The sequence below is a fragment of the Urocitellus parryii genome, chromosome 10 (assembly GCF_045843805.1).
Source record: "Urocitellus parryii isolate mUroPar1 chromosome 10, mUroPar1.hap1, whole genome shotgun sequence".
NCBI classification, from domain to species: domain Eukaryota; kingdom Metazoa; phylum Chordata; class Mammalia; order Rodentia; family Sciuridae; genus Urocitellus; species Urocitellus parryii.
In genome coordinates this window covers 63,227,607-63,299,695 of record NC_135540.1, presented here as the reverse complement: position 1 = coordinate 63,299,695, position 72,089 = coordinate 63,227,607, and positions in this window count along the sequence as shown.

Here is a 72,089-nt window from a genome sequence, read left to right as displayed (position 1 = left end):
TGATTTAAAAGTTCTTGCTACAACAGAAACTCATAACCAGAGTCACCTAAAATTTAAAATATTCTGAGTATTTCTTATAAGTTCATTGTCTCAAATAATTAGATTTTTTTTTTCTCTAAAAGAGAAAAATAAAATGCTTTATGGCCTTTAGTGTAGCACTAAGACTGTTTGCTTATAACCTTTGAATATTTTTTAGGAATGCAATATAAAAAGACAAGAGAGAGCTGGATATAAAGATTTAGTGTAAGAACCAGGAATGTGGCCAGTGAGAGGTTTATATTTAGAAAATGGGGAAGAATTTTGTGAAATATGTAAATTGAAATTATGTTTTTAAGCATACAATTATAAAACACTTTCACTTTACTCAAACCATCAATTATTTTTATTTAAGATGCTAAAATTTAAATACCCAAATTAAATTTCTCTTAATTTCAGAATTTCTTTTAAAAATAATAAAAAATAATAATTTTGCTTTGTTTCTTTGAAGAACTATCATAACTACTTTTCATTTGAGAGGAACTGATCTATGGTTTGGATGATTAAATGTGGAGTGGATACTAGTCTTCTTAAGACTTGTTTGTACTGGTAGCAGACTTAAAAATCAGAATTGGGTCCTCATTTCCAGGTGTTGAAGAGTAAACACTGGAGAAACAGTGAGGAAAGGGCAAAAATTAAATTTTATTTAAAAAAAAAAAAAAAAAAAAACAGAGAAAAGAGACTCCTCCAGAGAGGAGGGTTCCTTAGCTGGTGCCCAAGGGAGTGAGGGTGTCTTGCTCCTTTATAGATTTTAGATTTTCTTTCTTCCCATGACCAAAAGGGACCAAAAGTCAGAAAGAGAGCTGCTGGTGGCAGCGGGGGGTAGGGGTGTAATTACTTGCATTGGAAAGTGGGGATCCTCCCCCTCACCGGAGTTTGTTAGCAACCAGTTGATGGGGTTCTATCTACCCCTTTCCTTTTCTTTGAAAATCAGCTACCTGTCTTTTGCTCTGGTCTCAGCAAGATGGTTGGAGTTTTCTGGAAAGGTCTGAAGATCAGCAAACCAAAAGTCTCAATAACTAGACTGACTGAACCTCAATTCCAAATTCAAAGACCTGATAGAATCTGTACAGAGCTGAGACCTGAAATGAGCTGATGTTGAAGCCAAAAGGCTTAGAAAAGCAGCACAAACACCAAATGATGCTTCTAGATTTGTCTTCTTTAGTCAAATGGGATTGGAGTCAAATTGCCTGGGTTGAAATCTTAGTTTTCCTGTTTGTTATATTTGTGACACTGGTCAGGTTAATCGATCTTTCCAAGTATTTTAGTTCTCATATATAAAATGGGAACAATTATATTGATAATCATATACAGTTGCTGGTAAGGAGTGAATGATTTAACACAAAATACATAGAAAAGTATACATAAAACAGTATATATCTAATAAATATGACTTTATACTTGTTATTCAAATTAAACAAGTTATGTTTTAGGCACTATGCATTCTTTAACATGGCCAACATCCCTGAGTATATGTGCTTCTTCTTTGATAAATGTGGAAACCTTTCTAATCTTTATGATTTAATAGTTTTAAATAAGAGTGTATGAGATTAAATTAAGATATCTCTAACTTTCCAGCTTATACATAATTGTATTTTAATTAACTTACTTAATGTACTATATATAAAGTTTTCCTAAAGACTATACAATTTTAGATAATAAAATGATCTGCTAAGTATAGAGGGAAGAGGTTACTTTATGCATTGAAAGAGTTCAGTGTACTTTATCTGTACTCCTTGAACAAAATAAAAGTAGAAATTTCAAAGCAAAGTACATTCAAAACAAAGGCACTCACATTGAAAGTATAGCTGACACATAATCATAGTGTGGTGGTCACTGACACATGGAAGTACCTATGAGTAAATGAATGAAGGTACTAATCAGAAATGAGACTGAGCAGGTACTTAGGGCAACATTAAAAATAGTCTTGCATTCTATGACAAGAGGTTTATTGTTGACAGTGGAGAAATCTTTAGGTTTTTTAAATGAAATATGAATAAAATAAAATATGTTCTGAAAGAGGTAACCCTGGTAGCCAGAGAAAGAGTATATCTGTTGTAAGTATAACTTGTAAAACTCTCAAAATAGTCATGATGATGAGGTGTTTTTGTTTGTTGTTTGTTTTTGTTCTTATGTTTTACACTAGGACAGTGACACCAGAAAGAATAAAATCCCTTAATGAAATAATTTAAGAAAACATGACTCAGAAGCTATATCTAGGAGAAAAATAATGAAAATCTGCAAATAGTAGATTTTTAGCAGCAATTATTGAGTAAATGATTTATTATTACACGGGAAATCAGGTGGAAAGCAGGCATCAGAAGGAAGAGGAGAGATTCATTTTTGAGTAGGCTAAGTTAGAGGCCCAGTGGAATACTTACAAAAAGAAAGCAGTTGGAAACATGTCTCTGATACTTTGGATACTGGCTGGACTAAATGTATAGATCAAAAAAAAATTAATTATGTAATTGGTAGTCAAATTTATGTGAACAATAACCTTATAGAAGAATAGAAAGGGATAAGAAGATGGATAAAAATAAAACCCTAGGAGATACCAGTATTTAATTAACAGATGGAGGCAATTTACTGGTAAAGAAGATAAAACATAACCAGAGAATTTGTGAGGGTGTAAAGAAGAGGTCAAATAAAATATAAAGGAGCATGAAGTTTTAAAGAGTGTTTGAAAGAGTTTAACAAATCAGACTATGAGATCAAGAAAGAAGAGGACTTTTAAAATGCCACTGTATTTTGTAATTATAGAAGGAATTTTTTTTCAAGAACATTTTTAGTGGAATGATCAGAATGAAAGATTATAATGAATGGAAGAAATGAATAGAAGTGAGAAAGAGGAGGCAAAAAGGCAGAAATTATTCTTAGAAGACTGGAGTACGGAGATAGTAATTAATAGACAATTGATTCTTGGGAAAGAGAATCCTTTTTTTCTGAGAAAGGAAGAAAGGAAATCAATATAAGTGAATTTTTTTGGTATACTTTGAGTTGAATATGATGCTTAAAGATGTTTCTATTAATGATCTCTATTTCCTCTTAGCATGAAGCAATATACCTTGTGGGTATGTTGGAAAACATGGCTATCAGTAGCTGATCAAAGAATTTGGAATTGGGAATTTCAATATTGAGCTCTGTGTTCTTAATAGATCAGGAAAAGGAACAAAAGAAAAGGACTAATGGTTTGGGCTACAGTTGGAAATGGGTGAGGCAGATGTATAAAGTTAAAAGAAAAAGAAAAGGAATCCAGAAAGTTTTAGATAGATAATTTTAAATAAAAACAAACAAAAGTAGTATTTTAGACTTATATATGCATTTCAGGAGACAATGAAAATGAAATATGTAAATTTTCTCCTACTTGCCTGACCTGCAGATTTAGACACATATTACTTTTTTGACTATTTCAATAGGCCCCTCAATCCTCAGATTTTTTTGAATTAACTTAAATCAGACATATTTAAAGGCTCTCTCCTGTGACAAGAAAAGGGATATGGTGGGTCTATGATCAAATAAATTTAGAAAACTCTTAGATTTTCCATTTTGACTACTAGAATACATAGTGGCATTACAAAGCTCCATGATGTGCTTCACAAGTTTACTTTTTTAAAAATAATAAATGTATTAATTTCATTTAGCTCATTGTTAGTTTTATTTAACAATTAGACAACTTTAATTCAAAAAAATACTCTTTGTAACTTTTATAACTTGCACTGGAATTTGCAGAACACATTTTAGGGAAATTCTCTTTCATTGTATATGTGCTGTCTCCTGTATCAGAGTCATAAGAACTGAGAGATGAGGAATGCTATCTCAAAAATAATGTGCACTACAGGCATGGTGGCACATATTTATAATTCCAGCAGCTCGGGAGGCTGAGGCAGGAGGATCAAGAGTTCAAAGCCAGCTGCGGGTTCAAAGCCTCATCAATGGGGAGGCTTTATGTAACTCAGTGAGACCTTGCCTTTAAATAAAATACAAAATAGGGCTGAGGATGTGGCTCAGTGGTTGAGTGCTCCTGAGTTCAATCCCTGATACCCTCCCCCTACAAATCTGCATATTATGGCTAAAATAGTCTCAATATTTGCTCAGATTTTGCTTTACTTGGAGACTCTTTAATATTTAATTTCCAAATATAAATTAAGCAATTTGAAATCTGTGTTCATTGGGCTTAATAATAACTGTACGCCAAAATTATTTTTCAAAAATTTTCCTGAGGTCACCAACTTCTGAAGCATAGCAAACTCTAATGTAAGTATAAGCTGAATTGATTTACTAATGGTTTGCTAAGGATTTTTTTTTTCTTTTTCATATTCATCAGAGATATTGGTGAGAAAATTACCTTTCTTACAAAATTTTTATCAGATTTCTGTGTCAAGTTTTTGCTGATTCTGTACAATGTGTTAGGAATAAGTCATTTCACTATGTCCTAGAAGAGCATGTGTAGGATATTATTTTGATATTTGGAATAATTTCTTTGGAAAGAAAATTGAAGCTGGAGATTTTTTATATGTAAATATTAAATAGAGACTTAATAGTTACAGGAATACTTTTTTAAATGTTTCTGCAAATTGTTCTTTTACAGATTTTTTTCCAGTTCATGTAAATTTTAAATGTATTGATATAGTTGTGTATGTATTGGTAAATTTTGCCTTCTCTTAATTTTATGTTTTTCTGGCTCAATCTTGCTCTCCTAAATCCATTCATTTCCTTCTCTTTCTCCTCCTCCTCTACTTCCTCCTCTTCCTCCTTCTCCTTGTCTTCTCAAACTTCTAATTTGTGGTTTTGGTTTCTATTTATCATTTTTGTACTTTATTTTATAGTAAAAGTAAATTCATTATATTAATTTGTAGTTTCTTTCCTATAACTGTAGACAGTTACCTCTATCACTATTTTTTTTTTTTTTTGCTCTTTTGGGGAAGATATATGCATTTAAGAACATGAGTTTTCTTTTCTTTTATTAGTATTGAATTTTCTTCTTTTTTATTGTTTCTCAAGATGCAATAATATATTATGCATTTGAGATCATTCTGCTTTTATTTCTGTAAGTATTGATTGGTATAAATTGCTTTTGTTGTATCAAATAGGTTTTAGTATGTTGCATTACTATTTTCATTTGTTTTGAGAAATATTTTAATTTCCTTTTTGATTTTTTCCTTGATCTACTCATTATTCAAGAGTGAATACTTTAAGTTTCATGTATTTGTGTAATTTTAAAAGATTTTTTGTTACTGATTTCAAGTTTTATTGCTCTGTGTTCTGAACAGATACCTAACTTGATTTCAGTTTTAAAAATTTTCTTGATCGTTGCTTTGCACCTTATGACGTTTATCCTGGAGGATGTTCTATGTGCTATTGAAAAGAATCTGTATTATGAAACCTTTCTGTGTAAAATTCTGTAGGTAGCTATTATGTCCATTTGGTGTAGGGTACAATTTGATTCTGGTATTTCTTTGTTGCTTTTCTGCCTGGGGAATCTCTCAACTGCTGAAAGTGGGGTATTGAAGTGTCCCATTATTATTGTACTAGAGTCTTTCTCTCCCTTTAGGTCTACTAATATTTGTTTTATACATTTGAGGGCTGCAATATTGGGTTCGTATGTATTTGTAATTGCATTTTTGAATTGATCCTTCAATCATTATAAATTACTTTCTTTTTCTCTTTTTACTGCTTCTAATTTAAAGTCTAATTTATCTGAAATAAGTATGGTTACTCCCATGGTCTTTTGGATTTGAGCAGAAATAAAGTTTTTTTTACAAATAAAAAAAATCAATAAAATGAAGAGCTGGTTGTTTTAAAAGATAAACAAAATTAACAAACCCTTAGCTAAATTGACTAAAAAGAGGAGACTCAAAATCAGAGATGAAAAAGGGAGACATTACAATTGTCACCTCAGAAGTCATTAGATCATTAAGATTATTAGATAAGTAAGAAATCAGGAGGATCCTTAGATATTATTATAAGTAACTATATACCAACAAGTTTGATAATTTGTTGAAATAATGGAAGAATTTCTGGATATAATCACCTTAATAATATTGAATTCTGAAGAAATCAAGAAACTGAACAGACCAGTAGCAAGATTAAATCAGTAATAAAAGTCTCCCATCAAAGTAAAGCCCAGGACCAGGTGGCTTCATTACTGAACTCTTCAAACATTGAAGGATAAATAAACTAAATTCTTCTGAAATTATTTCAAACAAAAAAATGAAGAGGGGGACTTGTCTCAAACACATTCTATGAGTGTAACAATGTCTTGACATCAAAGTCAAACAAAGAGAAAACAAAAGAGAAAACTATAAGCCCATATCCTTTATGAACACAGATGCAAATCTCCTCAACAAAATACTGGCAAACTGAATCCAACAACACATTAACTAGATTGTTACATGTGATCAAATAGAATCCATCCCTGTGATGGAAGTATGGTTCAAAATATGCAAATCAATAAACATGATAAGTCTTATGGTTCTGTCAATAGATGCAAAAGAGGCATTTGTTAAAATTCAACATGAATTTATGATAAAAACTGTGGAAAAATTTGGTATAAAAGCAATATCTATAAAGATATCTATACTGAATAAGGAAAAGCTAAAAACTTTCTAAAAGTAGAGCAAGACAGGGATGCCTAATTTTACCACTTTTATTCAACATACTATTGGAAGTTCTTTGCCAGAAAAATAAAACAAGAAAAGAAATAAAGATGATCTATATTGGAAAAGAAGAAGTCAAATGGTCACTGTTTAAATGTGACAAGATGTTACATATAGAAAAATTTCAAAGATTCCACTGAAAGCCTGCTGGATCTAATAAATGAATTCAACAATGTTGTAGGATATAAAATCAATGTACAAAATCATTAACAATGCTACATGCCAAGTTACCAATTATCTTAACTAGAAATGAAGACAGCAACATTACTTACAATAGATACCTCCCCCCCCCCAAAAAAAAAAATGAGAGTGGTGGGGATCAAAAGAAAATACTTACTTAGGAATAAATTTAACCAAAGAAACACATGATCTCTACAAGAAACTATAGAACATTGATTAAATAATTTGAAGAAGATACAAAATTTTAAAAGACATCCCATGTTTATGATTTAGCAGAATCAATATAGTTAAAGTATCTATACTATGCAAATTCATCAAGAGATTCAACAAAATGTCTATAAAAGTACTAAAGACATTCTTCTCAGGGATAGAAAAATATCCCAACATTTGTAAAGAACTAGGACAAAACACCAATAGACAAAGCCATCTTGAGCACAAACAACAAAGCAGGAAGCGATAAACATCCTGACATCAAAATATATTACAAAGATGCAATCAGAAAAATGGTATGGTATTGGCATAAAAACAGAAACATAGACCAATAGACCAGAACAGAGAGACTAGAACTAAATCCTTACATTTACAGCCAAATGATTTTCAACAGAGGTGCTGATAATACGTGTTGGAGTAAAGTAAGATCTTCTGAATTAAAACTCCTGAAAAATTTCGGTATCCTCTTGCAAAAGAATTAAACTACATTATTTTCACTCACAACTTATAAAACCCAATTCAAAATGGATTGAAGACTTAAATGTAAAACATGAAACTACTAGAAGAAGAAAATATGGGGTAGATGCATCAGAGTATAGAAAAGGGCAAGGATGTTTTGAACAAGACCCCAAAGCACAGTAAACAAAAGTGGATGAATGGGATTACATCAAACTAAAATGCTTCTGCATAACAAGAAATAGTAGAGTGAAGAGACAATCTTCAAAATGGGAGAGAATACTTTCAAACTGTATATCAACAGTAGGTTAATATTCAGAATATTCAAGGAATTTAAGAAAACCGATATTAAAATCCAAACACCACCAAAACCACAAAACCCTTTTGGAAGAAAAAAAAATGAGTAATATAACAAAATAGACTATTCTCAAAAGAAGAAATACAAATGGCCAATATTTATGTGAAAAATATTTCAATGTCATTAATCATCAGCAAACTACCAGTGACAACCATAATGAGATATCACGTCACCTCTGTGAGAATTCTGTTCATCAGAAAGACAAATTTGCGGGCAAAGATTTGGAGAAAGAGAACACTTGCACACTATTGGTGGGAATGTAAATTAGTAGTCATTGTGGAAAACAGCATGGAAGTTCCTCAGTAACTTATAAATAAACAATCATGTGATCCAATAATGCCATTTCTGGGCATATATCCAAAGGAAATGAAATCAGTATGTTGAAGAGATGCTAGCACTCTCCTGTTTATTGCAGCACCATTCACAAGGGCCAAAAATAGGAAATGATTAATGTCCATCAACTAATGAATGAAGAAGGAAAATTTGCTTCATATACACAATAAAATGCTATTAAATAATAAAAAGGGATGAAACCCTGTCATTTGAGATAACATAGATGGAACTGGAGATCATTATGCTAAGTGAAGTAAGATGGCATAAAAAGACAAATGCCTCTTGATCTCATGTAGCACATGGTGTCCTATTAATATGTATAAGTATTTTGTATTTGTTAAAACTAAATTTGATTTTAAAAATAATATACAGTTCCCTCAATCACAGTTTAGCTGTATCCTTCCTGCTTAATGTCTTATATATGAATTATTTAAGAATATTTTCTACTTTTCATTGTGATTACTTGGTTTGACAGATTTAGAAGCTGGAAATTTTCTGGTACTATAATTTCCTCTAGTCAAGTAAATTGATAAAGGTTTAGAATTTTTACATCTTCCAAGTACATTGGAAGATATATAGAAGATATATATATGAAAGATATATATTTAAAGATATAAATATATCTTTAAATTCTTTTTGAAATGCCCATATTTATTTCTAATAATACATATTACCTTAAATCTACTTTGTCAGGTATTAGTATTATAAACATTTTCCTTCAATAAAATCTTACTTTTTACTTTTACTTTAAAATTTTACGTAGTCTCACATTTAAGCTGTGCCTCTTATAAGTAGCTCATAATTGTTTTTTTTTAAAATATAGACTAAAGTTTTTTCTTTCAATTGTAATTCTTGAGTTTATTTTTTGCTAATATAATTGCTGATGAACTTCTATTTAAAGTTATAAATTACTTTCACCTTTTATGTCATATGCTATTATTCATTTTTTCTTCGTCTTTGAATTAAAAAAAATCGCAAATATTTTATTATTTTATCTCCCTCTTTTTCTCACAAAATTAGCTGTTAGTCATGCATTTATTACTATTATTAATAGTAATACATTTAAAAGAAAAAAAAACAGCAGTAGGAGTTTGGTTTTAAGTATTGTATTGCTGTTATTTGTGTAACCAGAGTGTACCATCTGCTCTCTTTACATCTCTGCAGGTTTCTTACTGATTTGGCTAATACCATGAAACAGGCTTTTCTTTTCACTTCTATCATGCCTGACATTTTTTGCCTTCTGGACGAGCCATTCGCTCAGTTCAGCTCAGTTATATATATGTACAGGCTTACTTGGGACAATGCTTGCTTTAATTTTAAGCCATTAGGTGCGATAATTTTAAACTCTTTTCTAAATCCTTTAGACATATTGCATTTGTACTACTTCTTTTAATTTCTTTAAAGCATAATTTTATGTCCCAGTTAATACAACTAGGATTATGTTGCAGTTTGGACACATTCCAGGCCTGACTCTCAAAGGAGACTGTCAAATGGAAGAGATGAAGCCAGTGAGACAAAACAGCACATCGAGTCTCTGAGGAGGCTCCTGTGTTTCAGAAGTGTTAATAGAAGCATCCAGGTAGAAACCAGACGTGTCATATCTGTGTCTCCTCCCTTGGGCTCCATGAGTTTCTTTCCTGGGATTCCAAATTGCTTTCTGAAATTGCACTTAAAGAAATTTGTGTGTACTTTAAGTCCTTTCTTGACAGATGCTTTATCTAAAAGTAAAATATATTTAGTCTTCTTAAATGTAAAATTATTTAAAGTGATCATTAATTATAAAAATATTTCATTTCCCTACTTGTATAGCACACAAAAAATTAATACAGAAGAAATTTAGTAGGTTAAAACCTTAATAAGTGTCTATTTTTTTTTAAAGAGAGAGAGAGAATATTTATTTTATTTAATTAATTTATTTATTTTGAGAATATTTTTCTAATATTTATTTTTTAGTTTTTTGGTGGACACAACATCTTTATTTTATTTTATGTGGTGCTGAGGATCAAACCCAGCGCCCCAAGCATGCCAGGCGAGCGTGTTACCGCTTGAGCCACATTCCCAGCCCTAAGTGTCTGGTTTTTATCTCAATTCTTTGATACAATTAATTTAAAACAAAGCAGTTATATCTGGCAGACTATTGTGAATTATTGAGTTACATTTCTATAAAAATAGAGTCAAAATCAGAATATATTCACTGTAGTTTTTCTGGAGACATTGTTTTCTTGAGGGGCATAAAATGACATATGTAAGATTGAAAATGTGTATAAGTTGTGCAAATTCTTAAACATTTAATATTTAAGCTGCAAAGCTAAATATGTCTTTTTATTTGTTTGTTTTGTTTTATTTATGTTTACTAGTTAATGTCTCAGTGATTCATGACATCCATTGTCTGGGTAGTCCTTTACACAGGCTATCATTGTCATTAGTTTTCTGTTGGCAGGACAAATTAGTCACTAGTTTGGCTAAAAATAATCTAATATAAACAAAGTGAGCAAAATAACCAAGAAGAACTATTTGTATTATTATAGTCCATATATATTGAGCATTTTCCACTGTTGAACCTATAATTTAATTGAAGTTATGACTATCAAAATATTTTAAATTTCCCAAAAGGAGTAGGATCAGAGATTTCAGACAAAAAATGCACTTAGGCTAGAGTTTGTTTTTTTTTAAAATATAAATTATCATAGGCTTTCTTAAGTTTCAAATAAAAAATAATTGCATTTTAATATCATCTCCATTTGAGAAGTGGGATAACTCATTCTTAAAGGGTATAAATAAATTGTCCAATTTATAAATAATTAGCCTGAATTAAATATATGCAGTATAATGAATAAATGATGTTCTTAACTGCCTGTGTTTTTTGAACTGATTAAAACTATAAAAATTATTATTTCATTTTCGGGATGAGGAAATTGATACTCAGAAGGTTAAATTTTTAGATTTAAGAGCTAATAATTATATGAAGCAAGCTCTAAATTAATATTATCTAAATTTAGGGTTTGCTTCCATAGTCTTCATTATCTTTTATCAATAGCTATCTTTATAAGTTTAATAGATGTATATTAGCAAGAAAATATAGCACAATGACAATTATTTCAATACAACTGAATTACTTAAACACATTTTAAATTTCTTATTTGTATTTGAACATGTAAAGTTTGCTTCAAACATATTTATTGAATCAAAAACATAATAACCTAATGAATAGGATTGGGTTAGAGATTTCTGGGATTGACTCCAGAAAGTACTTAACATAGTATATAAAGATCTATAACTTTTTTAGTGATAATTAAGAATGATCATCCAATAGCACTTTGTTATTTGTAACAGTGACAGGACATATTCTTAGACTGAATATATTGAATCTAACTATATAGCAGTGTAGTTTAATTTTCACTGGAAGATTGGCCACTCTTGTTTAGTATAAATTGGTTATTTAAGTAGTATGGATTGAGGAAAGAGGAAAATAATGGAATATTAAAATAAGTAGTAGAGTAGAAAGATTAAAGTTCTGACAATAAGTTAGGAATTATAAGAAGATTGTTTAAATAATAGAATTGTATATCTAGTGTAAATCCTGTTGTTTACAAGCTGAATATTTTTTTAATGTGAAAAATTTGGGGACATTTGAAACTTGGTATAAATGTAAAGTTATATAGCTGTTATTTTTACTTTCTTTAGGTGTTACGATCTTTGGGGATACAGACTTACAGTGGAGTATTATGATATCTGACGTTTGCTTTAAAATAATTTAGTGGAAAAAAGGAGAAAGATAGATGTACATACAGAAAGAAATATGTACATAGTGGAGAAAGAAAGCATAGAAGTACATACAGAAAAATGATAACATTTTATGTGTTTGACAATTCTAATAAAAAGTTAAGAAAGAAATAAAGTTAGTAACTTAATTGTGAATTTGTGTTGTGGAGAGAATTATACATTAATGGGAAGAATTTAGATAAACTGAGTAAGTCCTGAATTCTTTGGGTAAAATTATACCCTAAATATTAGAACAAACATTGTTGAAGTATTCAATGAGATAATGGCATGTATGGACATGTAAAAAATCATAAAACAAATTCCAGAATTATAAGCTGTTCATTTTATTTTCATAAAAGGTGGCTTAAAGTCAATTCTACCAATAATATTATCTGTAAATTAAAGAAATCATGGCAGTTTTGCTGGAATTCTCATTTGATCAAAAGTTTCATTATGTTGAAAGAACTTGAATGAAACCCTCACTATTTCCTTCTAAGACAAAAGAAAAACAACCAGCAACAACAACAACAACAACATGACACAGTACCAGTGTCCATACATCTATGACCTTATGTAAGGGCAACACCATGAAGCAAATCAAGACAAACAAAAAAGAAGACAAAGGCACAGGTAGTTGGACATGACTCTCCTAAATTCAAACACTATATTGATTTCAGGATTGGAATCATGTTTCTTAATGAAAAAAGAGTAGAAATTATCAATTTCTAATTGTTTGTCCACAGTCAGGGATCAAACACAGGGCCTTGTGTATGCGAGGCAAGTATTATACCATTGAGCTACATCCTCAGCTATTCCAATATCTATGTGCATTCTTTTGCCCTACTAAGAATTAATGTTTGATTGACACTCTTTAAACAAGAAAAATAGTCAAATATGATGAGAGAATTCTAAAACTGCAAAATTTTAAATAAGAATTACACATGAAATTTTTCAACCATGTACATGACTGAGAATATTTGCCATTTATATCATGAAATACTTTTATTTATGTTCCAGAAAATGAGGGAAAGAATTATAATGTTTAAGAATAAAATACAATGATTTTTGTTTTCATTGATTTCAAAGATGAATAACATAATTCTTTTACAACTATTGAAATACAAAATATTTTGAAATTTTAACGAGTATGGATTATGGTAAAATGATAATGTGTTGACTTAGATCAGAAATTACAGATGCTAATAATATCCATCCACGAATTTTGAAAAGTTTTTAGATTTACTACTGGATTATTCCTTTCAACTCATTTGAATTCTTTCTTACATTCAAGTATATTTAATATTTTTTTTTCTGAGCCTGACTTCTAATTGAGTTCTCTCTAAAGTACTATGCTCAATCAAGTCTTCTTGTTTAAATATATACACAAATATTTATATTTTAGAAAACAAGATTTTAGAACTGTAAGGTTTGCCATGTTCTTACTGTGAGGAAGGGGTGGGAAAGTGACAGATGTGGGGGACGTTTCTGAGGAGTCCAACTGGTCCACAGGCAAGTACAACCGTATCTGATTAGGCTGACAGCTCTGACTACCCACTTGTACATGAGCCAGGAGGTCTCTAATTGTTTTTCAGATCACTTAGCAATTAATGGTGCGATTGTCCTTGGGCAGCCCATTTGCTGATCGATATTTGCTGGCAGAGTCAAAGCTTGGGAAGACATAATGAGAGTGACCGAAGTGACTCTATTAATACATAAAGCCGATGAGCAAGGACTATGAAACAAGACTGTTGGGAGACTGTTTCTTTTAAAACACAAGTACCACTTATACTTTTTTTATGAGACTGTCAAAGAAACCTGAACTGTAATTAAAATGAATTCTTTAAAAAGTTGTACAAGTGTGATTATTATACCTACCTATTCCTTTGCCTTTTTATACTCTGATATTTGTTAATAAGTATAGTTCGAGATTATTTTTAAAACCTTGACTTATTCTCTTACTCCATCAAAGTTCTCATTTTTTTTTCATTTATTCTCATTAAAATCACACTATTTTCAACCCCATTTAAAGTCCTAAAACTGAACCATTCAGAATAAGGATAACTCCCAACACTACATCCCCCTTAACTTAGCTCATTCATTAAAACAATGCTTCAGGCTAGATTTTGGCTTAAAATGATTAATTCAAGTTTAAAAATAAGTGGAAATATTCAATATCTTAGGTCACTTTTAGTTTTTATCAGTGTAGAACATAATTTTAAACAGATCAATGTTTGAGTAGCTCCAAGTAGTCTTATTACCAGAAAAAAATTAAAACAATATCTTTTTAAAAAATGTTTACTGACTTCAGAAAATTTGGAAACAAAAGAAAGGAAAACAGTCCCTGAAATACTAATATCATTTAGTAATAATATTACTTCAAAGTATAATAATCATTGAGGAAAGGATTATTTAGAAGTTCTCTTCCAATGGAGTCATGGTTAACTCTACCAGTTTTTAAAAGATAATTTGGTCTCAATTTTTCTAAGAAGAAAAAGAAATTCTCCCCTTACTTTTTAAGTGCAGAGAATATCTCTTCTAAGTGGGTGGAAATTAAATGTGTTTTTTTTCAGAATATTAGTTTATTATTCCTTAGTGGATAAATCATCAGTTTTACTTTTCTGCTAGAAGTAGCTTTATGACTAGAAAAAGTCAAAAACTGTCAACCTCAGAGTTAACCAAATACCTCATACTTGGGCTAAATGGATTTATATCCTTCATTGACTTTCTAAAGAAAAAGCCATTTTTGCTACAATTTGTATAGGTTTATGTAAACATATTTTTAGTTATAACAATTGTAAACTACAAATACAACGATGAGTATTCAAGACAAAGAATCAAAACAGTATTTTGAAGCAAATATCAACCTGATTTGTCTGAGAAACTCCTAATGAATAAATTAAAATATTTAAGAAGCATCTAAATAATGATGAAAAAAAGTATTTATGAAACATTACATTATAAAAGGACAGAAGAACAGGTCTTAAAAGAAGTTATGGTAGGAATAAAAGTTGACATATTTTCACTTTTTACTTATCATTGTACTCATTGTGTTAATTTTCTTTTCAGAAGAAAAAGCACGAAAACATAGTGGGCAGACTATGTAAAGAAGATGAAAAGCTTTCTTCCTTAACAGTTCTCTAGTGGGTTGATTTTCCTGCATAATGGAACTTCTTATGGGTCTCTGATCCAGTCCAATGGCTGTCAAAATGATTGATGAAGCTGATACTAGGATATCTTTGTAGTCTGAGGTCTTTCAGCTTCTGGGCAAGTGGGCAATGTAAAGTCTTGTGAATGTTATTGTCTGAATTAGCAGTCTTCCTAAAAGATAAAAATTGTTATACAATATATACCAGGTAATATTAGCCAGAAAGAAAAAAAAATAACAAAACATGTTGACTTCTTAAATGATATAAACTTGAGTTTTTAGTGGTAGAGTTATAGAATCAGTTCTATGTGGGCTCTCTCAGTACAGATATACGTAAAAATTACATAAATGGTTCTTCAAAGGACATTGTTAACTCTACCACCTATATGCCGGTTAACTTACTGCACAAAGAGAACATCTCATTAATATATTTACATATGGGTTTCTGATTAAAAATAAAGGAAATGTTTATTCATTGTAATTTTTATTTTTGTAATTTCCTTTTATAGGAACAATGTCAATTTTTCTGAGATGTTCTTTATCTTATTCACTTCAAAACTAGTATTTTATGGTTTTTGGATATCAATATTATGCTATAACTTTCCTCACTTTGTCATCTACCTTTAAATTGAATGTTTTATTATTTATGATATATAGTTTAGAAAATTCTGAAATAACATGCATTTTTCCCTAATGTATTTGCTTTTATAAAACATAGTATGGATTTCCTCTTAATATATATGTGCTTCAACATCAGATAAACATTAAACTAAACTTTCCTCTTGGTTTTAATGTTTTTGCCTTCCAACTCCCAGACCCAGTCTTGTGAAATGGTGTGTGTTGGTTCATTTGGAAAACACCATTATACTTAGACTGATTTTTGAAACTCAGTTTCTCAAAAATTTAAGAATTAAAGAGTATTTATAATTTTTTAAACTTTTAAAATTTATATATGTCAGTGGAATGCATTAAAATTTTTATTACACATGTAGAGCACAATTTTCCCTTTCTCTGGTTGTATACAAAGTATATTTACACCAATTCATGTCTTCATATGTGTACTTTGGATTATAATGATCATCACATTCCACCATTATTTATAACCCCAGGCCCCCTCCCTTTCCCTCCAACCCCTCTGCCCTATCTAGAGTACATCTATTACTCCCATGCTGCCTCTCCCTAACCCACTATGAATTAGCCTCCTTATATCAAAGAAAACATTCGACATTTGGTTATTTCGGATTAGCTAACTTCACTTCTCTAACTCCATCCATTTACCTTCGAAAGCCATGATTTTATTTTCTTTTATTGCTGAGTAATATTCCATTGTGTATATATGCCACATTTTTTTATCCATTCATCTATTGAATGGCATCTAGGTGGTTTTGCAGTTTAGCTATTGTGGAATTGTGCTGCAATAAACATTGATGTGGCTGTGTCCCTGTAGGATACTGTTTGTAAGAACTTGGGTATAGACCAAGGAGAGGGATAGCTGGCTGGGTCAAATGGTGGTTCCATTCCCAATTTTCCAAGGAATCTCCATACTTCTTTCCATATTGCCTGCACCAATTTGCAGTCCCACCAGCAATGTATGAATGTACCATTTTTCCCACATCCTCGCCAACACATATTGTTGTTTGTCTTCATATTAGCTGCCATTCTGACTGGAGTGAGATGAAATCTTAGTGTGGTTTTGATTTGGATTTGTCTAATTGCTAATGATGATGAACATTTTTTCATATGTTTGTTAATTGATTGTATATCCTATTCTGAGAAGTGTCTGTTTAGGTTCTTGGCCCATTTATTGATTGAGTTACTATTTTATTTGTGTGTGTGTGTGTGTGTGTGTGTGTGTGTGTGCTTAGATTTTGAGTTCATTATATACCCTAGAGATTAGTGTTCTATCTGATGTTTTAGGAGTAAAGATTTGCTCTCAACATGTAGGCTTTCTATTTACCCTACAGATTGTTCCTTTTGCTGAGAAGAAGGTTTTCAGTTTGAGTTCATCCCATTCATTGATTGTTGATTTTAATTCTTGTGCCATAGGAGTCTTATTAAGGAAGTTGGGGCCTAATTCCACATGATGGAGATTAGGGCCTACTTTTTCTTCTATTAGACACAGGGTCTCTGGTTTTATTCCTAAGTCTTTGATCCATTTTGAGTTGAGTTTTGTGCATGGTGAGAGATAGGGACTTAAGTTCATTTTGCTGCATGTGGATTTCCAGTTCTCACAGCATCAGTTGTTGAAGAGGGTATCTTTTCTCCAATGCATGTTCTTGCAACTTTGTCTAATATAAGATAATTATAGTCTTGTGGATTAGTCTCTGTGTCCTGTATTCTATACCATTGGTCTACCAGTCTGTTTTGGTGCCAGTACCATGTGTTTTTGTTACTATTTCTCTGTAGTATAGTTTAAGATCTGGTATAGTGATGCCACTTGCTTCACTCTTCCTGCTAAGGATTGCTTTAGCTATTCTGGGTCTCTTATTTTTCCAGATGAATTTTATGATTGCCTTTTCTATTTCTATGAGGAATGCCATTGAGATTTTGATTGGAATTGCATTAAATCTGTATAGTGCTTTTGGTAGTATGGTCATTTTGATAGTAGTAATTCTGCCAATCTAAGAGCAAGAAGAGCAAGGTAGATCTTTCCATCTTTTAAGATCTTCTTTGACTTCTTTCTTTAGGGTTCTGTAATTTTCATTACATATATATTTCATCTCTTTTGATTAGTTGATTCCCAAATATTTTATTTTATTTTTTTGAGGCAGTTGTAATCGGAGTAGTTTTTCTTGTTTCCCTTTCAGAGGATTTGTCATTGATATACAGAAATGCCTTTGATTTATGGGTGTTGATTTTTATATCCTGCTATGTTGCTGACTTCATTTACTAGTTCTAGAAGTTTTCTGGTGGAACTTTTATGGTCTTCCAGATATAGAATCATATCATCAGCAAATAGTGCCAATTTGAGTTCTTCTTTTCCTATGTGGATCCCTTTAATTTCTTCCATCTGTCTAATTGCTCTGACCAGTGTTTCAAGAACTATGTTAAATAGAAGTGGTGAAGAAGGGCATCCCTGTCTTTTTCCAGTTTTTAGAAGGAATGTCTTTAATTGATGTTCAATGATGTTGGCCTGGGGCTTAGCATAGATAGCCTTTATAATGTTGAGATATGTTTCTGTTATCCTTAGGTTTTCTAGTGTTTTGAACATAAAGGTGTGATGTAGTTTGTCAAATGCTTTCTCTGCATCTATTGATATATCATATGATTCTTATCTTTACATCTATTGTTGTATTAAATCACATTTATTGATTTTCATATGTCAAACCAACATTGCATCCCTGGAATGAATCCCCCTTGATTGTGGTTCATGATCTTTTTTATGTTTTTTTTTTTTATTTGATTTGCCAGAATTTTATTGAGAATGTTTGCATCTATGTTCAGTAGAGATATTTTCTTTTTTGATGTGTCTTTGCCTGGTTTTGGAATTAGGGTGATATTGGCCTCATAGAATGAGTTTGGAAGTGCTGCCTCTTTTTCTATTTCCTGAAATAGATTGAAGATTATTGGAATTAGTTCTTCTTTAAAGGTCTGTAGAACTCAGCTGTATATCCATCAGGTCCTGGGCTTTTCTTGGTTGGTAGACTTTTGATTACGTCTGCTATTTCGTCACTTGAAATTAATCTGTTTAAATTGTGTATATCATCCTGATTCAATGTGGGCAAATTATATAACTCTAGAAATTTGTTGATGCCTTTAATATTTTCTATTTTATTGGAGTACAAGTTTTCAAAATAATTTCTATTTATGTTCTGTATTTCTGCAGTATCTGTTGTGATATTTCCTTTTTCATCATGTATACTGCTAATTTGAGTTTTCTCTCTTTCTCTCTTTGTTAGCATGGCTAAGGGTCTGCTATTTTATTTATTTTTTCAAAGAACCAACTTTTTTCCTGTCAATTTTTTCAATTGTTTCTTTTGTTTCAATTTCATTGATTTCAGCTCTGATTTTAATTATTTCTTGCCTTCTACTGCTGTTGATTTGTTCTTCTTTTTCTAGGGTGTTGAGATGTAATGTGAGGTCCTCTATTTGTTGACTTTTTCTTCTTTCAAGGAATGAACTCCATGCAATGGAGTTTACTCTTAGAACTGCTTTTATAGTGTCCCAGATATTTCAATATGCTGTATCTGTGTTCTTATTCACCTCTAAAACATTTTTATTCTCCTCCTTATATCTTCTTTGACTGATTAGATTTTCCTTTAGTGTAATCCCTCCCTCCTCTGATTTTCATCATTTTCATCATCATTTTAATTTTCTCTTTGTGGAATATTTTGCTGAGGATGTTCTGTAGTTCAGGCTTCTAGTTGTAAATTCTTTTAACTATTGTTTATCATGGAAGGTTTTGATTTCATCATCAAATCTAAAGCTTAGTTTTGCTGGATATAAGTTTCTCGTTTGGTATCTGTTTTCTTTCAGAGCTTGGTATATGTTCTTCCATGATCTCTTGGCTTTGAGGGTCTGGGTTGAAAAATCTGCTGAGATACAAATTGGTCTCCCCCTATATGTGGTCTGATTCCTCTCTCTTGTGGCTTTTAAGATTCCATCCTTATTCTGTATACTAGGCATTTTCATTATAATGTGCCTTGCAGTAGATCTGTTGTAATTTTGTACATTTTTGTCCTATAAGCCCCTTGTATTTGGTTTGCCAATTCATTCTTCGTGTTTAGGAAATTTTCTGATATTATCTCATTGAAGAGATTGTTCATTCCTTTGGTTTGAAACTCTGTCTTCCTGTATCCAAATAATTCTTAAATTTGGGCTTTTGATGCTGTCCCATAATTCTTGGATGTTCTGTTCATGGTATCTTATTATCTTCACTGTGTAATCAACTATATTTTCCAGATTGTATACTTTGTCTTCTTTATCTGGCATTCTTTCTTCTAAGTGATCTAGTCTATTGGTTATGCTTTCTATTGAATTTTTTGTTTGGTTTATTATATCTTTCAAGTATTTCTGATTTTTTTTTCAGAGTCTCTATCTCTCTCTATCTTCTGCTACCTGTATTTGCTCTCTTATTGTTGGAGTGATCAATTTTGCCTGTATTTGCTCAATTAGGTAATTCTTTAATTCACAGATCATTTTAATTTTGAACCTTCTGAACTCCTTCTCTGACATTTCATCAACTTTTCTGTCCATTGGTTTTATTATTATAGTGTCCTAGTTCGTTTGGGGCATTTTCCTCCCTTGTTTCTAAATGTTGTTCATGAGTTTTCCTTTCTTGCAGTGTGGATCTCAGATATTACAGGTTCTTCCCTATATTCTTGTAGTACTCATGCAGATTGTCTGCACCTCACCTTGATGTTGGGCTTCCACACCTGCTGGTGTCCCTCAATGTATGCTTCTGCATCCTGGACCTGGGTCCTGTGCAAGTCATCATGGGTGTATCTGGGCTGTTTGGCTTGACCTCCCATGGTAGTCTGCTGTGCCAGGGGGCAGTCCTGTGCCAGAAGCTAGGCTCTGGTGGGTGTTTGCCCCACAGGGGGTGGGTGGATGGAGCCTACTGTGAGCCTGGGTTCTGCATGGGCTGGGCTGGTGTGGGCGGTCTGGGCTGGATCTCTCTATTTACAAATCTTGATGTAACTTGAGATGATCTTCCTGGTTTGTTTTTCCTAATTTCTTCCCATTAACCAGGTTTTAAATATACTATTTGGACATTGGATTTATATTACTCATTTAAATTGTTATTTGATATCTTATTTTGGTAATTTTAACTGTTTTCTAACCATATTAACACATTTAGTTACTTTGTTGTGTTTTACATTTTTTTTACCTATTGAAACCTCTTAATGCCATGTTTTTCTATTCACAAATTTTTAATTTGAGTTTTCATTTACTAGAATACATAACACCCATATTCTTTTTTTTTTTTTAGTATTTGTTGTATCTCTATGTTTGAGAATATATTCAGAATATATTCAGTCTTTGTGATACCATTTCTTATCAGCACTCAAACGTCTACAGAAGCATAAGATATTTACTAGGTAATGTTAGAGCAGACTTTATTTCTTAGCATTTATAATGGCACATATATACATTGTGTCTACAAACTGATATTTAAATAGTTTTAACTTTGATGATTAATCAAATAGGGTGATAGTATCCTAAAGTTATAATATTCAGTAGCAACACATTATGGATAATTACCTCAAATAAAAATATTATGTTGAAATTCAATTCTTTTTTGTTTTATTATATTTGCATAAGAACTGTCTTCAGTTTTCACTTTTCTTGTAACCACCAATGGATTCACCATTTTTTGCTTAAAGACAATTTTTAAGTATGCATCCACGTTTCTAACCTCTCTGCTGAGCCTTCGTAATGTACCATTCCCCCAGTTTCCCATGGAAATTTTCTTTATGTGTTTTCACATTTAAAAACTAAAGTTATTATGTCTACTCTTGACTGGTTTTGTCTTCTCACCACCCTAAATCAACAACTGCCTGTGACAACCTATAACATACTAATTACAAGATTTGATTTGATGCTGTGCCTGAACAATCTAGTTGAAATATGCATTCTTTCCTAGGTTATGTGTAAAACTTTTATTAGCTAATTTTTAAAATTATTTTAAAAATCCTATTAGCTAATTTTAAAGCATAAAAAGAACAATTTTTATGTCTCCCCTTGTTTTTTTTTTCTTTTAAGACACTTAATACTTTCTTTTTTCAAACAGCATTCACTATCATTTTCTTCATATTTCCTGTAATATGTCAAGTCTAAGTGCAGGGCAGTAAAAATGCAGCATCTTACAGTCAGACACAGGTACATAACGAATGTTTGGTGACCAATTAAAAATAACCTGGGAACTCTGGTTAGTAACATTTAAAGCTTTTTAAATTTTTCTTAAATATTTTAACTTCCTATACGGAATAGTTTAAATTGTTTTAAAAATGCAACATACATATGTAGCTAAATCTTGAGTTCTTTGTTTTCTTCTGGAATTGAGGTTTCTAATTTTTTTTTCTTTTGAATGCACTGATAACATTTATGTAACATCTACCATTTTCTGTTCTCATTAAGACACTTGTGCAATTTTATTTATTTTTTTTTTATTTATTTATTTTTTTTATTGGTCGTTCATAACATTACATAGTTCTTAATACATCATATTACACGGTTTGATTCAAGTGGATTATGAACTCCCGCTTTTACCCCGTATACAAATTGCTGTATCACATCAGTTACCCTTCCATTGATTGACATATTGCCTTTCTAGTGTCTGATGTATTCTACTGTCTGTCCTATTGTCTACTATCCCCCCTCCCCTCCCCTCCCCTCCCCTCCCCTTTTCTCTCTCTACCCCTTCTACTGTAAATCATGTCTTCCATTTGTATTCTCTTGACTTACCCCTCCTTACCTCTTATATGACATTTTGTATAACCCTGAGGATCGCCTTCCATTTCCATGCAATTTCCCTTCTCACTCCCTTTCCCTCCCACCTCTCATCCCTGTTTACTGTAAATATTCTTCTCAAGCTCTTCGTCCCTACCCTGTCCTTGTTTACACCCCTTATATCAAAGGAGTCATTTGGTATTTGTTTTTTAAAGATTGACTAGCTTCACTTAGCATAATCTGCTCTAATGCCATCCATTTCCCTCCAAATTCTATAATTTTGTCATTTTTTAATGCAGAGTAATACTCCATAGTGTATAAATGCCACATTTTTTTTTATCCATTCATCTATTGAAGGGCATCTAGGCTGGTTCCACAGTCTTGCTATCGTGAATTGAGCTGCTATGAACATCGATGTAGCAGTGTCCCTGTAGCATGCTCTTGTTAGGGCTTTAGGGAATAGACCGAGAAGGGGAATAGCTGGGTCAAATGGTGGTTCCATTCCCAGCTTTCCGAGAAATCTCCATACTGCTTTCCAAATTGGCTGCACCAATTTGCAGTCCCACCAGCAATGAACAAGAGTGCCCTTTTCCCCGCATCCTCTCCAGCACTTATTGTTGTTTGACTTCCTAATGGCTGCCAGTCTTACTGGAGTGAGATGGTACACTTGTGCAATTTTAAAATATTCTTGCTGAATTCCATAGAGACTCATGTAACTTTTTTTTTCTTTTTTTCCTGCACATTCTCCTAGGATTTGAATCTGGGTCTTGCATTGGCTGCCAACCACAATTCTAATTTCTGGGTTCTGAAATTAGAAGTATTTAAGCTTAAACCCAAGGTCATCTGGGAGCAGGAGGCTTTCTGCCATAGTTTTCATATCAACCAAAGCTCTTCTAAAGTTGTGGTTCTTTTAGAACATTTTTTTTTTCAACAAGTCCTATTTATTTCTTTGGAAAAGCTGAACTTCTGAGCAAAATGTGACATGAAATGTAGAGAGGTGCCACATGTTCAATTCAGGGCAATGTAAGTTGAGAGCTAATAGGAATTCATGTGACAGTAACATGATACTTCAATTTTTCACTTGGTTGGTTTCTCTCCTGAAGTCTAAATAGCAAATGACATAGAATATTGTGCTTCACACAATGTGTTCTTAAATTTTCCAATTTGAGAAAGAGCTAAATCCCAGAGAATAAAATATAATAAAGCCTGATATTTGTAAGTGAAGGTAACTGTAATTGATCACCTTTTAATCTTATTCATCTATTTGTTAACTTTTTAAATTTATAGATACTCTGTCTTCATAAATTTTCCTATAGCTGTGTAGCAAAGAGCAGTCTGACAAACTGCAGTAAAACATGTGATTCCAACTCATGAGAATTTTAATCCTTATAAGTTTTAGTGAGGGAAATGAATATGAGACTCATGCTGCTAGGAAAAAAATCATACATTTTCAGGTTTTGAGGACAGTTTATAATTTGTAGCAAAACACAAATGTGGTTTATAGTAGTTTCGACTTTTTGGCATTATATAAAATACTTGAAATTCTTAGAATCATGTAAATATTGCATTGAAATACTAAATGTATTGGAGCTTTTAAAAATGTATAATTAGACTTTTACTATCTCTGACTTATCAAAATTTAGTCACTTTTATTATCAACTTACACATGATTTTTAAAAGTTTTGAGTTGAAATTTATGTAGCTGCAAAATAGTGATTAATGTTAGCAACATGCAAGAGCCACAGGACATGGATATTCAAATATAACTATTAATTCTCCAGTACCAATAACTGAAGAATAACATGAAAAAACTGAAGTTAGGATTATACTTCTTGTATTCAAAACTAGTTTTTATTGGTATAATTCTATTTTTTGGTTCTAGAATGCTATACATATCCAGTAAGAATCAAACTTTTGGTAGAACAGATTAATTCATTATTATTTTGTCACTTCAAGGTTTTAAATACCTGCATGCTTGGGGACATTACCTTAAAAATATATATATACATACATACATATATACATATATATTTTACATTAAATACTATAGAATAAAAATATATAAAAGTAGTGCTTGGTCAAAATTTTCAAATAGTAATCAAGCATATATTAAGTAGTAACTGCACCGTGGATCATTTTTAAATATCCTACTCCTGTTCAGTGACAAATCTTAAGTATATAAAAAAAAAAAAACTGCCAACATGTAAGGATTTCATTTTAAAGAAAACAGAAATTAAATTAGAGTGTCTTCTATGCAAAGTGAATTTTATGTGCTATCTTATTAATTTTAATCCTGATAATTATCTTATAGCATATGAGTACAGTGAGTTTCAGAAACATTAAGAAAATTGCCTGGAGCTACAAAGGAAGTGATTGACAAGGCTGAGTTTTAACATGGGCTTGCTGATCACTAAACTTAAAGCCATTTCCACTGTGCATATGTGTGAGTACACACACACACATACACACACACACACACACACACACACACTATAAAAAGTTCAGGAAAGAAAACAAGTGATGTGAAGAATCTGGTAAGCAGAGAACATAATGCAATAAGTGCACTGTGAGCCTCCCTAAGATTAGAATGATAATACAAGGCAAGGGAAAAAATAATGGTTTCTCCAGATTGAAGTTATGGCCTCAGCCACAAAGAAAGCTTAGAGGAGCTCTCTTCTAAATAACACCTCGTTAGCTATTTTTTCTTCAGTTTCTACATTCATCATTATATTTTAGAACCTAGTCATGTTTGAATATTTTTGTTTGAAAAAATTAGATTTTAAAAAACTAAAAATTAGATTTTTTAAAAAATTAGTTTTTAAAAAACTCTAATATCACCATTCTTTTAAAAACTAATATAAATATCAGATTAACTTTTATAAGATGTACATTCATTCATTCATTCATTTGTTCATTCTCTATGAATGTGCCAGAAACTGTGCTAGGTACTAGAGATATTATAGTAAGTCAAAACATAATTCTGACCTCTGGATGTCATGAAAATCAAAGAGAAAATAGTTTGACAATGAACATCATTCATCATGCAGGGATGAGGACACATTCTGACAAATGAGTCCATGAACAATTTCATTGTTGTGTGAACATCATAGGTGTACTTGTACAATGATGTATAGGTCAAATGTTTGATATAGGCTTTTGATGCAATTGAAGATGTGATGAACATCTGAGGTATGAGGCTACTGTCAGCATAACACAGCACACTACTTCAGAGTGAATATTTATTTTATAAGACAGAGTATATTCTATAATTATTTAAAAATATAATATAGTAAGTGCATAACTCAGTAACAATCATTTATTAAAACTCTCAAGCTTTATGAATCTACATAATTTTAGGTGGTAACCTTTTATACTACTACCATTGTACATGAATAACACATTGTAGGGGCAAGTATGACATCACTAGGTGACAGGAATTTTTCTGCTACACTAGAATGCTATGGAACTACCATAGAATTTGCATCTTGTCATTACCAAAACACAATCATTGTGCAATGCAAGACTGTATATATTAAAGGTGTGCAGAATGAAAAGTGAGAGAATTTCAGATTTTAGGTCTGTGCTGAGCTGTGCAGGTTATAACCAGAATAGTCAAGACTAGACCTGGAGACATTAGCCAATGTGCATTAGTTTTCCATACTATGAAGCACACTCCAAATCAAATGTTATTAACATTTCATATATGATAACAGAATAGTAATCTTCTTCAAAAACAATGTAATGATTTTTTTCCCTAGTCCTATCTCCTCCAGCACGCCTTCAAAAATGGTTAAGGAAGAAAAAAAATTCCATGTGATGAGGAACTATCCATATTGCCACTCTAGGCTATACTTAGCTAATGACTTACAGCCCTGAAACATATACCATTTACTTAGAGAATTTGCATTTTGAAAGAAAATTAAGTTTATAAAATTTCTCCTTAGAGACATGATATCAGAATACTTCTTTATATTAATAAAGTACTAGTAGTATTTTAAATTCCTTTGGAGGTTTTAAAAGACATTTGCTTTACATTGAAGTCTTTTATATGCAGGGAAATAGCAATGGTGAAAATTTAGATATGTCTGTTTATTTCCTGACAAACTTACTTTATATGGACAACTCTAAACATGAATTTATTTGTTTTGGAATATTTAGTTTATAGCAGTAGCACACTGATATCACCTGCCTAAATAAGACAAAAAGTCACATAAGAGTTACTTATCAGGCTGGGAATATAGCTCAGTTGGTAGAGTGCTTGCCTCACATGCACAAGGCCCTGGGTTCAATCCCCAGCACACCTCCCCCCCCACACACACACACAGAGTTACTTATCAATATTAATCTTGAATGATTTAAAATCAAATTAGAAAATAGTCTCAAGTGACATGAGCTTACAAAATAATGTTAGAGAAATTAAGTTCAAACTTAATGTGAAAATGCAGAGCTATGTACACAGATCTATGTACTTCTAAAACTAGATAAAGAAATGGAAAAATGAAAATATCTTGTGTGAACAATAGATATTGTGATAGAAATTGTAAGGAGACTTTTCAGAGAACACAAAGTTTTTAAATAGCAAAACATACACAAAGAGAGTATTATCATTATCATATTCATGCTTAGCAATTACATACAAGTTCATAAACTTTAACATTTCTTTTAATTTCATAAGTGCTTTTACAAATGTTGTTTTACAAAGACATATTCAAAATCATTGTTATAATATTGAAAACATTCTGTTTCATTTTTAGTTTTCTTGAATCCTAGGATATTGAAACTTAATTCTATTTTTTAATATGTACTAATTATTTTCTTCATCACAATATTAAATATGTATCCTTATTTCTTCAGTATCAATTTTTCTTTTCACTCAGTCTTGGCAAAAGTTCTGTTTTCACTTTCTTGAGTGATCATACTGCCTATAAATATGACCTATCATAGCAATTAAAAATAGAATAGACTTAAAAAACAAAGAATAAGAAAAAATGAATAGGATAGTAAATACTTATTTTCAGCCTCAAAAAGTTATAGTAAACAAAATATTTAAGGTAGATTTTAGGAAAATAAGATATGTATGCATCCTGGGATGGATGGTTACCAGTTAGTAAACACTGATACACCCAGACATGTTCTCCTTATTTCTTTTCCTTAGGAATTGACAAACTGTTTTTTGGACATTAACTTAAAATGTATGTAAAGTTTGATAAAAAGGAAAATGTGAATTTAACATTGACATAACATTCCTGCTTCTTGAATAGTATGATCAGAATAATCAGTGACTCATAATTGTAATGGATGCATAAGTGAGCACACTTTGATATTAAAGAAATGAAGTGATATGCATATTACTAAATATGATGATGTTAGTAATTTTCCTACTCCATTTATGTTTAAGGACATGTCACCTATAGTATTAAACTTCATTTAAAATTCAAAACAGTGAAATCAAGTTTTAAACATTTTATTGGAGTAAAGCTACAGAGTTAAAGTACAGTTAAGTTAATTAAAAGTTTTACTGTATGTATGTGTAATGTATGTATTTTATGATCATGCAATGCTAGTATTTAGATAACATTAACATAGTAACAGAAATTCTAGGTTTTGATCTAGTTATTTTGAACATCGAATTTTGTCAATGCATGAAGGACATTTTAACATGAGATGTATAATTTTAAAATTAGATTAATTCTCCTCCTTAGAGCATTTTCTGCCCTCAACTATTTCCACTACAGATATTTATTCATTCACTGATCCTTTGGCAGATTTTCATGATTGTCTGCCTATGTATATACATGTACATGTATAGTAAAATGAGCATTTAAATTCTAAAATATTGTCAGATCCATTGCAATAATGAGATTTAAACTTAGCTATCTTTTTTTTTTCTATTTTAACTTTGTTTTACAGATGCAGATCAGACCCAAAGAAATTGCAAACTTGCTGATCACATTATTATTTAGTGGAAAATATAGGGTTTGAACCCAGGTCTAATTATTATATTCACTCTTTTTTTCAAATAAGTTATGTTTCCAAATTTATTTGATTTCCCTTTTCTCTCATATGTTGTAGAATTGGGTCTTAGATTCATAATCTTTTACATTTCAATAAACATTTAAGAAGTACATGTGTTTATACTGTATTTATACAATATATCAATTGCACAAAATACCCATCTAAAACAAGAAAATTTTCATTTCATGAAACTATTTTTGCCTCCAAGTATATGGTAGTCTAGTGAACTATGAACATTCTGTAAGAATACACTCACATAAAATATTTGCATATAAATGCATATATTTGCTTTTATATAGTCATACAACATACTTTAACACTAAGCTCAAATAATTTTATCAAAATATTTATTCCCTAGAAAGATTAAAAATTGTAGAGCATGACAAAACTTGTCATATTTAGAAATTGTTTCTAGTGATTTTATAGATGGGAGGAGAAAATTAAAAGCGCAAAAACCAGAACATGTTGGTGGCCTTAGGAAAAGAATGATTGCAATGTAAACTAAAATGAAACTCCTCTCTGGGAGAAAAGTAATTTAGCTTCATGAACAGCTGCACCTCAGAGGGTCAGGCACATGAGCAATTAAAATTAAACAAGTTGATTTTAATATGCCTTAGTAACTGTGATTGATCTTACAGAGCTGTTGTTGACTGTACATCAAGAAACAATTTAGGATCCAGTTTAAAACAAAGTTTATAATCCTTGTTTAATGGATTTTGGTACCTCAGGCAATATAGTGTTGTAAAAATTATTAAAATATGCCCCGTCTCTGTGCCTCTCTCTAAAATTAGTTAGATTCCAAAGACTCCTCAGAAGGCTTGGCAGTACTGCATCTGTAGAATTCCCAATAAGCCATCTATCATTATTTCCATACACAAGGTTCATTAGCCACCTCATTCTTTATCTTATTAGCACCAAAGTTGTCTAAACAATCAAATCAAAAGGTCACCTTTAACAATACCTAGTTAAACAAAACATACATCAAGTAATTGTTAATACAAAGTAGGAATGTCTAGAAGACCAAAAAAAGAGTTATATAAAAGAACTGAAATTATACACATCTATAACTTGAGGTAAAAAATGTGATTATGGCATCTTAAGGGATAAATGTATTCTATTCCTAAAATTAGAGGAAATTTGTTGTTAACTGGAAAGTCTTGAGAAGTCTTGTCTAGTTGTCTTTGTAAAAAGTTTTCCTTTGTATATTATAAAACTGAATTTCTAGTTTTTTTATGAAATTCTGTATGAAACCATTACCTTTGAAGTTATTTTTAATTCTTTTTAAGACGTGAACCCTGAGATGAACTCATTTTTTTCAAGTCACCTTTGGTTAATAACATGTTATGATAAAGCTTGAACTTTATTTTAAGACTGTTGGTGATTTTAATGATATTTTGATTCACATAGCTAAAGAATTTTGAACTTGAATCCTCATATACACTAGGGTTTTGTGCATCTATCAGTGAGTTTTCTATATTTATATGAAACTAATGAGAAATGTATATATGCTTTGGAAATGTGCTAAACTGATCACCCAGTGTATCATATGAATAAAATGAGCTTTAAACAAATCTAATTACTTTCTATATATCCATTACTCATAATTTAATCAACTTTTTAAAATTTAATTTATTTTAATTGTATATACACAGCTGAATTTATTGGTCGGTAGAATTTAATTCCTTCATCTGTTGTTAGGAGAGTATGTCACACGCTTACCTCAGTATGATGTCCTTTAGTTCTCTCATCAGATTGCATAATAAGTTAATAAAAACATAATTGTATTTCTCTTGGATGAACTTGGGTAACATAAGAAAATGTTTTGACAATTGTATAATTGGGAATGAAAAAAAAAAACCTCTCACGGAGGATAATATCTCCACTGAATGCTTTGTTGTTGCTATGTGTGTGATGAATATGAAATATTTATTGTGTGTAGATGCTGATTCATGAAGTTTACAGATCTTGTAATCCCTCCCCAGTCGGCACAACAGTTTTATTGCCATTGCCATAGTTATTTCCCATTGGTACTTTCAGATTAAAATGTTCCCTCCCCAAAGGTCCCACTCCCACTTCCACTGGAACATATCACTTAATTAATACATGTAAATCATGATGATGTAAAGAAGGTTTTGTTTTCCTTGTTAAACTTAACAACATATTACAAGATGTAGGAAGGGAAATATGACTTAGAGAGGGCTAATATGACCCCTAGAGGGCTGATATATAGGAGATATTTAAAAGGACTTAAAGAATGGTGAGGAAAAGTGCCAAAGGAGGAGGAATTTAAAGAAAAATTGACTGGCAAAGTAATGAACTAATTATAAGGAGGATGAGAGGCCTGGCATTCTTAAAATTAATTCAGAACATTTTAAAGAATCAAAACAGGGAAAGAACTGTGGATATCAATAAACCTGAAATTCATATTAATCTAAATCAGTTAAACATACAAAAAAGGGATATTTCCATTTTTGTTATTGTTGTTTGTTTTGTTTTTTTCTTTTTAGGTCTTAAGAGTAACTTTAAAGAGGAGAATTTGTGTTCTGTAACATCTCCTCACATATTTGTGAACTATTGTACAACATAGTTAATAAAAACGTAGTGCACACTTTGATTACTTGAAAATTGCTAACAGGGTAGAACTTAAGTGTTCTCACTGTAAAAAAAAATGATGAGTATGTTAATTAATTTGATGTAAACATTTCATAATGTGTATATGTATCTAAATATCACATTGTATACCATTTCTTAAAGTACTGGGAATAATATGTCAAATATTTAACAACAATAATATTATGATAGTGTCTAATAGTTCAAATTACTAATAAATATTAGTAAAGCATTTTATTTTTTAGCAATGAAAAATTAAAGGAGTGAAAGACCTTTTGGACAGTATTAATCTTGTCAATTAATAAATTAATTGTAACTATGATAACACAATAGATGATATTCTATGGAAACAAATAGCAGGTACTACACTATTGATGATAAATGCAGAAAGTGATTGCTTACCAAAGAAGACAGTACTGTACTTCTTTAAGCTGCCTATGTGTGTTCATGTGTAAGGGACACGGTCATTCAACTGGGTTCCTAGGCCATTAGTCTCTCTCAGTCTTACCTTCAGGCCACTTCAGTGATTAAAAACAATGTTGAACAATAACCTAGCCTACAATGTGGTGGTGTTTGGAGGTGAGACCTTTGCAAAATAATTGGGTCCTGAGAGTGGAACCCTCCAGAGTGGATTAGCACCCTTATAAGAGATGAAGAGCTGGCTCCCTCTCTCCTTCTCTGCCATGTGAGGAGGATAGCAGAAGACAGCCCTGAGCAAACCAGGAAACAGGCCTTCACCAGACACCAGATCTGCCAGCACCTTGATCTTACCCTTCTCAGCCTCCAGAAATATGAGGAATAAATGTTTGTTCTTTCAGTAAAAACAACAAGAATAACAATGTTCGTGTAACTCTGAATCCTTTACCTTTACTCAGCTCATTCTCTGAATGTCTTAGGATCAAAAGCATGTCACATTTCTATTGTAGTTGGGAAAACCAGTGTCTCTTTTTTCTATGATTACTTTTTGGATATTACCTGAATACATTTAAGTAAATATATTTTGGTATCATAGAAATCTATCTTGAATGCTAGTCATGAGACATTTGTAAAAGAAAATAGTACTTATTACAAAAAATTGTTGGAGATTAAGTGTAAAAGCCTAGCATTAATGTCTGGGACATATTAAATGTTTAATGAATGTTAATTATTACTACTATAGTTAGCTTCTGAATGAAATGGTTCTTTTACAGAGTTTATAACTCTCTAGGAGTTGTCTTACTCCTTAAATATTGCCTTGAGTTGTTCTTACTAAACAAATTTGGTCTTTGTGTTAAGTGGCAAGTATAAGAGATAGGAAATGTAACTCTGCATTAACACAATGACAGGCTTTATTGAGGTGTAGGACTAAAGAGCTGGGATCTTTAGGAGTGAAGGTACCTCCCATGGATTCTACCTACTTCCATGACTGTCGCCAGCTGGCCAGTTTGGGTTCAAAGGGACTGGCTGTATCAATAACTAAGAAAATGGTGGAGAAACAATGCAGCACATGAACATAAGTTTCTAAAGTTGAGGGTAAGATTGCTCAGTGACCCCAAGGGTCAGCTCTACACTGGGCAGTGCTGGAAAGAGCAAGAGAGTGAGCACACCTGAAACTCCTCTATTTATTGGGGAAAAGACATTTGATAGAATATTCCACCCAAATAAGGCAAGGGGTAGGTTTTCAAAGGGTGGGGTCTTGCTTGGTGATGTCTTGTGGTCAGCAAGTTGATTGACATCTTGGAAAGTCACACCTATCTCAGGTGCTGTGTGGGATCATAGGCAGACTGAGAACAAAGGTACATATGTGTCACACAGCCCAATTAGAGTACAATGCCAGACAAGTTCCCTCATATACTCAAATGTGCATACCTCACACACACAGCCATGGATGGTTCGTGATACATGACTTTTCCTAACATGTTCCTGCTTTGAATGGCAAAAGGGGTGAGGGAGGAGTTCCAGACGGTAGTGTCCTCTGCTGTTATTTCAGGCAAAGGCCATGAGAGAAGAAAAATATGAAGCTCTGTAAAAGTAGGAGGAACATTCCTATCAGACATTTGTTTAAGATGTCTATTTTTACTCATTCATTTATATATTCAATGTATTTATTGAGCCACGCGAGGTGGTGCACACCCCTAATCCTAGCAATTTTAGGAGGTTAAGGAAGTAGGATCATAAATTGGAGGCAGCCTCTGCATTTAGCAAGACCCTGTCTCAAAATATAAAATAAAAAGGGCTGGAGATAGATCAGTGGCAAAGCATCCATAGGTTCAATCCCTAATACCACACACACACAAACACACACACACACACACACACACACACACACACACACACATACACAAATGGTTGAGCCTGGCAGGTGGAGGAGATAACAAAAAAATAATACAGATGACCTCTCTGAAAGATGCTTACACTCTTATACTACAGACTGACAACTAATTAGAATCCCATGGTACTCATAAGCAAGGACATGATAGAGATTAGGTTAGAAAGACAGACTTATATTAGAAGGACTACATTTTTTACACTCTCTGTAATGAGAACAAAATCATAAAATGCAGGTGGTTGTTCCTAGTACATTAAAAATAAGTTATAGTCATATTTTGTCTAAACTGTTTTCATTTCAGTAGGATCACAGTTTTTGGATGATAAAGCATGACACAGAAAATATTTAAATATTAAAGAGTATATTTCAAGGTTGCGGGAAAATGACAGAAAACTGCTAGCATCTTGAAAGCAGCCAGAGAGCATGAATTTTAGTTTAAGGGCCACACTTGAATTTTCCCTTCTTGTTGCATAAAGATAAATAGAAAAACTCTAATTCTCAAAATTTCAGGGGTATGTATTTTCCTTGTTAAACGACAAGATTCAATTATTTTCCATTTTTCTTAATGTCCTATTTCTTACTATTACATTTTATATTTACAAAAAATGAATCAACATCTCGATTTTACTTAAATTTTGGTGATATTTGGAGTCAAATTTTTGATAGATTATTTTGCACAATGTTTGGAATTAAGCATTTATATTTTTCTTTTCCATGATGAAAATAAATTCATTAAGTCCCAGTACTTAGTCATGCTTTTTAAACCAGATATACTTTATCAGAGAAGTGAGATTGTTGATATTTTTCTAAATAAAACTCTAGAGCAGAATATTTATACCTGGGAAAAGCAGCTTAAGGGAAAGCTCATTTCCAGTGTCATCAAATGCTGCTTTTCCTTAAGATGCAGGCATTTGGTCCCACCCTTTCTGGAGTAATAACTAGTGGTCTCCTGAGATTCTCATAAATGAAAAGATGTAGAATGTAATTTTTCAATTGAGTGGTTCTCTGCCATCCTGGATTGAGAAAAAGTTTGGTATTATAGTATACACCTTACAGCAGTCTCTTTACCATTTTAAACTTTAAGGAAGGAAAAGTGGGTATTTTAACAGTTTTGACTTCTTTGCCTGAAACTGCAGAGCTAATCATAGATAAGTAGAAGGAAGCTTTCATTATGAATAAAAATGCATATAGTCATATAGTATTATTAACATTTCTACATCAAGTTTTTAACACAAAAAGTATTTAATGAAGTAAGCATAATAAGGAGGTAGAGATTTCAAAAACTATGATACTTTACTCTTTCATTTTCATTTCTTTCAAAATATGTTCTCATGTTCCATGGGCTTTTTTTAGAAGCATACTAATTTCCAAATGTTTGGAGATTAAACTATTATCATTTCCATACTGATATCTAGTTTAATTTCATTATAGTCCTAGAGCATACTTTGTATAAATTTAATTCTTTTGAACATGTTAAGATTTGTTTTATGGCTCAAGAAACTTTATATCTTTGTGGGTATCTCATTTACACTTGAAAAGAAGTGTATTCTAGGGGCTGGAGATGTGGTGGCTCAGCGGTAGCGCGCTCGCCTGGCATGCGTGCGGCCCGGGTTCGATCCTCAGCACCACATACCAACAAAGATGTTGTGTCCGCCGAGAACTAAAAAATAAATATTAAAAATTCTCTCTCTCTCTCTCTCTCTCTCTCTCTCTCTCTCTCTCTCTCCCCCCCCTCACTCTCTCTTTAAAAAATAAAATAAATAAAGAGAAGTGTATTATACTGTTGTTGAATAAATTATTCTGTAAATGTGAATTAGATACATTTGTTGGATGGCATTGTTCAGTTCTGTATTTTTGCTAATTTTTCATTCTATTGGTTTTATTATTGAAAGAGGAACACTGAAGTCACTAACTATATTTATGGACTTACATATTTTTTTCTATTAGTCAATTTTTGCCATTCAGTACTGTTTTGAAAGGGACATATTTCTTCAATGAATAAATTATAATAACATTTTCTAGAGGAAAGATGTAGCTTGAAAAGTAAATATATTTATGGAAAAAAAATAATTTTTGTTGTTGTTAAAATCTTCCCAGAAAGAAAACACAGCACCAGATATATGCATTGGGAAGTTCTGTTAAGTGTATAGGGGAAAACTAATACCAATTTTATAGAAACTCTCCTAGAACACAAAAAGTGGGGAATATTTCCAAACCTATTCTAAAGGGCTAGTATATCTCAATACACAAATCAGAATCAGAAACAGTAAGGAAAGAAAACACTAATATTACTAATAAATTAGATGTACATGTTCTAACATAATTTTATCATATGGATACAATAAAACTCTTAAAAATAATAATTCCTGATAAAGTTGGCTTTAGTATGCAAATTCATATTACCATTCCAGAATAATTCACTGTATTTTAACATTTTAAGATACCAAAAATTTTTATGTCAATTTCAATATATATAAAAAGACATTTGAGAAAGATTTAATAGCTATTCATAATAAATATTCCTAGCAAATTAAGAATTGTTTGGACTGGTAGTTTAGCTCAGAGGTAAAGCATTTGCCCATTATACATGGGGTCTTTAGTTCAATTCCTAGCATTAAAAAAAATTGTTTAGAATTTCTTCAAGCTGAAAATTTTTTTTTGAGAAACCTGCAGTCAATATAATATTTAAGATTTTTAGCATTCCTAACTAGTTGATGATTACCACTCTCAAAACTTCAATTGTTTTATTGGGTCTAGGCATTATAATAAAGCAAGAAAAGAAGATACCAAACATAAGGAAACTTAGCATATGTCCTGATAAAATAGCATTATAAAATATTCTAATTTAAAATACTTAAAAATTGAAAATTGAAAAACTGTCATAAAAGCATAAAAATGTAAAAAAATACTTTAACAGATATGCAAGCCTTGTATATAAACAAAAATAAAATATTGCTAGGATAAATTTTATAGAACTAAATAAATAAAGACATACACCATTCTCATGGGTAAGAAAATATGGATATTATTAAGTTATTTTTTGCTTGTTTGTTTGTTACCTAAATCTAAGCAAAACAACTTTATAATTTCTAGAATAAACCAGGAGAAGTACCTTGGCTTAGATATAGGTTTCTTGGAAACACATACAAATTAAATTATATAAAGATATATGTGGCTGCATTTTTAAAACTAAAAGATTTTTTAAAAATAAATTTAACAAGGGTATAAACTATCTAGAAATTGCAAAATATCATTTGTACATATTTCTGATAATGAATTTTATTCAGCATTTAGAAAGTATACTCAAAACTCAATAATTAGAAAATAATTCATTGAATACAAAGTTGCCAGAAGTCCTGTGCAGGCACTACACCAAAGAGGAAAACTGGCTGACAAGTAAGCACATTAAAAGATGCTCAGTATCATTATGCATTAGGGAAGCGGCAAATGAAGACACTTCCCTTCACACCTATTAAAATTAGCGTAAAAAAGAAAAAAAAAAGTTTTGTAAAAAGACAAGAAGTTTTTTAAAACTCTTTTAAAAATAAAAGTGACAGAGGTCAGTATCATGAGCTAAAAAGTTACAGGGTCACTGGCTCTTTTCTATTTCCCATGAAAATGCAATATTTCATAGCAATATACACAAACCATGCAACTCAGCTCACTTTTAGGTGTTTACCCAACATAAATTTTTAAAAGGCCTACATAAAAACTAATTTTTATAGTAGCTTTATTCATAATCAACAAAAATTGATGTGTTGACTATTTTTTGATGTGTAAAAAAATACCCTAAATTGTACTAGAGAACAAAATGCTTACTGTTTCAAATTTTTGAGGGGCAGGAATTCAGAAGAAACTTATCTGAATGGGTCTACCTTAAAATTAAAATACTTAATCTACTTATCACTACTTTCTATAAATTTTCCTTTAATATTTATGCCAAATCTATATATGCCCCTCACATAGTGCTTATTGGAAGACATGTTTACTGAGGCATAACCTACCCACAGTATATCTATTTTCTTTTATGAATTCTTGAATTCTTAGCAAAGGAATGTGATTTGGAGACTTAGACTCTATAGGCTTCATTTTTCAGGTCTTCAAGGTTAAGAGAAAGGAGGCTAGAATATTGCAATTTTTATATGTTCATTTTGCCAATCATACTCAGGAAGAGGCTTTAGAAATGACAATGAAATTAGAAGAGCTACCTATTATGAATTTAAAGAAAGGTACAATATATGTGTCAGTTTATATTAGAGAAATAATAATTAAGTGAAAATTATAGAAAGTACCATTAACTGAGTTTTATAAGAAAAGTATTTGCTATGAAAAGAAAAAAACTTAAATTGATAACTTATTTATTTACATCACAAATTTTTATTCTGTCCTTAATCCTAGACATCTCAAGAATATAAATTAATTCTTGCTAAAATTACTTCAGTGCAATCACAACTTTTATATTGATAGAAATGTTTAAATTCCTTTTTTTTTATTGGTTGTTCAAAACCTTACAAAGCTCTTGACATATCATATTTCAAACATTAGTTTCAAGTGAGTTATGAACTCCCATTTTTACCTCAAATACAGATTGCAGAATCACATCAGTTACACATTCACCTTTTTACATAATGCCATACTAGTAACTGTTGTATTCTGCTACCTTTCCTATCCTCTACTATCCCCCTCCCCCGCCCCATCTTCTCTTTCTATCCCATCTACTGTAATTCATTTCTCTCCTTGTTTTTTCTTCCAATTCCCCTCACAACCTCTTTTATGTAGTTTTTTATAACAATGAGGGTCTCTTTCCATTTCCATGCAATTCCCCTTTTCTCTCTCTTTCCCTCCCATCTCGTGTCTCTGTTTAATATCAATCTTTTCTTCCTGCTCTTCCTCCCTGCTCTATTCTTAGTTGCTCTCATTATATCAAAGAAGACATTTGGTATTTGTTTTTTAGGGATTGGCTGGCTTCACTAAGCATAATCTGCTCTAGTGCCATCCATTTCCCTGCAAATTCCATGATTTTGTCATTTTTTAGTGCTGCGTAATACTCCATAGTGTATAACTGCCACATTTTTTAATCCATTCATCCATTGAAGGGCATCTGGGTTGGTTCCACAGTCTAGCTATTGTGAATTGTGCTGCTGTGAACATCGATGTGGCAGTATCCCTGTAGTATGCTCTCTTAAGGTCTTGAACCATGTTAGGTAAGTCTTGTTCAATTTTCCATTCTCCCATTTAAAATTTTATCCAGATTTCCTCAACAAGACATCTCTAAAAGAGCCTAGTAACTCCCCTACAAGAGTCAGGTTTTGCAACTTCCTTTGCTTGCAAGTTATTGACTGATTATTCACTTCTCAAAAGTTCATTTAAAAAAAATTTCTCTTTTGGAGGACTTTGGTTGGTTCTTCTAGTGAAATTTGAGCATTAGACTTGACCCCTTTTAACTTAAACCAACAGCATATAGAATAATGCTTGGCTACAGAGTTAACATAATAAATAAATAAATATCTTTATTACATTATATCTTTTTTTTTATTTTAGGTACACATTATATTTGGGTATTTTAGGTACTTTGGAAATAATTTCATGTTACTTTATGATTTTCCTAGAAGTGACAATGCTTTAACACTGATTATATGTAATATTTATCTATCCTTAAATTTCATGTTTTTAAAGAATGATGTAAAATCCAAAATACTATTCTCCAGTATTTTTTCTATGAGTTGTGAATGATTTTTACAAAGACCTTTGTAAAATAAATGAAACATTGTAGTTTGCAACAAATGGCTAAAAATAAAGTTTTTCCTTTGCTATCAAGACATTAGCTTTGCTATGACGCTAGTTGGCCAGTTATTACCAATTTCTCTTTCAGCTATTTGATTATTTTATTTTAACAACACTTAGCAAAAGCTAAAGTGAATACAATACAATTAAAGACACTTAAGTTTTATAATGAGCATCTGGAATTAAATATACAATGTTAGTTGTGTGCTTTAGGGAAGAGAAAAATAGACTAAGAAATACTCTAAAGAGCTATTTAAAAATTTAAAGGTTATCAAAATTTTATTAAAGGGATATTAAAAACAAATTTTGAAGGCTTTGATTTTTTATTTAATGAATTAAAGTTATGTAATTTTATTTATTCCTATTCTTAAAAATTTAACTTATTCACTATTTATTTAAAAATATTAGATATTTAAACACATTGCCATCAATGAATACTTGAACATATCTGCAAAAAATGCACTCCCACTTTCTAAAGAAGAGAATACCGAAAATCATACTATAAGCAGTCCCATGATGCCTTGACACAGAATCAAAACAATAAGTACTTGTTCTTTATATTTTAGTGTTTTTTCCATGACAACTTGACACATTAATTTTGAAGGCTATGACAAATTTCTCTAAAGAACTATTTTCAAAAAAGTCACATAGAAAATGGTACATGTACATCTCACAAAGATTTATTTGCAAAATATATATGGAACTTATTATCATGTTTTCTCTTCTTATTTTGCATGGGTGATTACAAACTGTTCTCCCTCAGAACTCTTTAAGACACTTCTGTAAAACACCAACACAGAGGAAAGATAATATGTATTTTGATGTTCTCAATGTGTTCAGAACTTGTCTTAAACTCTCACCAGGTAGTATGCTCAGATTTGAAGTTATGTTTCATGGTTGTGATTTATGATGAGAATTGACAATTTCAGCTGGAAATTTAGAAATTAGTTAACACTCTTGAATGGGAGTGTGACTAATTAGGATTGAAGAATAGGAAGTTAATGTAATTGTCCAGCAAAAGTTTGCAGCTAGCAAAATTATACTATGTGCACGTAAACATATATTACAGTGAATTGCACTTTTATCATAAAAGTATAAAGCACAATTAAAAATGAATAGATAAATAAATAGAATACCAGTAGAGGGAGGAGGAGAACAAGGAGACAGATGTAGGATGGAAAAGAGGTGGCACAGGGAATTGAAATGGAGCATATTACATTCCATGCACATATTGTTTCAAAATGAGCCCAGGTATTATGTACAATTGTAATGTGTTAAGCATTAAAAAAAAAGAAAAAAAAAGGTTGCTGGTGGAAAATAAAGAACTTAAAGTAAAACTTTCACATAGCTAACACTGCAAAATTAATAATAGCAATTTTTAAATTTTATTTAAAAATTTGTTGATTTAGGTAGACATGACCCCAAACTCAGTAGATATACATTTAAGATAATTATAGTGTAGAAAAAGTATGGGTTTACTACTTATTGAACTCTTGGAATTAGATAAAATATTTTAATTTTAGCAAAGCAATATATGCACATAGTAAATCACCCAACATTATGGAATGGCTTACAGTACATCAAGAAATTTTTCCACTCTCTTCTTTAGCAATGGTCTCACTCCATGGAGGTACTCAAAAGAATTTTCTATAACCAATTTTGTTTACACTAATCTTCAACACTAATGTTCAACATAATAAAACTAATGTTTAACATAACATTATGCTTATTCAGTGATTTTTTTATCAGCCATAGTTCAAGAAAGGCATTGTTTTATGACTTGATGATTTCTCTCATGAAATATTTTCCCTCAAATGCCCTCTGTTTTGTTATCTCATTTTTTTCAAATGTCATATATACATTGAAAAACTGCCCCTCCTCCTATCCTGTTTGACTTTTCCTGATTGTACTTACCATTGTCTGACATAACAACCAGGCTATATAATTATTTACTGCCATTTTCCTTACTAACATATAAGTTCCATAGCAGAGGCTATCTTAATGTTAAATGACTAGAACACTGTCAGGCCCTTTGTAGGAATTTGTTAAACTTTTGTTAAAAAATGTCAGTGAGTAGTGTTTTGGGTAATACCAAATATACAGTGATTAATGTTGTATAATAATAATAACCATGAACTTTAAAAATTTGATTATTTTATTTTAATATAATAAATATTAGATATTGATAATATTGATTTTGTTTATAACATTCTTCTCATGGGCACACTGAGTTTTAACTAAATACTAAAGTTGAACTTCCATAAATACAAGTTGAACTTCCAGCAATCAAACCTATATTTTCTGTGCACAAATATTACTTACCTTTAACATCCATGATATGATAGGTATGTGTGTGTGCATTAAATTCTTATTTGTTGTAATCTTTATAGTAGTGGTAATAGTGAAAATATTTTGAATAATATAAAGTAATCATGAAATCAACAAAATATTATCCAGGACTGAGTGATAAAGTGAGCTTGAAAATAAGTTATCAAGAAAACAATAAATTTATTTTTATATTATAAAATTTTTATAAACTTGAAACTTGGAATATTTTCACATCTACAGACAAGTTGCAAGGATACTACAGAGAGTTCATACATACTGTCACCTGACTTCCCCCAATACTAATGTGTAATATAACTTCAAACCTAAGAAATTAATATTGGCACAATGCTTTTAAATAAACCTTTATTTGTACATAGACTGAATTTGTACATTGTCAACTTGTCCACCAACCAACTTTCCATCTTCTAAGATACAAACCAGTATACTCAGCTGCATAAAGTCATAATGTCTCCTTTTCTTTTCCAATCCATAAAAGTTTCTTGGTGGTTTTTATTTCTAATGACATCAATGGTTTCAAAGAAAACTTTGTAGGTATTTGTAGAATTTGAGTTTCTCTGATGTTTTCTCATGGTTAGTGCAAGATTTTTTATTTATTTTTTATTGTATAGCTAATGTTTAATGCTATTCATGTAGGAAAAGTTCAATTGTCATCTTACTAACAAGTCAGTATTCAAAAATTCTCATTTCCTGAGCCAATAAACCCTATCTATGTCAAACAATAGCATGCCAGAATTAGGAATATATTTATTACTTAAATATGCATTTGATTTATGCCTGGAATTTTCTTTAAAAAATTTTATTGATGCCTTTGACACAGAATAAAAATGTAAGGACTGGATCTATAGATTGCAGTTTTTTTTTTTTTTCATGTCGAAGTATAAAAAATGGAGAATGTCTTTAAATTGCCATTGATACTTGTCATTTGTTCTTTTGGAAGGCAAAATTGTCCTCTTTCACTCTCCTCAAATCCCTCCTTCTCCTCTCTTTTATTCTTCTTTCTTGTCTTCTTATTAGGCAACTGCTGTAATTTTCATAAACTTACAAGCCTTAAGACTTAGTGAAACATTTTTCTTTATAACCTCCCACATACTTTCTAAATTTGAACAAAACCTTCATTGCAATAACTGGCATTGATAAAGGTAATTATTTTAACAGTTTATTTGTTCATTTCCATCCTTGATGTGTTTTTCTTAAGATTCTATTTTTTACCATGTCATGTTCTTAAAAATATGTCTTGTTATTCAAGTTATATATTTAGGTCCCAAGTTGAGGCAGAAAATAACTATTTGAACTATACAATCTGTTACAGTGGATCTATTTGTCTTTAACTCCTGACTTTACTGGTATGACTATCAAGAGTACTTCTATCTCCAGTGATAAAATTATCAGTTAAGGGGTTGGGGTTATGGCTCAGCAGTTAGAGCACTTGCCTCACACATGCAAGACCCTGGGTTTGATCCTCAGCACCACATAAAAAATAAATAAATAAATAAAGTTTAAAAAAGTATCAGTTAATCATTATGCATTCTACAATTGATTACAAATCCCAAGTAAGATGTGATTAATATGGTCATAGTATACATTTTTAAATTGAGAGTGTTGAGAAACTTAAGATAGGAAAAGAAAATCTCCAAGAAAAAATTTTGAGGTGAAAAGTAAGAGATGATTAGAAAGAAATATTTAGATAGTTATACCTAAGTTCGGACAAAGCAAGCAAATAGAAAACTGTGAACACTTGATCAGTATCCATATAATAATATACATATACATATAAATATACTGTTATATTTCTGATTACTACATATTCCTGGTTGTATTATAGATTTTAATATGCATTGTTAAATCAATATTATTTTATTGCCTATAATAAAAAATAAATTCATTTTAATTTGTCTTCATATGGTACTGACATAATAATCTTTACTGATATCAAATAAAAATAACAATGAACATACATAGAGAATATCATGAACAGATCATATATTGGGGAGATAAGAACATATTCACCAAGAAAGTAAGAGAGTTTATTATGAGAAATGAATGTCTACAGCCACTGTTAGTGCTATAGTTTGTATGCTGAATATTTCTCAAAGGCTCATATGTTAAAGACTGGGTCACCAGACTGGTGATATTGCTGGATGAAGGGATCTGTGGTTAAAAGTTCATAGGTCATTAAGGGGCATACCTCTGGGGGGATTTTAGGATCCTAGCCTGTCCAGCATTTCTATCTTTCTTTATGACCACGAAGTGAACAGTTTTACACTGCCATATATCCCTAACATGATATACTGCCCGACTAGAAGCCAAACCCACAAAACCAGTTATTTCTGAAAACTTCAGATCTGTGAGCCAAAAGAAAACTTTTCTTTTGTAAATTTATTTGCTCTGGTATTATGTTATAGCAACAGAAAGATAACTAATGCATTCAGTTCCCAGTTTCATATATTATAGTTATGGGAGACAGTGATATATCTCTTGATGTAAGATGTATTCTAAATTATTGTGGTGGGTCCCCATCCCCAACTTTTCAGGTCATCATTTCTAAGACAGTGTTTTAGATATACCTCCAAAAAGTGATTCAATTGATTTATCAGACTGGCAGCTCTTGAAAAAAGTGATATGTAATAAGGCAAGTGAGAGCCACGATAATGAGCCCATTGTCACACATCATGTGATGTAAAATGAGTTCCTGGTTTCCATGGAATATTATGTAATAACCTATGAATATGGATCAAAAATATATGTATTTCGTGGGTGGTGCTGGCTGAGGCTCTGCTGGTACATATATATTTCACATATTTTATCTAAACTTTCTAAAAGCAGTAGGTTTTTCCAGCATTTAATATACTTTATTCCTAGAAATGGACAAGGTGTGGGTATTTGAGAAAAAACAAATTATCACTTAGCTATCATAAATATGAACATAATGTATGATCTATGTGCATTTATATATAAATTAAGAGAAGGTTGTGGGAAAAATAGAAAAGAAAACATAAACATTTATTTTCCCAATTATTCCTAGAACCATTCTCCTAACTTCTCTTGCTTTGTCTGTATCAGTGCAAACTACAGTTTCCCTGCTTCCTCCTACTCTTGTCTTTCGGGAATATTCTGACTAGAAAAATCAACAAGGAGAACCAGAGTATTTTCTGGCTCTTTTATCAGGTAGTGCTTTAGGAAGCACCTACATCTGCTCTGAGATTTCATCTCTCACTAGATAGGCTCTTGTTCCTATAGTCCCTGCTTCCCTCAGCTCCCTTGGAGGGCTTTTATTTTGTCTTGAAAGGGCTGTGGATTCAAGTAACATAGCTGTCTCCTTCCATTTCTCCAGAATAGCTACTTTGCTCTACCTTCCTTTCTCCTCCCTCTTTGACTTCTTTTCTCCCTTATTATCTTTTTTTCCTCTAGTATTGTGCTTGGTTTTTCAGCTTTTCCATGATTTCTGTAACCACGTGTCTAAATTAAATGTCTCCTATTTGAACTATCTAGAATAATTTCCTGGTCAGTGAATAATATGAATAATTTGTTCAATTACATTAAAATTTGAAAACCTAGATGAAGTGGAAAATGTTAAAAGAAAATATAGTCATTTTTTTCAGAAGAGAATAACTCAACAAAATATTGTAAAATAAAAAAACTCATGAAAGATTTAGAATCCCCTTCTCCTCTCAATAAAACAAATCCAAGAATAATACCCAAAGTTCCACCTATATAAAATTCTGAATAATAGTAATGTTATTGAGACTTTTTGACAAATAAAATTGCCAACTCATTTTTATAGAAAATTTGATACAGAAAACAAAATATAATAATAAAAACAAAAAAATACATAATAATTTCATTTCTGTCCTGTGTAACTATCAATTAATATGATCAAAATAAAATATGAACTAATAAAACTATAAGACCATATTAACAAAATAAAATCCATTAAGGTGAATGGAAAATACTCTCATGTTAACTCCTAAAATAAGGAATTAATTACAGCCATTATTTATTCTTCTTTATACATAAATGGTAAGTAAAGCATTAAAATTATAGAGATTCATTTACCAAAGAAAAGGAACAGCCAATGTTTATGCTCAGAGATTCTAATTCAAAGGGGGACAATTAATTCTTCAACAGAAAAAGGAGATACCAGGCCCACTTGGTAATATAAATTAAGGATTGAGAATCTGCACCAATGAATGTGAAATTGACAAGAGTATAAATATTGCTTTTCAAGACTGGAATAAAAATTTAGATTTGCCAACCTCATCTGTTTTCTCTAATCATAACAAACACATTTTCAAAAGAATTCATTTACCCAGGACCCTGATATTTTAATATTTACTGTTAGAGTTTGTATAACACATTTTTTTACTATCAATCTGTTTTGTTAATCAGTTATCTTGAATTAGCATTTCTGATTGATGAAAGCATAAATGTTGGTTGTTCTTTCTCCTTAGTAAGTGGATTAATTTCCACCTTTTAATTCTCTGAAGTCCTTCTAGAAGTTTGTTACTAAAGATCATTTATATTTATAAATTTACAAACAAAACAACCATATGTTAGAAACTAGATAAAATGTTGAAAAGCCTAAATAAAACTAAATAAATACTAACAAACGTAGAGAGTGAATAGTGATAGATTACATAGGCATAGGTGGTGAGTTACAGTGAACCCAATAAAAATCAAGTTTATGAAAAGTACTGATATCAATAAAGATAGCATATGTCATTTGTCACTTCAAAAAAGACACTGGATCTGGGTTGGTTCCACAGTCTAGCTATTGTGAATTGTGCTGCTATGAACATTGATGTGGCAGTATCCCTGTAGTACGCTCTTTTAAGGTCTTCAGGGAATAGACCAAGAAGGGCAATAACTGGGTCAAATGGTGGTTCCATTCCTAGCTTTCCCAGGAATCTCCATACTGCTTTCCAAATTGGCCTCACCAATTTGCAGTCCCACCAGCAATGTACAAGAGTACCCTTTTCCCCACATCCTCTCCAGCACTTGTTATTGTTTGACTTCATAATGGCTGCCAATCTTACTGGAGTGAGATGGTATCTTAGGGTAGTTTTGATTTGCATTTCTCTGACTGCTAGAGATGGTGAGCATTTTTTCATGTATTTGTTGATTGATTGTATGTCCTCCTCTGAGAAGTGTCTGTTCAGGTCCTTGGTCCATTTGTTGATTGGGTTATTTGTTGTCTTATTGTCTAATTTTTTGAGTTCTTGATGCCCTTCAATGGATGAATGGATTAAAAATGTGGCATTTATACACTATGGAGTATTACGCAGCACTAAAAAATGACAAAATCATGGAATTTGCAGGGAAATGGATGGCACTAGAGCAGATTATGCTTAGTGAAGCTAGCCAATCCCTAAAAAACAAATACCAAATGTCTTCTTTGATATAATGAGAGCAACTAAGAATAGAGCAGGGAGGAAGAGCAGGAAGAAAAGATTGGCATTAAACAGAGGCACGAGATGGGAGGGAAAGAGAGAGAAAAGAGGAATTGCATGGAAATGGAAAGAGACCCTCATTGTTATAAAAAAACTACATAAAAGAGGTTGTGAGGGGAATTGGAAGAAAAAATAAGGAGAGAAATGAATTACAGTAGATGGGATAGAAAGAGAAGATGGGGCGGGGGAGGGGGATAGTAGAGGATAGGAAAGGTAGCAGAATACAACAGTTACTAGTATGGCATTATGTAAAAAGGTGAATGTGTAACTGATGTGATTCTGCAATCTGTATTTGGGGTAAAAATGGGAGTTCATAACTCACTTGAAACTAATGTTTGAAATATGATATGTCAAGAGCTTTGTAAGGTTTTGAACAATCAATAAAAAATAAATTAAAAAAAAAGACACTGAAAATAAAGTGGCTAAAGATCATCATCAGTTCTATGAATGATAATATTGCTCAACAAACAAGAACCTTTGAAACACTGAATATTTTCATTCACTTATAAAAGAAATTTGATAATATAATCAAATTAATATAATCAAAATAAAATATGAACTAATTCCTCAAACTTGATGGTTATCCCAAACATCATATGATATTTTCAAAAACAAAATTTTTAACTTAAAAACAACTTTTCTAAGGGTTTCAAAAAAAAAAGAATAAAAACAACCAATAAAATGTTAATCAACCATTCCAGAAGACTAACATTTATATTCTCTACTGAAAGCTTATTATGAAATTGTTGTCATATGAAGAAAATATTTAAAAGTATATAGTTAATAATGTAAGAAAAGTAGAACAAAGATGTTTTAGACAAACATTTTTTTTTCTGGATTTTTGTGACATTTGTGTAATTTATCTGTTTTTCAAATATGTATTAACAGTTGTGATTCTTTTCCTTTCAAGCAAATATTAACTTGTATTCTTTATTATGTATTATTAACTTTATATTATTTTTCTTAAACACTGCTTACAAAATTAAGTAAGCTTCAGATCCCCAAACTTGCCATTGCCATTTCTCCAACTTGTCTCAAATCTGGGATGCAGTTTTCTAAAATTTGTAGTAGACATTAACTTTCAAATTCCAAAGAATAAAAGTTCAGATTCAGGGGCAATGATACCTAAGAATTGAGGCATAAGAGAATTCTAGCTGATCTCGGAGTTTAATATATATTCCAAGAGTCACATACTGGTAGTATACTTCTAGAGAAGGATCATACTTGCTTTTAATACATTTGAGGATATGTATGCTCAAGACATGGGCTTAGTGTTTTTATTCTAATATTTCTCAGAGATATTTAGCCAGACAAGTCATGTCTTATATTTCTGGGCATTTTGAAACAAGTTTGGTAAATATTAGAATGATAATAAATTAACAAATATTGAAAATAATTAGCATCCCAAATGCATAACATGTTCAAATATTACATTCAAAAGCATTTCCATCAATTTATGTTTTACTGCTTATTAAGTTAGTGGGATATTTGATTTATTTTCCTCTAGATACAGGAGTCCCAGAAATGGCAAGTCTTTTTTCCACAGTTGGTCATTGTTAGCCATGCAACAAACATTTAAAAAAGTTGTAGTCACTTGAACAGATTAAAAATCAGATTTCATGGTTGTGTTTTCAGATCCAAGAACAGCTAGTGAACCGTACTGGTGCTCTGAAACTATCATGAACACTTATTCATTTATAGAAATTAAATTTGGGTAGGAAAAGAAGATAATGTAAAATTTAACCTTAACTTTGAGAGAATTATACATTTCTGGTATAATGTATATCTTGCTTGATAAATTCACTTTTATTATCCAAAAAAAGAAGTGGTCTGTTTTAATTGGGAATATTTTAATTATTTACATAATAATTTAGGAAATTATTAATGAATTTAGGAAATTACCTTTGCCAGTTGAGCTAAGGTTATACATGTGGATACATTATTTCTAACAATTTTCTGATATCTATTAACATTCAAAAGCATGTGAAAGGACTTTTAAAGTTCAAGTTTCATATCTTGAAACACTACACATGACAAAATTAGCCAGATTCTGTGTATATATGCATCTGTGTACATTTATTTTGATGTTCTAACTGTAAATGTTATTGAAAATATTTCAGAAATTTTCCATTATTTTTCTTTTTTTTATTGTCTATGGTTTTGAGACTTTTGGCTCATGTATTTGGCATGAACATAAGCACCATAAGGACAACCAAACAGAAATTAATTCATCACAGTTCTAATTTTAATTTGCCTATTTTTATCATTCACAATTTTACCATCTGGAAATTTTTCATTACTAGCTAAAAATATAATATTTTGGAGTTTCAAAAATGGGCACAACAAATGTTTATTCTTGTATTATATGGCATTATTTAATCTGTTTTAAAAAATCAGTTAACTTATAATGGCTTACATGAGTACAAAAAGCATACTGCACACAAAATACTACATGCATTACATGTATGTGTAATGAGTAAAACTTTTATTTATTTAAAGTAAAAGATTATATATAAGTATCATGATACTGGTTTGGCAAATATATTTTGCATAAATGTTCTTGAAATATTAAGAGAAATTAACCTCTATTATCAGGATAAAAAAGAAAATTATAGTTATGCATGTAGTTTTAAAAAACCTTAACTAAGGCAATCAAGCAACTTGATATATTCAAAGTAGTTAGAAAAACTTTAATAACAAAATAAATTTTACTTAGGAACTTGTTTAATGATTTTACTTGAAATAAATATCAGGCAATATACATAAGAGAATATGAATTTTATCTATGCTTTGTGAAAAGCGTATGTTGTTTTGAATAGTTATGTATGTCCTTGGTATTTTTGTATATATTTATATTCCATAATTTATATGCAATTACATATAAAATCTTTACTCGGGTATTAATTTTCTGTGAATTCTAAGGGAATAATGTTCTTGGATTTGAGGAATTGTTTTTATTTTTTTAACTACAATTATTCAATTATCACTGACATGTAAATGATTCCTTAGCCAGTGTGTTGCTTGCATGTTAGAAAAGTAACTGGTGATAGATTTGCTAGCATATTTATGAAAATTTGTAAATGCTACATGATTTATATTAACAACAAAGAAACATTATTTACACCATTGTTCTGTTTACTGCTTTTCTTTTCCCCTCAATTTTTCTTAAACAACTCTTTTCATTGATACCTTCCTAAATATTTTAATAGCATGGTATCAATACAACTTCTATATACATGTTACTTCCTGATTCTGTAAATACTTTTTCTCATTTGTTTTTATTATAGATTTTGTCAATTTTTATTTCCTTTGAATTTTGATATTTTATTTTTCTAAATGTATAACTTTTAAAAAAATAAGTACTTTTGTAATATTGCTCAAGCTTTCTAAATATTGAATGATAATAAAATGATTTCAATTAAGATAAAATGTCACAAACTTTAATAAACAACAAAGTATTAAAAATGTGTTATTTTTATCTAAAATCTCAGTAATGTTTATTTTTAAATAAAAAAACTATATACAGTTATAAATAAAATTATGTATAAAGAAGATCAATTGCATAATATTTTAAATTTAGTTTTGAAAGGCAAGACTTTTTTGTTTGTTTTTGAAATATAAGCTGCATAGAGTAAATATAAGTTTAGGTATTAATGGAATGTCTTCAAGTATATAGGTGGGTATGTACATACATGTTGTTTGTGTGAATATAAATGTGTTAAATAGCTTTATAATCTGCTTTAATGTATGAAATAACTTTTTTGAACATATTATTTTCATAAATATTTTACAATATATTCTCTGTTTATTAATCAATATGTCCTAAAATTTTAACATATCTTTTAAAAGTAAATATACTAACTCAAAATATTTTACATTAACTTTGTAATAATACATTCTTTTTTTGAAAAGGCATTTCTACACTAGAATTCCATAAACCAGAGCAGGATTACCTTAGAGTACTTTATAAGAATTCTTTAAATTACTAAATTATATTATTGTTTGTCTCTGTAAAACTCATACCAGAAGTAAAATGCCTGAGGCAAAAAAAAATGTCTTTTTGCCTTTAGAAAATGAAACATAAAAGAAAGACATTATTTGCATATAAATATATAAAGATTTTCATAAATAAATATTTTTTGCACTGAGATAAAATGAAAAAGCATTCTTAAAAATTTCAAAAGTAGTTTATAAAATTACATATAGAGAGTATGGTATAAAATAGTTGACAGGGATATCTTTTTTAATTAATTTTTAAAAAATAAATGACAGTGAAATGCATTACAATTTTTATTACACATATACAGCACAATTTTTTATATCTCTGGTTGTATATAAAGTATGTTCACATCAATTCATGACTTTATAAATGTATGTTGGATAATGATATCCATCACATTCCACCATCCTTGCTAACCCCCTACCCCCTTCTCTACCCTCCCACCCCCTCTGCTCTATCTAGAGTTCATCTATTCCTCCCTACCCCACTATAAATCAGCCTCCTTATATCAGAGAAAACATTCAGCATTTTTTTTTTTTGGAATTGGATAACTTCACTTAGCATTATATTCTCCAACTCCATCAATTTACCTGCAAATGCCATGATTTTATTCTCTTTTATTGCTGAGTAGTATTCCATTGTATATAGATGCCACGTTTTTTTAATCCATTCATCTACTGAGGGCATCTAGGTTGGTTCCACAGTTTACCTATTGTGAATTGTGCTGCTATAAACATTGATGTGCCAGCGTAAATGTAGTATGCTCTTTTTATGTCCTTTGGGTATAGATGGAGGAGAGAGATAGCTGGATCAAATGGTGGTTCCATTCCCAGATATCCAAGGAATCTCCATACTGCTTTCAATATTTGCTGCACCAACTTGCAGTCCCACCAGCAGTGTATGAGTATACCTTTCCCCCCTCATTCTTGCCAACACTTACTGTTCTTTGTATTCTTAAGAGCTGCCATTCTGACTGATGTGATATAAAATTTTAGAGAAGTTTTAATTTGCATTTCTCTAATTGCTAGATATGATGAAAATTTTTTCATATATTTGTTGATTGATTGTATACCCTCTTCTGATAAATGTCTGTTCAGCTCCTTGGACCTTTGGTTGACTAGTTTTTATTTATTTATTTATTTATTTGTTTGTTTATTTATTTATTTATTTATGTGTGTGTGCGCGCGCTTAGCTTTTTGAGTTCTTTATATACCCTAAGATTAGTGCTCTATATGATGTGTGAGGGGTAAAAGTTCCCAAGATGTAGGATTTCTATTCACCTCATAAATTGTTTATTTTGCTGAGAAGAAACTTTTTAATTTGAATTCATACCATTTGTTGATTCTTGGTTTTAATTCTTTCGCTGTAGGAGTCTTATTAAGGAAGTTTGGGCCTAATTCTATGTGATGAAGATTAGGGCCTACATTTTCTTTTATTAGACACAGAGTCTCTGGTTTAATTCCTAGGTCCTTGATCCACTTTGAGTTGAGTTTTGTGCATGGAAAAAAGAGCGCTTTAATTTGATTTTGTTGCATCTGGATTTCCAGTATTCCCAGCACCATTTGTTGAAGAGGCTATATGTTCTCCATGCATGTTTTTAGCACCTTTGTCTAATATAAGATAACTGTAATTTTGTGGGTTAGTTTCTGTTCCTCTATTCTATACCATTGGTCTACCAGTCTGTTTGGGTGCCCATCCATGCTGTTTTTGTTATTGTTGCTCTGTAGTATAGTTTAAGGTCTAGTATAGTGATGCCATTTGCTTCACTCCTTCTGCTAAGGATTGCTTTAGCTATTCTGAGTCTCTTACTTTTCCAGATGAATTTCATGTTTGCTTTTTCTATTTCTACGAAGAATGCCACTAGGATTTTTATTGGAATTTCAATAAATTTGTATAGTGCTTTTAGTAATATGGTTATTTTGATAATAGTAATTCTGCCAATCTAAGAGCAAGGTAGACCTTTACATCTTCAAAGGTCTTTGCTTTCTTTCTTTAGGATTCTGTAGTTTTCATTGTATAGATCTTTCACCTCTTTCATTAAGTTGATTCCCAAGATTTTTTTTTTTGAGGCTATTATAAATGGGGTATTGTTTTCTCATTTTCCTCTCAGAGAATTTGTCACTGATATACAGAAATGTCTTTGATTTATGGGTGTTGATTTTATATCCTGCTACTTTGCTGAATTCATTTACTAGTTCTAGAAGTTTTCAGTGGAACTTTAAGTTAGTCTAGGTATAGAATCATATCATCAGCTAATAATGCCAAATTTAGTTCTTCTTTTCCTATATGTATCCTTTTAATTTCTTCCATCTCTCTTATTGCTCTGGACAGTGTTTCAAGAACTATGTTAAATAGAAGTGGTGAAAAAGGGCATCCCTGTCTTCTTCCAATTTTTCTCCATTTAAAATGCTGTTGGCCTGGGGCTCAGCATAGATAGCCTATACGATAATGAGATATGCTCCTGTTATCCCTAGTTTTTGTAGTGTTTTGAACATGAAGGGGTGCTGTATTTTTTTCAAATGCTTTTTCTGCATCTATTGAGATGATCGTATGATTCTTATCTTTGAGTATGTTGATGTGATGTATTACATTTATTGATTTCCATATGTTTTACCAACTTTGCATCCCTGGGATGAATTCTGCTTGATCATGGTGCATGATCTTTTTGATATGCTTTTGTATGTGATTTGCCAGAATTTTATTGAGGATGTTTGCATTAATGTTTATTAGAGATATTGGTCTGAAGTTTTCTTTCTTTGATGTGTCTTTGCCTGGTTTTTGAATCAGGTTGGTATTGGCCTCATAGAATGAGTTTGGAAGTGCTGCCTCTTTTTCTATTTCCTGAAATAAATTGAAGAGTATTGGTATTAGTTCTTCTTTAAAGGTGTTGTAGAACTTGACTGTGTGTCCATCCTTTGCTGGGCTTTTCTTGGTTGGTAGGCTTCTGATGGTGTCTTCTATTTCATCACTTGATATTGGTCTATTTAAATTGTATATATCTTCCTGGTTCAATCTGGGCAAATTGTATGACTTCAGAAATTTGTAGATGCCTTCAATGTCTTCTATTTTATTGAAGTGTAAGTTTTCAAAATAATTTCTAATTATCATCTATATTTCTGTAGTGTCTGTTGTGATATTTCCTTTTTTATCAGGTATGCAGGTAATTTGAGTTTTCTCTCTCTTTCTCTTTGTTAGTATAGCTAAGGGTCTGTCAATTTTATTTATTTTTTCAAAGAACCAACTTTTTGTTCTGTCAATTTTTTTAATTGTATTTTTTGTTTTGATTTTATTTCAACTCTAATTTTAATTATGTCTTACCTTCTACTGCGTTTGCTGTTGATTTGTTCTTTTTCTAGGGCTTTGAGATGGAATGTGAGGTCATTTAATTTTTGACTTTTTCTTCTTTTAAGGAATGAACTCCATGTAATAAACTTTCCTCTTAGTACTGCTTTTGTAGTGTCCCAGAGTTTTAGATATGTTGTGTCTATGTTCTCATTTACCTCTAAGAATTTTTTAATCTCCTCATTGATGTCTTTTGCAAACCATTGTTCATTCAGTAGCATATTGTTTAGTCTCTAGGTATTGGAGTGATTTTTATTTTTTATTTTGTCATTGATTTCCAATTTCATTGCATTATGATCTGATAAAATACATGGTAGTATCTCTACTTTTTTGTATTTGTTAAGAGTTGCTTTTTGGCATATTATAGGTCTATTTTAGAGAAGAATTCATGTGCTGCTGAGAATAAAGTGTATCTACTTGATGCAGGTTGAGATATTCTATATATGTCAGTAAAGTTTAAATTATTGATTGCATTATTGAGTTCTATAGTTTCTTCATTCAACTTTTGTTTGGAATATCTATCCAATGGTGAGAGAATTGTGTTAAAGTCATCCAAGTTTGCTGTGTTGTGGTCTATTTGACTCTTGAACTTGAGAATAATTTGATGAGTATAGCTTCACCATTGTTTGGGGCATATATATTTATGATTTTTATGTCTTGTTGGTGTATGGCTCCCTTGAGCATATGTATTGTCCAGTATGTAATGTCCATCTTTTTCCTGTTTGATAAACTTTGGCTTTAAGTCTACTTTATTTGATACGAGGAACTATGTTCCTTGCTTCCTTCTGCAGTCCATGTGAGTGATATGATTTTTCCCAACCTTTCACCTTCAGTCTGTGTATGTCTTTTCCTATTAGATGAGTCTCCTGGAGGCAGCATATTATTGTATCATTTTTTAAATTCAATCTGCTACTCTATGTCTTTTGATTGGTGAGTTAAAGCCATTAACATTTGGGGTCATTTTTGAAACATGATTTGTTTTCCCAGCCATATTTGTTTATTTTTGTTACTTAACTTGACTTGGTTTTCTTCCTTGATTAGTTTTTTCTTTAGGGTACTACCTCCCTCTCCCTCTGTTGATTTTCATTGTTGTTTTTCTTTTCCTCTTCATGGAATATTTTGCCAAGGATGTTTTGTAATACCGGTTTTCTAGCTACGAATTCTTTTAACTTTTCTTTATCATGGAAGGTTTTTATTTCATCAACAAATCTAAAGCTTAATTTTGCTGGATACAAGTTTCTTGGCTGGCACCCATTTTCTTTCAGAGCTTGATATATGTTGTTCCAGGATCTTCTAGCTTTCAGGGTCTGTGTTGAAAAATCTGCCATTATCCTAATTAATTTTCTCCTATATGTAATCTGATTCTTTTCTCTCATGGATTTTAAAATTTTCTCCTTATTCTGCATGTTGGGCATTTTTATTATAATGTGCCTTGGTATAGATCTGTTGAGACTTTGTACATTCAGCCTCTTGTAGGCTTCTTGAATTTGGATTTCCAATTCACTTTTTATGTTTGGAAAGTTTTCTGATATTATTTCTTTGAATGGATTGTTCATTCCTTTGGTTTGGACCTTTATGCCTTCCTCTATTCCAATAACTTTTAAATTTGTTGTTTTTATGCTATCCCATATTTCCTTGAATATTCTGCTCATGGTTTCTTAACATTATCACTGTGTGGTGTAAATTCTTTTCAAGATTATATATTTTATCTTCATTGTCTCATGTTCTATCTTCCAAGTGGTCTACTCTGTTGGTGATCCTTTCATTGAGCATTTAATTTGGTTTATTGTTTCTTTCATTTCAAGAATTTCTGGTTTTTTTTTAGAACCTCTATCTTCATAATGAGGTGATATTTTGATTTTTTGTTTCCTGTATTTGTTTATGTAGCTCCTTGTCAAAGTGATTTTTCAGTGCCTTTATTTGCTCTTTTATATCTTCCTTGAGTTCACAGAACATTTTAACCACATACATCCTGAAATCTTTCTTTGACTTTCTTCTGTGACTGCCAATGATTCTAATTATGTGGTGTCTTGGCTTGTTTGTGATACTTTCTTCCCTTGTCTTTTTATGTTGCTCATGTGTCTTTCCAGCTCTGTGGGTCTGGGTTGTTATTGTTTTTCCCTATAGGTTTGTAGTGCTCTTGTAGATTCCAAGATCTCTCCTTTTGGGGGAAGGACAATGTTAACAGATCCCAATATAAAATATAATCAGTAGTTTTGTAAAAAAGGTATACCATTTCTGATGGTAGACAATGAACTGTGGGTAGGGCATAGAACGATATGAGGAGGAGGTAGGATGTGAGGATATAGAGTTAATATATCTTAGAAAGTGTGAAAGTAATCTATTGAAGAGGGTTAGTAGCAAGAGAGTATACAGGAAGTAATTTAGGGTAGACAAGTACATGGGAAGATAGTAGAACACCTAAAACACACACATATATTAAAAAAAAATACAGGATGTTAAAATACTAAAATTTGGAGGGAGAAAGAAAAATAAAACAAGAAAAAATAAAAGGAATAAAAGGGCATATACAACCTCTCTATATTATATTATTCAGATGACTCAGTCCTCAAAATTCTATTTCATGCAAAATTCTTGGTTTCACAAATTTTGAGGGATGTGAGAGCTGGAGGATACAGGGTAGAAGAGAAAGAGAAAAAAATCAAAGGAAGAAACCAGGGTTGTTGCTAGTTTAAAAGATCTGTATCTTTTCTGCTTTTCTTCTGATCCAGTGGGTGGGTTTGTCTGTTTTATGCTGGTGTCTCTGCCCTCAGGACTGTGGAGGTAACCAGGGTGGGGAGACTGGTCCTGATGTAGCACACCTATAAGTGCAGAGTGCCAGCTGTCACATGTCTCTTTGGAAATGTAAGTGCAGAGCCTGCACCTCACGTGTCTCTCTTTGAGACTGCCAGTATGACTTGAGCGCCTGGTACTATCATCCTATCTTGCCTGGATATTTCCCAGTTCCTGGTCTCTCTGTTAGGCTCCAAACATTAGTCCCATCTTCCTCTCCCTTAGCAGTTCCCAATTGTGGGACTTCTCCACATCAAGTATCATACCAGGTGGGCAGCACCCTGGTCGCACTGCAGAACTGTCCAACTGAGAGCTGTTTTATGTTGGGTAGTTACTGTGTTGAGTTTTTGTGTTGGGTAGAGAGGGAGTTGGAAACCTGGTAACTGGCCAGATGGAGATATGATCCGGGAGCTTCCCCCACCAAATATAGTCAGAAAGGTGATCCAAGATGGAGACAGTCTGCTTCCAGCACCAGGGTGTCTGGTGAGTTGGGGTGGGGCAGGCGATGGCACTGTGCTGTGGGTAGGTAGCAGCCAAGTGACCTGAGTGGCAGCAGAGTAAAGTCTGAGAGTTCTGCTGAGGTGCTGATAGGTGAATCTGCTAAGGTGCTTGCAAGCCCTTTGTGGGCTAGAATTCGGGCTTTGGGTGTTGGGAGTCAGGAGTCTGGAGTCCTAGTTGAATGCTGAAGCTCAGAGCCCTGAGTGGGAGTCACAGTGCTGGTGATTTCTGTGGAAATCAGCTGTGTAGTGGTGCTCTAACACTCTCAGAGATGCAGTATTATGACTAGGTGAGATCTAGATCATGGAATGACACAGAATGCAGTCTCCCTTTGGCCTGCCATCTTCACTCTTTCCATGACAGACATTTAAAGAATCATTTTACATGAATTAACTCATTGAATTCTCACAACATCTTTTTGGAATAGGCTTATTAGCTTCAAGTAATGGCTTAACAGGTGGCTGCCAGGGCATCAGACAGGTGGGAGGAGAGGAGGTAGGGATCTATAGGGATATCTTTTGATCTTCACTCACTCACTCAGTAATGTTAGATAAAGAAAAAACTTCTAGACATAGATCCTTGTATATTCTCTAGTAGCATTTTTTGGTTGAACATCAAAATGAACTGCATCAACTTGGTGAGTTTATAGAAATAGTGTGATTTCTATAAGATTTATTAAAGAAGAGATAAAAATTGCTGATGAGATGATATATTCTTGGAATGTTAGCAATTTTAAAATCTAAATGATAAAGTGTTTACTATAATTGTTTTCTTAATCATTTTAATGAAAGAATAATATTTAGTCCTGCTAGGAATATTGAGTCTATGAAAATCTGTTAATTCGATCATAAAATTATGTTGTTTAATAGTTAAAAAAATCTGGGATGAAACAATTAAGTGACAAGCAATATGATACAGTAAGCACATATATCATGTTCACAATTCAATTTCCCTGTTTATAATCTAAAAATTTTATTGAAAATTTTATTGAAACTTTCAAAACTTTTGAGTTTCATTTATGTGCAATTTAAAAGTCATCTTCTTTTAATATATTATTTAATTGTAGATGGACATAATATCTTTATTTTATTTTATTTTTTAATGTGGTGCTAAGAATTGAACCCAGTGCCTCACACATGCTAGGCAAGTACTCTCCAACTGAGTCACAACCCCAGCCCTTAAAGTCTTCTATCATACCTAATTATAAATTGTACACAACTTATGATAGGCGAATAAAGATATGAAGTCGCTAGAAGATGATAAATTATAGTAAAAAATTCTTCTATTTTCTTTTAAGAGTGTTAACATATAAGTTAATTTGTCTTGATCATGATCCTCATAAAGATTCAAAACATTGTATTTGTTGTTTTTCTGTTAATTTATAATTCCCTTTCACTTACTAAAATTTGTCTGTTTACTTCTTCATGGTGTTTTCCTCAATAGATTTCATACATGGAACTTCTTTCTAGAGACTTGTTTAAACTCAAAATCAACTTTCTTCTTTTATATTATTTTTATTAGAATTCTTTCCCTTAATAAAGATTAACCACACACCAGTCATGTTATAAAGAAACATCCCCAAACAAACAAAATCTAATAACCAGAACAAAAATCCAAGAAGCTTTTTGGCCCTTAGGCTTGAATCTAATAGAAAATTGTCATGATTATTTAAAAGAATTGTGGGTAGAGAGAAGATGCTATCACTTAGAATAGTGTGCCAGAAAAAATTTAAAGCACCTGTACAGTGTTGTGTACAATTAAATGACTTTTGTACATTTAACATATTTTATTTATTTATTTATTATTTTAAAAATTAATTAATTTACTAATTTTACGGTACAATGCATTTTGACATATAATACACAAATAGAGCACAACTTCTTATTCCTCTGGCTGTTCATGGTTCAGAGTTATTCCATTCGTGTATTCATACATGTATATAGTGTAATAATGTCCGTCTCTTTCTACTGTCCTTCCCATTTCCACACTCCACTTCTCCCCTCTCTCCCCTCTGCACAATCCAAAGTTCCTTCATTCTTTCTTATCCTCCTGCCTCAATAGGTATCAGCATCTGCTTATCAGAGAAAATATTCAGCTTTTCTTTTTTTTTTTTTTTTTTGTGTGTGTGTGTGTGTGTGTGTGATTGGCTTATTTCACTTAGTATGGTATTCTCTAGTTCTATCCATTTACCAGTAAGTGCCATAATTTTATTCTTCTTTAAGGCTGAGTAATATTTCATTGTGTACAAGTACCCTATTTTCTTCATGTGTTCATCTGTAGAAAGGCAGCTAGGTTTGTGCCACAATTTAGTTATTGTAAATTAAGCTGCTGATTTTAAGTCCTTTGTGTATAGACCAAGGAGTGGGATATCTGGATCAAATGGTGGATCCACTCCAAGTTTACTCTAAGATTTCATCTCATTCCAGTCAGAATGGTAATTATCAAGAATACAAGCAATAATAAGTTTGGTGAAGATGTGGGGAAAATGTACACTCATACATTGGTGGTGGGACTGCAAATTGGTATGATCACTATGGAAAGCAGTATGTAGATACCTCAGAAACATTTATTTTGTTTTTATTAATTCTAATCAGTTATATATGACAGCAGAAATCTCTTTGATTCATTGTACACAAATGGACCATGACTTTTCACTTCTCTGGATGGACATGAAGTAGAGTCACACCATTCATGCAATCTCACATATACCTAGGGTAATGATGTCCATCTCATTCCACCATTTTTTCTAACCCCGTTCCCCCCCCTGCTTTACCCCATCCAAATTTTCTCCACTCATCTCATGTACTGCCCCCCATTATGGATTAGCATACACTTATCAGAGAAAACATTTGGCCTCTGATTTGGGGGTATTTGCTTACTTCACTTAGCATAATATTCTCCAACTCCATCCATTTACCTGCAAATGCTGTAATCTTATTCTCTTTTATTGCTGAGTAATATTCCATTGTGTTTATAGCAACACAATTCACAATAGCCAAACTGTGGCACCAACCTAGATGCCCTTCAATGGATGAATGGATAAAGAAACTGTGGTATATATACATAAAATCAATTTTTGGTTCTTTGGATGGGAGAAAATGACCATTGATAATGCTTGAGCTTCCAATGTAAATTCTCCTTTTAACTCCAGGAAATGGTTTGAATCATAGATTGTGATTATAGAAAACAATTACTCTATTAATGTTGCAAAAGGCTAAATAAATTAATAAATGAATAAACACCTCAAATATTTCTCTCTTTTATTTGAGAAAATTTTCTCTATGAAAATATTTATTTTCCCTCATTAAACTTACTTATAATTTGCCCATTGTAGAGTAACTGCTTGATTCTTTTGTTAATCTTGAGAGTAAAATGTTGGTGTCCTAATTATTATCATTTTATTTTATTTTTAATGAGTGTTGGATTTCTTTTGTGTGTGCTTTATCTTGGTTTGTGAAAAAATTGGTTGCATTCGTTATTATTTTCTTTGTCACAAATTTGGTTAATATACCATTGTCACATTAGCTCCTATACCTTTTTGACAAGACCACATGAATATTTGATAGTTTTGCCTTTGGCCAAATAAAGCACAGCAAGGATAACTTGAATGTCTTTTGACCTAATTGACCAGTCTTAGTAAGCCTTGGTTCCTTCTAGTAAGAAATAATGAAAATCACAATCTGGGCACTAGGCATGCTCCCTCTATTAGGTATGCTTGTTCTTTTTTAGGACAGTGCAATGCCTAGAATTAGAAAACACAGAAATATAAAACGTGCATTCTTGTAGCTATTTTGAATTTACACTAAATAGTACAAGAAATTTACTTAATTTCTTTGACTTTATGATTGTATCTTCACAGTGAAATAAATTCTTATGAAAATAGTCATTTAAAGTGCTTATGTTTCTATAAATAAATTATGAATCTTATATTCAGTAATAAGACTTCATAACACATTTTAATTTTTCTTGCAGATCATTTGTTCTTAAAATATCTTCCACCAAACACACAAAATGGAAAGTCTCTGTTTAATGGTCACATGTAATAATTATTTTCTTTGTATGATCATTCAATATTAGAGTAGGTAAATAAGATGGAATAGGGTAATGGAATAGGGTGATGACTCTATCCTGAGTGACAAAAGATCACTTCACCTTGGGTGATGAAAACCCCACAAACAGCTTTCTTATCTGCCAGATGTTACCTCCTTGAAATTAAAAAAAACAGATCTAACCAATATAAAACAGTTTCTGACTTTGAAATATGCCCAGAGTACTGTGGCACTAAACCACCACAAGAAGCATGGTAACTTTTTTTAAAAAAATCGGATCCTTAACAAGCAAGAAAACCCACAACACAGAAGACAAAGAGAACATGGAGCACTTCCTGTCTTAGGACAATGAGCTCCGTGTTCTCCTTTGGGATTGGACTGTCATTTCACTAAATAAATTCTTTATACTTTTCCTGTGTCTCTTGACTTGTTAGACCAGGATGCAAGAAAAGACCACTGACTCCAATTAAAATCAAATTAAAGCAAGCTTATTATTTCGACCAGCCAGGCTGCCTCTCCCTCCCAAAACAGCGGGAACAAGACCTTTCCTACTGTAATGGTAGGGGAAACGTCGGAGGGAGAGACCACCCAAGAGACTGACTCCATGCAATTGGCAAAAGGGGATATTTATTGGGATCCATTCCAGCGCGCTGGGACTCTGTGCTCATTCAAGAAGGGAGAGCAGCCCAGAGCCCAGAGCAAAGGTCAAGCAGAGCTTAAGTACACTTTTTGGAGAGGGCGGTGGGCTTTGCATACATCAGAACAAATCATCATGAGGCGCAGGGAAATTGAACAACAACTCTGAGACGTGATTGGCACATTCATTGGCAGGAACAGATCGGGCGGGGGTGATTGGTCATTCCTAAGCGGGGTACACATTCAAACTGATTGGTTCGGGCCCTGTGACAAACTGCACAGGGCCCTAGGCTAAATGGCCAGTAGGATGTTGTCTTAACTATCTCAGGAATCTGGGTGTAACAGAGGAACTTAATAATACCTAATCTTTTACATTCAAGCTTTCCAGCTTAGAAACTTTACCCTTTCACTACAGCCCAGCTTTATAGCCCAGAAAGTTACACAAAAGGGGTGTTACAGATAACAGAACTCTGACAAGCATCACACTAATGGTAGTTTACATTTTTTGCTGGCCCCAACATCAGAATTTATGAGGACCATTAGAGCCTCAGAGAGGATGGCCAGGGAAGGCCAATATTTATGAGGTGTCACTAAAGTTTCAGAGAGGGCTGCTATCTGGTCAGAGAGCCAGGCATGGGTGAGTTCAAGACACGGGCAGGCATTCCAAGCAGGTTCAGAATTTGTAGTGATTTATAGTAAAGCCGAAATTATCTTTTCATGGCTTTGTGGCAAGATGGCTCCCAATTTTAATAAAAGATCAGGTTGGGTCTATCAGACTAAAATCTTATTTCAAGAAGACAAGAACCAAAGTGCCGCAGTCTGGATGGGCACAAAATAACCAAGCTGCCACGAGGCCCTTGTAGGTTCAAACAGGAACTCCTTTATTGCCCAAACTCCCACGAATGCCACCCACTCGGGCCTTCCAGGAACACCACACACACCAACCGGAACTCCCTGCCCCGGAATTTCACTAACCAATGTGAACTCCCCAGGAATCCCCTGCAAGAACTCCAAAGTAGTGGGCACCCAAGGAGGACAGCAGGAGTCTATATACAATTGAATACACAGCTTAACTTAACCATTATCATCTCAATGGCTCGCTGGCGTCACCTCTCAACCACTCCCTTCTGGCAAAATGCCATGAGTCATCCCAGGGCCTTTCACGTGTCAGGCAAGGCTGATACCATTAAGCCATATCCCCAGCCATTTTTATTTCATTTTTTTGAGACAGAGTCTTGCTAAATTACTCATGCTGGCCTCAAACTTGTGTTCTTCCCACATCAGTCTCTCCAAAACCTGTGATTTCAGGCTTGAACCACCATGCCTGTCTAGGGCCTGTGTATTTATCAGGATACCATTTAGGTATATTATTAAACTTAAATATTTTACCAATATGATTAGTGACGTCTCAATATAGTTTGAATTTATACATTTCTCATCATGAGTGAGGGTATGAGAAACTTTCAATGATTTTATTATTTCTTCTATAATATTATTTATATTTTCTTCATTACTCTATTAGATTTCATTTTTAAATTGGTATTTAGGACATTAAGTATTTGGGATAAAAATTGCAAATACTTTCTTGTACTTCATTATTTCTCTTTTATTTCTGATATTGATTTTGTGATGGGAAAATGCATTTAAAAATCATTAAAATATCCAATACTTTTTTCCTTTTAATTCTGTATTTGGATTACTAGAATATCATTTTCACTTCTTGATTGTAAAATAACTGGCCCATATTTTACTCTACTTCTCACATGGTTTCATTTTTTACATTATGTTACAGACATGCTTGAAATCTTTGTGTACTATGTGGATTATGGCTGTAGTTGTGCAATTTTGCATGTTAAGAGTCAGATTTGATTTTCACATAAAAATACTTTTAGGGACACACTAAAGAAAAATTCGTTGTTTAATAAAGACTCAAATTTAACTGGGTCTTCTAAATTACATCTCATAATTCTAAGTACAATTAAATCTAATTCCTTTATAAACATTTATCCAGTTGTGCCAATACTGTCTCCATATATTCATATAAATTATGTTCTATCTATATGCCTTTATATATATATTTCTGTTTATATTTTGTTTCACTGGTCTACTCCTTTATTTGTCAGTCACAACCATACTGGTTTCATGTGTTTTTATAGTATGTTTTACTATTTGGTCAGTTTAACTAATGTTCCTCTTTATAAGGACTTTCCTGGATATTGTGACTTGTTTATTTATCCATATTTATTTTTTCAAGTTTTCAACTTTCTAGAAAAAATGCTTATTTGCATTTTTAAAACATTTAATTTACAAACTACCTTTTGAAGAATTGACATCTGCATAATGTTGAATCTTCTCATTATAAGCATGATGCTTTCCATTTCTTCAAGCCTCACAGAATTTTTAGTAATGTTTTACAATTTGTCAGATTCATTTGTTTATTTATTAAGTTTGTACAGATGTCTTAAATTTTGATGTTGATATGGATGAGGCCATATCTTATATCTTTTGAATGGCTAGTGTTTATAAATAAGATAAATATTAATCTCTGTATGTGATTTTACATTATAATGCTTTCCTAAACTTTATGCATAGTCCCCCCACCCCTGCCATGATACTTTGAGTTTTCTTATCTTCAGTTGCACCATCTAAAACCAGACCTAGTTTAAATTTTCTTTGTTTCAATTCTATGACCTTTAATTTCTTCTATTTTCTATATTGCATGGTGGTAAATACTAAATCTAATGCAGATTAAATGATTGCTCAAAATATTTACCTTCATATCCACCTTCCTAGGTTGCACATAAAATTAAATTCTTTAGTTTTTCACTTGAGCTCAGTCTTAGACTTCTTTTGGCTTATGGTATTTTATCAGGTACATGAAAGCAGAAATTTGAAATATGCCTGTGTAGTTGGATGTCATATTTTGTGTTTCTGTTATCAGTATAAATGTTTCCCCAGCATCACTCCATTTCCATTGTCTGTGTCCTACTGTTTACCCCAAAAGCAGAGCTACAACTATGGCATAAAAAAGACTCATCATGGGATGGGGATGTGGCTCAAGCAGTAGTGGGCTCGCCTGGGGGCACTGGGTTTGATCCTCAGCACCATATAAAAATAAAATAAAGATGTTGTGTCCACCGAAAACTGTAAAATAAATATTAAAAAATTCTCTCTCTCTCTAATCTTATTTGAAGTCATTGAGTTTTTAAACATTTTTATTGCAACATAATAATTATGCATACTAGTGAAATTCATTGTAACATATTTGTACAGGCACATAATATAGTGTGATCACTCTAATTTTCAAGTAACTGCCATTACTTTTTGCTCTACCCTCCCCCTTTCGGTATACTAGTGGTCTCTCTTCTATTTTCATGATATCATTTTTTCCCACTTTTTCTCTCTAACTTCCACATGAAAGAAACATACAGCACTTGACTTTCTAAGTCTGGCTTTTATTTTACTTAGCATAATCTCTCCTGCAAATACATAATATTATCTTTATGGCTGAATAAAACATTTTAAATATTTGAACATCTAGTCTGATTTTATAACTTGTCTAATAGGAAGTGTTCTGATACAAACATGAGTATACATATATCTCTATAGTGTGCTGAGTTTGCATAAATACCTAGGCATGATATAGCTGAACCACATGGTGGTTTCATTCTTAGACTTTTGAGAAATCTGTATACTGATTCCCATAGTGGTTATCACGATTTACTTTTGCACCAACAATATATGAGAGTTGTTTATATTCCTCTGCATTCTAAAAAGCATTTATTGAAACCAGGGGTGCGTTACCCTGAGTCACATACACAACTCCTTTTAATTTTTATTTTGTGTCTCAATAGGTTGCTTACAGCCTTCCTAAATTGCTGAATCTAGCTTTGAATTTGTGATTCTTCTGCCTCAGCCTACCAAGCTGCTGGGAATACAAGTGTGTACCACTATGCCCAGACTTCTTAGTTGTATCTTTTTATAAGTGCTATTGTAATTTGTTTCAGATGAAGTCTCAATGTACTTTTGATTGGCATTTCTCTGCTTGCTAAAGATGTTAAACATTTATCAAACAGTTGTGGCCCCTCACACTTCATCTGAGAAAAGAAAAGTTCATAGGCCCATTTATTAATTGGGTTATTATTATTATTATTATAACTTTAGTGTTAAAATTTTTCTGTTCTTTATTCTGAATATTAGTCATCTTTCAAAGACAAGCTCAGAAAGATTTATACCCAAATTTGTAGATTATCTCTTTTTAGTTCTTAATTGTTTCCTTTCATGTTCAAAAGCTTTTTAATTTGTGGCATACTTGAGGAATAGGACTCCAACATTACATTTGCCTATATGTAGAATGGTTTTCTTTCATTTTCTTCTAGTAGTTGCAAAATTTTGCTATCACTCCTGGTTTCTTATTCATTTTGAATCAATTTTGGGGGGTGTGGGGGTAAGAAATAGGGATCTAGTTTCATTTTTCTAAATTTTTACATTCAGTTTTCTCAGAACCATTTGTTAAAATGGCTGTCTTTTCTCCAGTGTGTGATTTCAGCACTTGTGTCAAGGATCAGATGAAGCTATCTGTGTGTTTCCGTATATTTGAGTCTATTTGGCTGGTCTATCAGTAATTATTAGGGCAGTGCTTTGCTGTTTTTGTCACCATAACTCTGTAATATAATTTGAAATAAAGTATTGTGATGCCTCTAGCATTGTTTGCCTATCCATGAATGTAGGAGGTCTTTCCATTTTCTAGTTTGCTTGTTTCTTATTTTATTTATTTATTTTCCTACTTTCTTTTTCAGAAGATTCATTATTAGTATATAAAAACAATTAATTTTTATATATTGATGTTTTTGTATTCTGCTAACATTACTGAATTTGTTTACCAGCTCTAGAAGTCTCCTAGTGGAACATTTGGGATTTTATATGTATAGGATTATATAATCTCTGAATAGTAATAATTGGCACTTCTTTTTCTATTTGTGGCCTTTTAATTTTCTTTCTTTTATATAAGTGATCTGGCTAAAATAGTTCAGGGCAGCCAGCCCCCAGTTAGGATAATTTTTCCTGCTCAGAAGGAGATAAACCACCTGAGAAAACATGAAGTTTGAAATAGTTAGCAATAGTTAGCAATAAGAGGCATTGTCAGAAAATAGGTTTTAAAAGCAAAACAGCTGATAGGTTCTCCAGCCCTTGTAGAAGCTGGAACCAAACAACTAGAAAATGGCTCCAATCCTTTATTTCAGGGCATACATCAAAGGCAGGGATAAGATTTCAGTGATAGGATTTCAAGTCTTGATTCTCTGTGTAGCAGGGGACTTGCAGACAATAGCTTGATTGGCATCTTGGCAAGCCACACCATCTCTGAGAAGCTGTGTTTCTATGAGGCTTCAGAAGATCTCTGGTGGTGTGTGGAACCTGGAAGAGCTAGGTAAGAATTTTACATGTACTGGGCAATCTCACTAGCAGGAGTGCTGCTATGAGTTCCCAGATGTGCTGACTTGCTTTGGGCCCAGAAAAATATAGTCAAACATCTCTAGACTGAGACCTAAAACCATGAGCCCCAAATAATCTTTTCTTCCTATGAATTGTTCTTGTTAGGTATTTGGTCACAGTGCTGAAAAGCTGAATAAAACATACCACTGACATCTCCAGTTCCATAGTGTCTGTCAGGATAGTGACCCAAGTGGCAGGGCTTCTTGAAACACAGTTTTCACCAGCTGTAGAGCCCTTTTCAACTCTGGGTTCATTCAAATTTGTCAGCATTCCATGTGACTTAGAATAATTATTCCCAAGTGCAGATACACTGATTTTAGATCCCAAAGAAACTGATCAGATGTTGAGCTTCTTTCTTTGGATTGCAAGATTCAATGACTTTTTTTTTTTTTCCCAGATGTCTAGCAAGTCCCTAAAAACTGGAATCCTATATATTTTACTAAAATGGCAGCAACCTGAATCTCTACAGAATTTATCTTTGATTCTTTGTGGTACATGTATCTTCTCAAGACATCCAATATATTTGTTGTTCTTTGCTAAGCTGGTCTAATTAATGTGATGTTATAAATATCAGTTCTGCAGTGATGAAAAATAATATATTCTCTAGATCATTGGCCTCATACATTGTGCCTGTATAATTATTATTTGATCTAGAAAAAAAAAACCAAAAAAACAAAAAAACCTCACCTGCTTAGTGCACAGTTGTGGCCACTTACAATGAATTTGTTGTAATCCACAGTCATTGTCCTGGACTAGAAGGAAATTCTCCTTCAAAGATTAGCCTGACAGCCCCCTGGGAGACATCCTGCCTGGGAGGCATCCTGCAGCTACCTACCTCCCTGGAACATCCTGCGGTTATCAGGATCATCAGACATCTTGCAGCTGGCACATCTTTACCACCCACATCCAGCAATTGCTGATTAGAGAGCTTCCCCATCCCCAGCATATGAATACCCACCCACATCCAGCAATTGCTGATTAGAGAGCTTCCCCATCCCCAGCATATAAATACCCCTGTGTGAACAATAAAAGTTTGCAGCTTGATCAGAACTTTTGTCTTGCTGTCACCTTTCCTGTCTCTTGTCCCTTCATTCCTCCCCATCTAGGTTCGCTGCCCACGTTGATGTGTCCTGCCTGACGGGACAAGTCATCTTCCAGAATTTGGCAATATGAGACTTCTTCCTGGTGTTGAAGCCACTGATATCACAGATCTGACTATGGCCAGCTAGATTCATTTTTGTTGAAAATTTAATGTTCGTATCTTTATACTTCTAAATAACTTGCTCTCATATTGCTAAAAATAGCACCATAGTACCAAAGCTGTAGCGCAAATGCTGTCTGTTTTACAATACTTTGTTCAGCAGGGATCTTGCAACAAAATCACCACTTGAGTTTCTTTTTTTTCTTCACCAAGATGTTCATCTTATATTCAAGAAGTCATATCTTTTTGCTTGTTTTTGAATTTTTCTCTCTCAGTGCTAATTGGAGGACAGAAAGTCTGTCAAATTATGAACATATAGAATCATCTTAATTACATGTAATCAGCTGTGTCAATATTTATAACATTCTAAGATCTAAAAATATTAAACAAAGTAAATTTGCAGAATTACCTTTTTTCCCCTATGAATATATTTTTGAGCCTCTTGTTAGCTCTTTATTTATTATTGTTATCCCCACTCCCAAAGCAGTATCAGGCTTGGTGTTTTGAATATCTTATGTATGATTTAAAAATGTCTTAACAAATTAATTTTTGGAATAAAACTGTTTTACTTCATTTTCATTTGTAATACCTAATTGAAAATCTAAAACCATATGTTTGCATAGTCTTTAAATATTCTACAACTTTTTAGTTGTTAACAAAGAGGTAGATGAAAACTTTTAGGAGTAAAGACTAAGGACATTTGAATCTACACAGGATATTTTCCTAATTATGTGTGCAGCAAATTTTTTATTTTTTCCTCTAGTTTATTCTCTTATTTTGAATTTTTTACCTATTTTGTTTTAAAGACACTCAATTAGAGTACTTTCTTCAAATGAAAATTGAAGTTGAATGAATATATTTTATCTTTGATTGAAACAGTTCAAAGAAGTAGGAAGATACTAAAAACAGTCGTATATATAACAACAAAAATTGACACATGTTTTAAGGGTGCATAGCTAAATTGGAGAGCTGAGTGTATATTTCTGGAGGCCACATTTTAAAAATTATCTGAATGATTTATTTTCATATTGCATCTTGATCTCAAAAATGTGTGAAGATATCTTTAACATGTGCAAAAGGCACTGAATGTCAGCTGATCTGGACACATAACTGTACATAAATTCATGCATTCATTAAAAATAGGTAATAAATACACACAGTCAAATCAGTTTACTTTTCAGGATTCTAAGTAGTTTGATCTTTGCTTCAGATGTAACATTTAAGAACCCATTTATCTCTCAAAAATAAATAAATAAATAAACAGCAGTATGTTTTCGGACTTTCCTTTTTTTGAGGTCTAATGTTTTCCTAGTATACAGATTTTAGTGTTGTCCCCTATTTATTTTATTTAATTTTTTATTTGTACTAATTATGCATGACAGTATTTGTACTAATTATACATGACAGTATAATGTATTTTGACACATCATACCTAAATGGAGTATAACTTATCATTTTTCTGTTTTTACATGATGTAGAGTTAGTTACAGAGGTCATATAATCATATATGCACATAAGGTAATAATGCCCAATTTATTCTCCTGTTTATTTTTGAAGTTGAACACCCTCCTCAATGATTATGTTTTACTAAGAGCAAAACCAATTAATGTCATCAGAGTACAAATAACTGGTAATAAGAGATCAAAAATAATCTTAAGAAAAGAGAGGGCCTTTATGATATGTTTACTATTGCATCTATTCCCTGAAGACCTTAAAAGAGCATACTACAGGGATACTGCCACATCGATGTTCATAGCAGCACAATTCACAATAGCTAGACTGTGGAACCAACCCAGATGCCCTTCAATAGATGAATGGATAAAAAAAAATGTGGCATGTATACACCATGGAGTATTACACAGCACTAAAAAATGACAAAATCATGGAATTTGCAGGGAAATGGATGGCACTAGAACAGATTATGCTAAGTGAAGCTAGCCAATCCCTAAAAAACAAAAGCCAAATGTCTTCTTTGATATAATGAGAGCAACTAAGAACAGAGCAGGGAGGAAGAGCAGGAGGAAAAGATTATCATTAAACAGAGACATGAGGTAGGAGGGAAAGGGAGAGAAAAGGGAAATTGCATGGAAATGGAAGGAGACCCTCATTGTTATACAAAATTACATATAAGAGGTTGTGAGGGGAAAGGGAAAAAAAACAAGGGAGAGAATTAAATTACAGCAGATGGGATAGAGAGAGAAGATGGGAGAGGAGGGGGGATAGTAGAGGATAGGAAAGGTGGCAGAATACAACAGTAAAAATGTGGATGTGTAACCGATGTGATTCTGCAATCTGTATTTGGGGTAAAAATGGGAGTTCATAACCACTTGAATCTAATGTATGAAATATGATATGTCATGAGCTTTGTAATGTTTTGAACAACCAATAAAAAAAATAATAATTAATTATTTTTTTCTAGTTTTTCTCTTGCCTATTTCTCAATTTCAGGTAATTTCTACATGTTTTCCATAACACAGATGACTTCTCACGTGGCTTAGAGAAAACATCTAGAAGAGTGCCAGACCAATATTAGAAGCTCTATGGGTGTTGCTGTGTGCTCACTTTTCTTTTTTTGCTTATAGCAGTTCATTCCTTTCTTATGGTATGTCAGCATTGAAAAGAATTCATAAATAGCTTTATGAAAAAAATCAAGGACAAAAATTGTTAGGTATAATGATTTTTAAAAAGTATATAATGGATTTAAATAGTGCTTAAGTCAACTACAAAGAATTTTAAATAAACTGTTTTTTTAAAAGCATATTTTTAGAGATACCCACAGGAGCTCTGGCCCCGGGCCAGGACTGCCTCTGGTGACCTGCCAGGGAGCCCAGGCCCAGCATAGGCCCAGGCCCACTGTCCTCTCCAGACCAATCTTAACCCACTTCCATCTTGGGACACTGCAGTCATCACCATAGCCTTCCCCACACAGTAGACTTTACCTTGCAACAACAGACAGGGCCTAGAATCAGCTACATCTCAGAGCAGGCATTCCAAAGCCAGTGTAAGGTCCACCCTTTCAGCCTCATCTCTGAAAGA